The sequence below is a fragment of the Cajanus cajan genome, chromosome 4 (assembly GCF_000230855.2).
Source record: "Cajanus cajan strain Asha chromosome 4, NIPB_CcT2T_4, whole genome shotgun sequence".
NCBI classification, from domain to species: Eukaryota; Viridiplantae; Streptophyta; class Magnoliopsida; order Fabales; family Fabaceae; genus Cajanus; species Cajanus cajan.
In genome coordinates, this window is record NC_138520.1 from 4,216,946 (window position 1) to 4,277,893 (window position 60,948).

Below are 60,948 nucleotides of genomic sequence, written 5' to 3' on the forward strand. Positions count from 1 at the left end.
AGAGGCATCATATTGACCCTCCTTCTTGTAATCATTCTTAACATAAGAGCTAGATTGAGTTTTGCCTTTAAAAGAGCTTTTTCTCAAATTTTGTTGTTCCACCCTTATACAAAGTTGGACCAAATCATCAAGGTCCCTATAAGGGAGTAACTCAACTCTATCTCTTATATCAAAATTAAGACCACTTAGAAATCTAGCAATGGTCAATCTTTCTTCCTCTCTTATCCCAGCTCTCATGAGATATAACTCCATTTTTTGTCTATACTCCTCAACACTCATACTCTTTTGTTGGAGTCTTTGGAGCTTATCCATAAGCTCCCTACTATAATAAGAAGGTATGTGCCTTCTTCTCATAGCACTCCTCAACTCATTCCAATAAGTGATGGGAGGATCATTGTGAAGTCTTCTCTCTCTTTCCAAGGATGTCCACCAATACATGGCTTGTCCTTGAAAAGCTAGGGTGGCTAGAGGAACTTTTCTGTACTCACCTACTTGATGACAAGTGAAAATTTGCTCCACTTTCATCTCCCAATCCAAGTAGGTGTCCACATTATCTTTTCCATGAAAGTAAGGGAGATCAATCCTTGATTCCCTCACTTTGTGTTCTTTAATGACTCTCCTAGGTGTGGGTTGATAGTAAGCATCCATTTGTATACTACCATCATTATCTTGACTTTGAGAATCATTGGAGCTCTTGGTTGAGCTCCTAGAAGAACCTTTTGGACTTTTATTTTTATTCAATCTTTTCAAAAGTTTTTCTTCTCGTTGCTTAATCTTTTGAATCTCTTGTTCTAAAGCCATGATTTGTACTTCCTTTTCAAGTTTTTCTTTTTGTTTTTGAAGTATTTCATCATGCTTCCAAAGTTTTAGTGCCTCAACCTCCTTGACAATTCTTTTAAAACTTTTAGGAGATTCAAAGTCACTACTACTTTGAGAATGTTGACTCATGATTAAGCAATAAGATTTTATATGCTATGTAAAAAGTTATAAAATGTTTTTGGTATTTTCTAGGAATGAAAATAACACTTGGAAGTCTAAGTGTACAAGTTGCACTATCAAGGGAGGTGAGCTACAAAGAGCCACTTAATAACCAAGCCTTTTCAAGTGGAAATCACTAAACTCCTTTGTGGTACTTCCAATTCCCCAAAACTTTTCACAAAAATTTTGAATGCTTTTTCACAATTGGTTTATTTTGAAAGCTAAGCTAAACGTGAACAATTAAGAACTACACAATTCTAGACGTTTCAAGGCAGCAAAATTAAAGCACTTAAAAGACAAAGAACTTAAAGGAAGCAAGATAAGTAACTAGTCGGGTTCCCTAAGTGGAAGCTTGAAACATATGAAATTTCCAAGCCACTTCCACTAGTACTACACGTGAGTAGGCTACCAAGAAGTTAGATATACCTGACCAGCTTCTTAATACTCCCTCCAAGCTTTACAAATTGATTTAAAATACAAGAGTTTTGGCAAAAATGTAAACTAGTCTAGGAAAGCAATAAAGTGGCGGCTTTAGCAACCAACTAGTGACGGATTGATGTGCAAATTTTCCAACACTTAATCAAGTGTTTAATCCACCACTAATCCTTCAATATGATGCTACTGGACCTGCAAAAGAAACACAACAAAGAGGTTAATGGTGGCTGCCTCACAAGGTGAAAGGAATGGTCACTCAAGTGAAGGAAGTTTAGGAGAAGTTTTGGTCACTAAATTAGGTCAAATTTTTAGGTCTTAGTGTCCAAACTTTTCCTACTCTTTGTTGAGCAATGCTTGATCCTTGAGCAAGGATTTGAGGCCACTTCCAGCACAGGGAAATTATTGAAAGAAAACTAGACAAGCAATAGAAGCACAATTTGAAAGGCTTATACCAAAAGTTAAGAGTAATATGTATATATGACAAGACTCAAAGAGGTTCAACAAGTAAAACTGGAAAATAAGACTCCAAAAAAAGCTAGCACTCAGTTAGGAATGTTCCTAGATAGGTACTATAGTAGATGAACAAAACAAAAAAAATTTGAAAGCAATTGGATAAGTATAGCAAAAGTAGTAGTCAAAACAATAACAAGGAATCAAGTAGGTTTTTCAGCTTGTACACCTCTCGTCTTTTTCCTTTTAAATTGCTTTCTCTATTTTTTTTTATTCTTTCTTTTTCCAGTTTCAAGTTAAGAGTCCAGAGAGTATATTTCCCTTTTGTTTCAAATTTTTCTATGATTCCAAGCTATAGAAACCGAGACTACAAGTTAGCCAAAAATTAGGTCAAAATTCAAGTAAACTTGAAAAACTAGTGCACTAGTCTTTAGGTTTTGATTTGGATTCCTTTTTGCACTCTTTTCTTTTGAACTTTAGGTATTTAGGCTCTGTTTTAAACTCTGTTTTTCAGCCTCTTAATCACTTTTTTTTTAAAATTTGAATCCACAAGAAGAAGTGCACTAGAAGTACTTGAAATTTTGAATCACAAAATTTTGTTATAAGATTTTCAATGGAAAGTGATTTGAAAACTTAAGTACACAAAGAAAACCTAACTCTAAAGAAACTTGCTAGGACTAATAGAAAATCATGAACACAATAAGGTAAAAGAAAAAGCACATATAGGTAGGCACATTAGAAGTATGACCGAATCAATGTAGACACAAAATTCAAAATAACACTAGGTTAAACATGCTATTCTAGGAATTTGCAACATGTAAGGGTTAAACATAAACTTCTAAGACAAAACATAGATTCAAAACCAAAATCTAAATGCAATGCATGAGGTCCAATCACGGACACATACAAGGAATGGAGAGACTCAAAATAAACTCAAAATAAGCACAAGCAAATAGTTCCTAAAACATTGATTGTGGAAGAAAATCAAGAACAATCAACCATGGATCTATGAACACAAAATATGAATTAAAACATATAGATCCGAAGAGAAACTCAAACAAGACAAGGAGAAATACAAGAACACAAGCACGGACACAAAAACAAGATGAAGAACTTATCTCCTTGAAGACCTTGCTCTGATACCAAAATTGATAGAAGTGAGTAGAAGAAGTGATGAACAAGCTTCTCCTAAGCTACTTCTAAGCTCGGATCCTTCTTCAATGGAGATAACTCAAGTAGATGACGCCTTTAGGAGGAAGAACACACGCGGAAATAGTAGAGGGAAGCATCCAAGCTCAAGCAATCAAAGGATTGCACACTTCAAAGGAAAGGAAATTAGGTTTTCCTAAGGATTTTGAAGGCATTCTCTTTGGTTTTCTCTCTTGGAATTTCGGTGACTCTTGAGGGAATTAGCTGAAGAATGATTTCAGAAATTCTCATATATTCAAAAGTGCATTACAAGGTGAGTAATGATACATATATAGGAGGGAAAATTAGGTTAACTTGGGCGGCACCTAGGTAAACCTAGTTGGCGCCAAGTTTGAATTTCAAATTTGAATTTGAAATTCAAACTTTGGCCAACTCATATGCTCACACGGATGCTACCCTCATCTAAGTGTCATTTAGGAGTGATTTGAAGTGAATTTGGAGCTCACATGGCCGGAACCACTCCATGCCATCCATGTGACTCAAATTCAAATCAAATTACTTCTAAATGATGCATAAATGAAACCTATTTCTCCTATTAATGTATTCTATCTATAAACCTAATCTATTGACCGAAATACATTGGTCTAATGAATACAATGAATAGGAAAAATTACAAGAAGAAGAATGAGCCTAATATTGGGTATCAAAAGCCCAAAGCCCAAGAAGCCCAAAATTAAGCCCAAGACACCTAAACCCTAATCTATGGTCAAAATACAAGACCAACATCAAAGTAAATTCCTATACTAAGAAAATACAATTAAACATGGTGTTCAATCAATCAAAGCCCAAGTGAGAAGCACCCTAGGCTCACCAAGCCTATTGGGCCCACTAAGCTCTGAAGCAGTCAAATCTTCAAGTAACCTCCTGGCCATAGCTCTACTGGTTGGGCCTTTAGCCCATGCTCTTCCATCACATAGTGTTACAAGTTTGCCTTGTCTCGACAGACTAATAAGACAAAATAACTCAATGCAAAACACCAAAATAATTTAGTTCAGCCTACAATTCAATTCAAAATTTTAGAGTGTACTCCAGTAAAACATAAAATAGATCCATTCGTCTAAACTAATTTCCAATATAGTTTAATGTAAACAAATTTTTTTTTTCAATTTAGTATAATTTGTATAAGTTTATTTCAATTCAATTCATTTTACCTGTTTCAAAATTGAGAAAAGAAGCTCATTTATATCTTTATTATAACATTATTGGAAAGTTTAAAGTTACCAAAAAAAAATCATTTTTTAGCATACATGACCAATAATTATTTCATACATAAATACTTACATATCTTAGGATCCGTTAACATCATGTATAAGTCTAAATATTTAAATAAAATTTTATACCTTTAATAACTTTTTGTATAATGCAAATTTAATCAATCTAAGTATCTAACTATTGAATCATGTGAAATTATACTCAAATAATCTACATCGAATTTTAATGGTTCAACCATTGAATTAAAAGTTCTTAATACATAGATCAAGTATGTAAATTTTGAAGAAAATTTTTTTGAAACTATTTGATACTCCATTTCATTAATTCAAATCAACGTATAAAATATTTTTATCATTATCTGTATATTTGAATTAATGAAACTGAGTATCAAATAATTTTCATTTTTTTTTTAAATTTACAAACTTGATCTATGCATTAAAAAAATTTAGTTTAACAATTATATATTTAAATTTTAATTTAAAACATAAGATTAAATAAAGTTTAAGTAAATTTACTTTTATAGTAAGTAGATCCTTTCACGTGTATATATATATATATGACTAAAAATATTTAAGTGTGTATTTGGATTATAGTTTACAAAATAAGATTTGGTTGAACTTAACTTTGTAAACTTTAGTTTAGTTAATAGTATATTTAGTATAACTTCATTTATATTTAGATATTTTTATTCTAAAAGTACTTTTATTAAAATGAAATTTGTTTGGATGATATTAATTAAAAACACTTTTAAATATATGACTATTAAAATAAGTATGAATTTTCTACCGTAATATTAATATTATTTATTTTATTTATTTTTTTAAAATATATTTGAATAGATAACATATTATTGTATTATTATTAATTTTAAAAAACGATGTTAATATTATTAAATAAAAATAAAAAACTGCAATTATTACATTTTAAAAAAATTAATGCTAAAAAAACATTGATGATGGTTTGTTTCTTATTATTTTGAAAAATCAGCCATTAGAATAATAAATTCAACAAATTTATTGAAGCTTGTAGTTAATTTTTTTATTCTCATATACTAATAATTTAACATATATCATTATATTTTGATTGTACTAATACAGATGTTTATTTTCATCCATCCGTCATAAAAGTAAGAAATCTAAACTTTAGATTAAATGATCATTTCGAAAGAAATGATGTTTTAAAAAAAATTACCAAATATTTTAAAGCCCGGTTCAATAAAGTTTAAACATTCCTTTAAAGAAAAAAAAAACCAAACAAATTCTAAAAAAGTTACACATTTGTTTCATATTCAAAACATTATACTCAACAAAAAAATCAAGCACGCGTGTCGAAAAGTTGCTAATAGTCCAAAATTTACGACTAAGTCTTTCTTTTAATTAGACCTATATGATCAAGTTTTTTAACATGATAGTAACAAGACGTATATATTTTTCAAGTGACTTAAAAGGTAAAAAGTGACATATATTTAAATTATATATATAGATAATTATCAAGTATGAATATAATTTTTATTTAATTTAGACAATTATTAATATATTTTATACTTTTAAGTTTTGTTTTGATCACAAAACACCTAGTCAAAAAATAATTTTATTTTAGGATTTGATTATTTAAATATTAGATATTTTAATGTTTTTCTTTATTGAGATATAATACATGGAGAAAATAAATTAGAAGTTATAAGTTCTAAAGGAAAATCATCGCTCCAATTCACATGAACATACTCTAAGCAAGACATATTCGCTCAAAACATCCAATAGCCCACTTAAAGTGAGCTAAGTTAGAGACTACATATGGGAAATCAAGATAGCTTGCTTAAAGCTAGTATAATACTCGCTCTAAGCGAGTAAAATTCGCTCAAAGAAAGCATATCCACATCTTAGAGTGAACCAAGTTAGAGAGGAATCCCCTAAAGATGGCATTAGCTCACTTAAAGAGAATAGGTTATTTGTTTTGAATGAGTGAAATTTGCTCAGAGCGATCACATAAGAGCTTCAAGCGAGTGAAGTAAGAGAACACCCTTGGAAAAGCAAGCATACATAACCTTAAAGTCCATTAAAAATATTATAAAATGGGTCTCTAGAAGGTCTTTATATCATACTTTTTTACAAGTATAATTTTAGAGAGATTAGAGAGAATTCTTGTGAAGTCATTCTTATAAGCATAGATCACTCAAGGTCTTTCTTCTTTTGTGAAATCCTTAGTCATGAGTGGCTAAGTCTCTATTGTGAGAGACTGATGTAGTTGTTGTACTCATGTAATCTTTCATGTTCTCATTCAATACATTGTTTTTATATTCAGTTAATCATTTTTACTTTACACTTAATGTTTATTTTAACCAATACATGACTTTATAATTTTAAATGAGGTTGGAAAGCTCTTAGAATTACAATTTAGGTAAAACTCTAATAACACTTATTCTTAGGAATAGGGGTAAGTCTTATCTATCAATTCATAGGTCCCTGACCTTAACATAGGTTGCTTAAAAAAATACCAAGAAATTGGAATTTTTTTTAAACAACCTAGAGTTTGTTGCCTAAGAAATTAAGGTTTAAATATATTTGGGGCTATCAAATTAACGATATAATTTCTAATATTGAATGAAAATTGGATACAATTTACAAGGAAAAGGTTGGTAAAATTAATCTATGATTGTGCTTATTATTATCTAAATTCAGATTCTTCATTTTTTTTAATGTTTATCATTCTATAAATTTTAATACTCCATGTTAAACAATTTCAAATTTTTTTAATCTATTTGTTTAGAACTAAAATTAAATTAAACAATTATAACTCAAATTTCATGAATTTGATAACTTAAACTTCTGTCCAATTTATTACCTACAATAATTAATATACTTGTCAAATGTGTATCAAATAAATATCTCTCTAAGCAAAAGAATAATATATATATATATATATATATATATATATATATATATATATATATATAATTACAAAATTATTTAATTTAAATTAATATGTCACCCACAAGAATAACATATAATAATAAAGCAACCACTTCACTACATTGCTTGACCAATCATTTTTATCAAAAAAATATTTGTCATAAATATAATTTTTCATTGATCTTTAAATTATTAAATGAATTAATCTCTTCTTTTTTTTTAATCATATATATAAATAAAATAAAACCAAGACAACAAAATAAAAAACTAAAACTAACAGTTACATTCTTTAGAATCTATTTAGTTCAAAAGAGAGCAAGAATAAAAGAATTTAAATGGAAGAAATGAGAGGAAAAGAGAGAACAAACGTTAGAAATTTTGTTTAGTTAAAAAAGAAAAAAAAATATGGATTTTAATAGAAAAAGAAGAGATGATTATTTTTTTATATTTAGTTCACAAAAGGAAGAAAGATTTTAGAAACTAATTTATCTTTGATTTATATTCAATTCATAACTTGACCGTAAAAATGTGCTTGAGGTGATATTGGTGTCCAGGAGAATCTTAAGGAAAAGTTTACGACTTTTGTTAAAATATTGTAAGCTTAAGTAACTTAAAATCCTACATCAAATTGGATATGAAGTTGATAATGTTATTTCTCATTGGATCATCTAAAAGAAAAAATAATTGAAGGAAAGGGGAGACATGATTTTTTAGTATATGAAAATAACAAATAAATATAATTAAGGTATGTTTTTGAGTTTTGTTTCATCACTTATGACGATGATCTTATCTTTTCTCATTGATAGACCGAAAATCTTATATTTTCTTTAGGATTTTTAATTACTGGGATTTATTTAAAAATTATTCTATATTTCTAATTTTCTTGTAAATAAGAAGTCGAATATATACACATTACATTATAAAGAAATCCGTGTTTAAGTAACTATATGTTGGTTTCAATTTCTATTAGACATTTTCACCCCTCTTGCACATTTTAAAATTTTTTTAACTAATATTTTTTTGTTTGTTTATAATTATATTCTCTTAAAACTCTTTAATAATAAATATAGAAGTACGAAGTATTTTTTTTCTACTAATTATCGATAAAGATATAAAAGTTGAATCTAAATAAAATTAAGTTCCTTTTCTCCATCTTGTTTTCTTTTCCTCTTTTGATGTTTGCATACAAAATCTCCATGGAAGACTTTGTAGGAATATCATGACTTCTAGAGATGATGTATTGAATTAGGGTTTCGACACACAATTTTAACATGGAAAGTCTTGTAGATTTTAATGGATTTTAAAAAGTTTTGTAAGAATATCATAACTTTTAGCATTTTTTTTAAAAGACTTTTAAAATTTGAATTTTAGTTGAGACTTTATAATTCATATTCTATTAGATTTTGATGGATTTATATTATAAGATTTTAAAGAATTTTATAAATTTCACATGAAAAGATGGATTTATAATATTACAAGATCTAATAAAAAAATATAACATAAATAATAAACAAAAGTAAAATCAACATAATTTTTCTATCCTTTGACAAATCATTTCTCTATTTTTTAAGAAATAATTGACTTGAATGTCCTCCTAACTAACATTTCTTCATATATCTAAAGTTATACTAGTTCTCAATGCATTAATATATTCTCTTTCATGCACTTGAGTCTAAATAATATGTTTAAAATTATGGTCTTCATTATTGGTAGTATTGAAGATAAAGATCCGTCCACTAATTCAATTAGAAATTCATTAAAATGACATTTTTGGTGAAAAAAGTTATGCACTAATACAAATTCAACTTGTGTCTTAAATAGAAATAGAGGTTTTGACTTAAGAATTATGAATCGTGATTTAAAAGTAATAAATATTTTTTCAATCACATTTCTTAAAAATGCATGGTATAAATTAAAATTTTCATTTTCATTTTGAGGTAAATTCTTTTTAATATATGTTTCAAAAATTTATATTTTAATATTAAATTTTATTAAAATAAACAGTTAAATTTTAATAATTTAAAAATTTTAACAATAACTAATATTTAATAATAAAAAATATTTTAAATATTTAATAATTAAAAAATATTGATAAATTATACAACAATTGGTAAATAAAAAAAGATAGGAGAAGAAGAGATAAATGAGAGAGATGAATAAAAAAAGATAAAGAAAAATAGATATAGATAAAAAAGAAAGAGAAGCAAGAAAGACAAGAAAAAAGGAGAGAGAAAAAAGAATATTATACAAAGAAGAGGAAGAGGAGGAGATAAATGAAAGAGATCAATAAAAAGAAAATGAGAGAAGTAAGAAAGACGAGAGAAAATATTTAAGAGAAAAAAAAGAGTAAAAATAAAAGGAAAAAAAATCATGTTAAATTTTAAAAGTTTTGGTGAGATTGTTTGATAAGTGAATTACTGTAAATTATACTAAAAAGTCTCACAAAATTTAGTCTTCAAAATAATTCATCGAAATCTCTAGAATTTTGAATCCCAACATATTTTTTAAATAAAAGTAAGTCTTAATTGAATACCATCAAATTTTAATGAGCTTTTAAAAAAATTTGATCATCTTAATTGAATACTACTAAATATTGATGAAATCTGGAAAAAAAATCTTAATTATCTTAATTAAATATAATATGAATTTTTTATATTAAAAAAATCTTAATTAAATACTATAAAAAAAATTATAATAAAAAAAAAATCTTTACATTAATACATATAAATCTTGAGGTTTGGTTTTAATAGGTTTCTTGAATCTTGATTTGATTTTTTTTCTTTCTATTAATCTCTTTCCTCCTTAAATCTGGATTGTGAATTCTTTTTGGGTTGGTGCATTATCATTCGATGAAGTCACATTCTTGATTGTTACGTTAAATGCATATTTTGGTACAATCTAACCAGGTTAATAAAGTTATGACGCGTAATCGTTGGTTTGATTAAAAAAAAATCGATTTAAAAATTAGTTTGGTGAGTTACGAGGTGCATGACTGTATAACCTAAATTAATCATATTCCAAATTCCAAATGCTTAATTTATCAAGTATATTTTATTATACATGCATTATCTATTTAAACAACATTTTAAAAGAGATAAGCTTAATGCAATTAAGATATTAAAGAAATCTAATTTCGAATCAAACCAGTAGATTTTTATGTAAATATCATAATAATAATAAATAAAAACACTTATGATTAATTTTAAGGTCAAACTTAGTAAATTGACCACTTTTATTGAATTGATTTCCGTGTTCTAAATTGCAATCTATTTTCATTTTCGACCCCTCTTCCCCGATCTTCATTTTTCTTGTAATTTCCAAATGTTACTAACTGGTTTAAAAACAAAAACTTGAGATCTTTGAAAGACAATCAAGTTGTTTGCCTTATACTACAACCTTTTTTTTCCCGTTATTTTGTCCTCAATCACAAGGATAGAATCACTCGGCGTATATAATGAGAACTAAATTTTATTTAAATAAATTTGCTGATTAACAATTGCTTAATTTGGTTTAGAAACAAAATTAAAAAAATTATTGAAAAATAATCATAAACGTAAAGTTTTCAACTTCATAAACATAACTTTCTTAAAATAAAAAAAAACTTGTTTATAAACTTAAACTGAAATGAAAGATTATAATCTCTCTTAAACACACTATTAATCTGGATCCATTGCTACTAAAACCCTGCAGTTATCAAAATGAAACAAAATATATTTAACAGATATTAAAATATCTCACAGGCAGTCATAGTCTGAACTCTGAAACATACAAATCGCGTGCGCTTGACACAAATAATAAGCATGAGGAGAGCAACAAACAATGTACATATAGAAATAGAATAGAAGCCTCACTCACTTTTACATATGTATGTTCCTAGCAGTCACAACCAGAAAAGGGAGGCAAAGAATACAAAGAAAGGGTCAACAAATATAAAAATAAAAGCATATAAAACGGAGCAGCTATGCTTCAAAGAGAATTAACAAATGAAATCATTGTAGAAGCTTGTCAGCACACTTCCCACGTCAATTCACCTCAGCCATTTTCTCTCTGGAAGAAGCAGAAATCAACTGGTAAGAAATACAACAAATAAAGCACAACTTTTTTTTCTTCTTTTTTATATAACAATTTAAGGATCAATTAAAAACAACTCCTGCTTTCTCTGTTTCCCATACAAATGAAAACATGAAACAATTTACTATAAGGAGGTGAGACGAAGAAAGTCAAGAGATCAAACAAAAACAATTATACATCACAAATATCTTAATGGGTAGAGCAGCATTTACAAATTGACAGATTCTGGCCTAAGAAGAAATTTAAAATCGAGTTGGAAAATATTACCGCTCAAAGAACACAACTTGCGCATAAAATATCTATCACGAAACGTTTTGCCCCTCCCCTTCCAAAAACCACAATGATCAGAAACACAAATTTAAGTAATATAATCATTAACTTTTTTTGGCAAACCAAATCCCAGGCAAAAAGCACACAGCCCTGATTGATCAAAGTTTATCACAACAAAAAAAAAAAAAAAAACACTTTCCATTACTGACATGATAAACAGCCACAAAATAATGAAATAGACAACCAAGACAAGGGCTTATTATTAATTAGTTAAATTTACTAGCAACAACCCTTACACACACGAGAACTAAATTGATACAAAACACTACTCAACAAAGACAAAATTGATGCTCCTTTCAGAACATGGCTCACAACAGATTAATGTCAGAAAAAGAAAAAGAAAAAAAAGGCACTCCAGCCCCACCACGAACAATACTTCGAAATCCTAGTAAATAAGGTCCCTTATAGTTTAGAAATTACCTTGAGGAGGATGTACATTATTTCCTTTTGCACTCTGCTGTGCCTTGGATGTTGATCGTTGGATGCGTGGAGAACCTTGCCTACCGGTGGCACCAGGTAAGGAATGTCTCTTCTTAACTTCAATGTCTCGTTCATGCACATCTGGACTTGATCTTGGAGAGTTATTTGCATTAATCTTGGCCCTAGCAGATTCTGTGGCTTGCATGAAATGGGGAATTGAATTATTGCCAGTACTATTATCTCTAGGCTCTTGATCAATGTTATCAGGCTTTACTGAGCCAAAGGAATTGCGCCTCTTTCCATTCTGCTGATCTTTAGGCAGTTGCTCTCTACTGCCCCTTGAACCTGAATCGTGATTTGGTGTTGTAGGTGATTTGTTACTCAATGATAGGCTCCGACGTTTATTGCCAGATCTGGTCTTGTTGGTTTTGCTCTCTTTAGGTTTCACAGACACTTGACTAGAAGGTGTTCCTTGTGATTCAGGGACAGTTAAATGGCTTCTAGGTGAAGCTTCTGGAGATGATCTTAAATCTTGCAGAACAGCCTTTGCCTGCTCTCTTTGCAGGTCAGATGCATTTTTCTCTGTCTTAATAGCAGGCTCTTCAGAGTCCACAGCTACCACCGATTGACCCAAATTGCCATTAATGTCATTAACAATCTCCGACTGATCCAAAACAGAAGTAGATAGGTTAGAAGCTGGGATAGCACTTGAAACATTGGCTTCATCATCACGGTTTATAGTGTTCTCAAGATTACCAATCCCTTCCACTAAATCTTTGGCATCTCGCTCATTTTCCATAGCACCCGGCTCTGATATGTCAGGTGAATCAAGAGTGGAAGAAATAGAGAGTTCAGTGCCACATTCAGAACCAGCAAACCTAGAAAGATAAGAAGCAGGATTTTCAAATGCAAACTCTTTTGATCTATAGGCAGTATCGGTGCCAACAGAAGCGGTGTCTCCTTGTGATTCAACCGCTGAATCTTGGTAGGACAAACTGTTTGTCCTACCTGAATTTGCTATTGAACTGAGCTCTTCAAATTTTGACTGTGCAGCAATAAATGCAGGATTACTGACCTTTCTTGATCCATTTACAGCTTTCTTTCCTTCAGCCTCTAGTGGGTCTGAGGCAAATCGTTTCATGGATCGTTTGCTCTGCTGCTGCTCACTATTATCAATTTCAGGCTTCTGATGAAAAGAATTAAGCTCTGGTGGTGGGGCAATTTCAGGCCCCTTGTGAAGAGAATTATGCTCTGATAATGGAGCAATTTCAGGTCCCTCGTGAAGAGAACTATGCTCTACTGGTGGGGAAATTTCAGGCTCCACGGGAAGAGAATTATGCTCTGATGGTGGGGCAATTTCAGGCCCTTTGTGATGAAAAGAATTAAGCTCTGGTGAGGCACTTGCATCTGATGTTAATTTTTCATTCTGGAAGGAATCAGCATCAGTCGGGGCAACTTTAGCTTCACATGCAATTTTTTCTTCAGCTTTAACTTCATATGCAATTTTATCTTCAGGAGGAATCTGTTCCAAGTCATCTTTTACAATAGATGACGAGAAGCAGCTCGCTTGAAACTCAAAGTTATTAGCATCATAAGTAATCACCTTTTCTTCATCATCAGATGGCAGAAGTGAATCTCCATCAGTGGGTTTTGAGTCAGCTGATTGGAGAAAAGGTTCAGATGGAATACCTGTTTCAAATTGAAACACAGATGCAGTATCTTTGCTTTCACTTGATTGCTCTGTCAAAGAACTAGTTTCTTTGCACTCTGCAATATCTTTTGATGATACTGACATCCATCTTTCCAACCATTTCCAAGCAGAATCGGCTTTAGAAGGATCACACTTGACATGGATCGCTTTGCTCTTTGGTGTTGATTCCAACAGCTTTAATGTATAAAAGAGATGGAAGGGGATTTAGTGAGAAATAAAGAAATAAATAAATATAGGAATTACAAAGTGGGCAACAAAAGAATTCCATATTCACCATTACCTGACAAGCAAACTTATTGCTAAGCAGCTTCTCAATGGAAGTGTAATTCACATTTGATTTGGTCACGTGATTTTCATTTCCCTAAACAAAGATAAAAATAAATGGTCACACTTAGAGCAAGCTTTCCAGCATATCAATTGATCATACTACACATCTTTCGATGCTCTTCTTAATTAAAATATATACTAAACCTCAATGTATTAAACAATGAAACAAAGATCCTATGTTCCGGTGGTGATATTGAATGCTCAATGTATTAAGGAGGAGGGAAAATTCTAAACATTAAATATTTCCCAAGCTCAGGCAAACTTAAACAAGTAACTACTGAGCAAGAACCATAAAATTTATTACAGAGAGTAACGCAGCCACTAATCAGTAATTTCAAATAACAATACCAAAGCTTTTGAGGAGTCCCTTTCACCATCCTTGTGATTTAAATGGTTTTCTAGACGTGACTGTCGAGCATGACGAGCTCGCACAAGGACCTGCATTTTTATAATGGCTTGAACACAACGCAGGGTTCCTACAGCATGCCTCCGAACCAGGTGCCCACGAACAGCAGCTTGCAACTTCACTACTTTCTTCAGCTGCAGTAGTTCTCTCTGAGCCTGAAAGAAACATGAATAAGACACAGAAAAAAGGCAGTTACAGTGGTTTCTTCTGGCAAGGTTCGGATTAGCAAACTTCTAAAAGGTAAACATACCAATAACCCTCTAATAGCAGCCTGGATGATGATGACATCAGACTCTGGTGGATTCACATTCACCTTCTCAGTTTCAATGACATTTGTTGCTGCTACTTGTGAGCTTTCAAATGAGGATAACTGGGGCTTCTCACCAGAGCAGTTTGTTGTGTAAATCTTGTCAACAACATTAGGTTCAGGAAGTGGTTGAAAATTAAAATTAGCACATTCTGAACTTTCCTTATTTGCAGAAGATGGGGCCTCTGCTATCACAGTATTGCTAAGCACACGATGCCTTGCAGATTTTTTGCGGAAACTCCAACCACGTTTATCATTAGATTCCTTGATCTGAAATAATATTTAAAAACAATGTGTGAAAAATAAACTTCATTTATGCACACTAGCAAGGATACATAACCTCAGTTCGTCTAGTTGCTAGACAGAAACTAGAAATGATGAGTATAAATATATTTGGACCAAACGTCCTCCACAAGACAATTTAATAGAATTTACTATATTCCAGCATGAATCACATGCAAGAACCCAGGAAGGGTTATTTCATTCCTAGCTTCATTATACACAAATGATACTTTCTATGTTCATTGCTAAAAGAGATTTTGTAAGATGATAATTACATTCCATTCCAGGCTTTGATTTCAGACAGTAAAATAGGAAATCCTACTTGCATGATAGGATTGCTGATTCTAGGTAAGCTAGAATAAGTGTGTGTGTGTAATATTTTTTTCTCTAATACATATTTATTCAAAAACTACACATCATTTTGAAACTGATTCCATATCTCAAACATATAGCTGAAATGGAATGTCATTTCAATCCTAACAGAATCATTTTGTTCATATCGCAGCCAATCATTAACTATTCTAATTATGCAAAGGTAGATTCTAGTAATCAAACATTTTTTTATATTATTCCTTTTAATTTGAGCTTTTAATTAAGTTTACCAAGGAATTTAGAAGTGAAAACAAAGGGAAATTACAAAGAATGTTCTTCCTCTACACAAGCTAGAATAAGTATATTTTTGTTTATTCCTCTGATTTATTCACATTTATTCAAAACAAGATTGATTCTGTGTCTCCAATGTAAGAATGAAATCCTAAAAGATCCATTCATTCATAATGCAGCAAACCACTAACTATTTTCCAATTTTGCAAAAAGAAAACCATGCTCGTAAAACATGCCTTTATACTATTCTCTTCGAATCCAGCTCTTAGTGAAAACAAGGAGAAATCAAAGACAACTTTTCCACATGACACAGTGATATCATTAGTTATTATAGGCAACAGGAAACAGAAATTCCACGAACCAAATTTTAAAAAAAAATCATAAATGAATTATGTTTCAATGATGATACGATTAATGCTTCCAAGACTTGCATCATTATTCATAATGCCAATTGCTGAAGGCATTTTGATGAATCTTTCACTCACTCAATGAAATTCACTAGAAAGCAATTGGAAACTATTTGAATTTCCACGTGCAATGCGTACACTTTATCCGATGAAAACACAGTGGACCTAGAAGCGTAGATCTAAAAATCAAGTTGTTTGTAACTTGACATGAAAAGCTTAAAATATCATAAATAAATCCTAACGAAGTTCCAAGTCCCCAGATTTAAAAAATCAGTTAACGCCCACAATTTGGGGATCGTTCGTTCTCCTGCACTGGCAATGTAACGAGTTTCATGTAAAACAAATTTCCATATTCGGGAAAAACAAAGCTAAAAAGTAAACAAAATAATTATAAACAGGGAGCATGAACAGCTCCCCAACAATACATCCATCAGTAATCATGAAACTAAGGATCACGATAAGTACAAAAAAAAAAAAAAAAGTATACAGTAGTTTAATTTTAAAAACGGAACCATGATGAAAAAACCGCATGACAGTCATATTCCAAAGTATTTTAAGATATGGAAGGCGAAGACAGTGATTCAGGAATGCAGGAAGCATAATGGGCGTGAATTTAACGAGAAGAAGAGAAAGAAAGTGGGATGAGAGATGAGAGCAAAGATAGTAAGTGAGGAAAGTGAAGTGAATGTTACCTCGGAGACTTGGTGGTAATCATCGTTCTCGGCGGCATCACCACCGCAGGTGATTAGTTTGAAGCAGGAAGTAGATTTCCCCATCACTCCCTAAGAAACAAAAACAAGACCACCTTTGGCTTTGGGGTTGGTTACCGTATTGGAAAATGGAAATAGAAACCTTAAAATATACGGACCTCAACTCGCTCCTTAAATCTCATTTAATGTCTCTGCCTTCGAGTCCGCCTTCCGTTTGCAATTTGCATCCCATTCCCTTCTCATTCACGTACCAAAATAATTGGATAAAGCCGCTGTCACTTTTCTTTTTCTCATTCTCTCACTACCCTAACGCTTTTTTCTTCACCTATTAATTTTTAAAATTCATAAATTATCCAATAAATTTCTAAACACATTTTCATCATTTTTATATATAATGCATTCCAACTCCAGGGACCAAAATGAATATTTATTCTAAATTGCGCACCCTAAAGATACTAATTAAAGTTTAATGCAAGGAAAGAATGTAGTATTTCGTCATATGGTGAAAAAAAGTTGATATTTCAATTTAGTAAATATAATTTAATAATTTGAATTTGTTAGGACGTGTTTGAAGCTAGGTCAATGTCAATTTATTTACAAAATTACTTTTATGTTTATGCATTAAAATTCAGGCTAATTTATCTTACTTTTATGTTTATGCGTTTAAATTTAGAAAACTTGGATTAAATATTATTTAAATTAAATAGGTTTCCAAAAACACACACTTAATATAGGTGTGTTTAATGAAAAGACACGTAAGGCTGTTTTTGAAATTGAAGGTATATATGTAAAAATGAAATTTGAATTGTGACGGAGATGGTAACAATTTAATTTGAATTTTGGTTTTGAATTGATTTTTAATACTTCGGCTGTATTTGGACCATTATCATTTTGCAATATGATTAAGATTCAGTACTCTATGGTCCCCTTCCTTCTACTAAAATAATTCTTTTACTTTTATTATCATTAGTATTTTTTATTATTAATTTTATATAAGAAAGATTTTTAACGAAAGCCACCTGCTGAGTATTTTCATGTTTCACGTTAAGTGCGTGTTTGATTTCCATTTTGTAAATTAATTTTGTCTTCTCTTCACGTCGAACAGTAATTTTACGTAAAAGCTATTATTTGTTGCTTCCAATTAAACGTGATTTTTCACGTTTGAACTTCAATGCAAATAGGCACTAAAGCATCATTCTAGTTAAATTCTTGATTGCTACCGTATGGAGAATGTTTGGATAATTGGATTGTTATTTCTAAGATACTACTCGAATAGTCTGTTTTACATTTTAAGTTTTATTAATTGCGACCGTAAGTTTGAACTTAAATTAATAAAGAAGTTTTCTTTTTCTTCATAATGATATAATTGATATTTGATACGAACTATACATCTACTATTTTATTTAATGTCTGGCGGATAATTTTTAGTGAAATAATAAGGATATGCATTAATTTTATATATACTAATAAAAGAAAAGGTTTCGATTTTTTTTATTTCATACTAATATCTCAATGTTTGATCATAAATTAGTCTAATTTGACTAAAAGGTAAATAAAATTAGATTAATGATTATTTTTATTTAGGATCGAATTTAAATATTATTCAAATAATTTGACCTCTAATTTAGCACATTAATTATTTATATATAACTCTTTAATAAAAAAAATTCATCTAAATACACATATTAGTGAATATATAGAATTATATTTATTATATTCAATAATTGTTTTAAGAATTAAAATTATATATTAATAATTAGTTTAGTTTCAAATCAAAGAAGCCCAGAATAAGAATTTTAATGGAGGGAAGAAAGGGAAGGGAGGACTTAAAAATTTTGTTTAGTTGAAATTGACTATTTTCTTGTTTGATTCATAAGAAGATAGAAGAGATTTTAAAAATTTATTTATTTTTATATTTTTATAATTTTTAATTTAATAACAAAGTAAAGATATTTTGGATATTATACTAGAAATATTTTAAACTCCCCTCTTTTAACATCCTATATTTGAGGAAGGTTTAAATTGGATTTGGATAATTTTTACTCTCCTCAATCTTCCCTTTCCTTTCTTCTCCTTTGAAAAATTGAATCAAACAATATTTTTTTTTAAAAAAAAATCCTTCCCCTCCCCTACATTTTACTCCAACCAAATATTATGTAAAAGATTTTTGAAACTTTTAATAACTCCCATTTAATAATTTTTATTTTATTTAAAAAATAAAATTTGTTAAAATAATATGTACGTGCAAGTATAGACTTACTAGTAACCATTCATATTTATTAAATATAAAAATTAAAAATTATAATTTTAAAACATATATTAATATTTGAAGAGTCGATTTTTTATTCCTAGAGTTTAAGTGTATATTTGATATAATTTATTTTATTATCATATCTTCTTATTTTTGTCAATTTATTAAAAAAAATTAAATGATAAACAATTATTTCTCTTAAAATAAATGTTATATGACATACACCAAACATTTAAAGAATAAAACAAACACAATACCTTTTTAAAAAAATGAATTAAGAATGTTTAAATTTTGTTTACTTGTCTTTAAATTTAACTCCCGGAAAAAAATTAAAATTACTTATTTTTAAATATATTATAAAATAAATATTTTGTGTAGTTAATAAAATATAGTCTATGCAAATATTACGACGTATACTCACTCTTTACTTTATTACAAATTAATAACTTTATATATCACTAATTGACTTAATAGTAAGAGTTAAAATATATGGATGTACGGATACTTAAATTCAATCATCACGTTATTCATATAATTTTTGTTCCTAATAAAAAGCGAATAACTCTACCAAAATATCATTTCTTACTTCTTGATCTCTTTTATTTTTTGGGCATATAACTCTTCCACTTAAGATAATTTTTCTCAAATCAAATAAGATTATTAGAGACAGCAAAAAAAAAAAAATCTTTTAAATATTTAATGCAGCTATGTGTATCTAAGTTTCCCACTCGAGACCATTAACCTAGTTATGCTACAACTCTTGTAAAACTCTTATTTTAATCCCAACTTCCATTTATAAATAATAATAAAAATTAAACATGGTAAATAATTTGACAATAATATTTATTAAAATAGCACCATATCATTTTTATATATAAATTAGAATAAGTATTTTAAATGATGTTAGTTTTGTGTTACTTACATCAGCATATATCATCATTTCCTTCTAAAAATTCACAAGCCCGAAGGTAGAGTTAAAAATCAATATAGTTTATATATATATATATATATATATATATATATAAAATAAAGGGTGCCTATTATAAAATAATATTAATATATGTGATTTTTTACTCTCTATTTTTAGTAAATCATTATATTTCTTAAATATTAAAAAAATAATATTTTTTTAAATAACTATTCATAATTATCTATTTTTTATTTTTATATTTTAAAAATTTAAGAGATACAAAATGTTTCTTTTTTCTACTAATATATATAAAGTCAGTTTTTCCTACGTGGGTCCATCACAGTTTTAAATCTTAAGTTGATTTTGTCTCTATACTACAAAGAGATTTGAGAATCTATATCATATGTGAAAGATATTGTTTGACACCTTTATCATGCAAATGTCATTTGGTAATAATTAACACATTTTTTAATTATATTATCCGTATTTTTAAATTCTTAAAACAATTATCTGTTATATTTTTATTGTTTATATCCTTTAAATATTATAACTTCTCAAAGTTTTTTCCCATCATATATCATTACAAATTTTTTCTTTTTCTCGCACTATTTTTGCCTTTTTCTCTCATATTTATATTATTATTTATCATTAAATATATACTATGTATATTAGCCTTTTCTCTTATTTTATTAATTTTTCTAAAAATAAATCAAATAATAAGAAAAATATATACATATATGAAGAACAACCTAAGAAAACGTCATAATGTTGGGAATCCGGATGTTTTTATCTTAAAAAACAAAAGACACATATTAATTAGAACTATGTTTTCCAAAAAAAAAAAAAATCTTGAATGTGGTATATTTATACAAAAATCTAAGGAACATGGCAAAAAGGATGGATCTATCATAGATAAATCATAAATGTAAAGAAAAAAGGTATTAACTTAAAAAATAAAAAGGAAAATAAAAACCCAAATTTTAGGGATAAATTACTAAAAATAGAAATATTAATAAATCGCATATACATTTGTTTTTTGGTAACAATGATAAATGTAGCACATGACATTTTGCTTCTATTTACTATATTTCTATAATCAAATAAAGAAGCAACCAACTCATTGATCGCTATTTTGTGTCGTGGCTTGACTTTTAGAGATACCACATTAGAGCACATGGGTGCTGTTCCATACATTTCTAATAACTATATGCTATCCCACCTTAACATAAATGCAACTAAAAATAACAGAAACTCGTCATCATAAATTTTATGAATAATCTATGATAATATATGTATATATATAAGAAATACTCTTTTTTCCATTTTTTTAAAGATAATTATGTTCTTTTTTATTGTATTTTATTTTTCTATTAATATATATTTAAGAATAAAATATATGTATATGTATATATATAATTATTCTCTTTAAAAATAATAATTGTTCAGTAATTTATTTTATTTTTCACGGAATGCTTTTTTTCATGTTAGTATATATAATATAAAAAAGATTTTAATAACGCTGCTATAATCTGTATTTATGCGTGAGTGTGATAAGCTTTGTCATTCGCATGGCTTACAGTACTAACACAACAGCCGGATGACATACATTTCTCTAACAATATTCTTTTACAATATTGTTCACCAAAAAATACACTCTTTTAAATTTTTTGAACATTATAATTTTATTGAACCATATGAAATTCATTTTTAAAATACATTGTGATTCTATTTAATAAAGATTTCAAGAATAAAGTTTAACACTGTAATCACCCGCCAATACATTTATAAATCAATTACTACTAGTAACAGGAAAATAACTAATCACTTATGATGATATTTACGATAAGTGGATATGTAAGGGTAGAATATAAAATCCTAAGTTATCACTCAACGTATATGAATCATCAAAAGTGATCAATGACTATTCTGTCAACAAATATGACCTAGTAGAAACTCCAATAGCTCTATTTCGACTAACCATGTCCTGCTCCCATAAAAAAAACATAAACAACGTAGTTCCAATCACAAGAAAAAATATGTAAGGATAAGTTAGATTTCAAAATATAAAATTACAAAAAGAAAACATCCATATTGTGCATCGACATGTAAACCATGTAACACCCAAATCTTTATTATTATTATTTTTGTTAATGGCATTTTCGTAATTTTAATAAAGTTATAGGGATATTTTGGGTTTCGGAACGGGCCGTTCCAAAAGTGGAACGGGCCGTTCCAAATGTTGAAAATGTGAGGTTTTTGTAGTCCCAGAACGGCCTTGGAACGGGCCGTTCTGGTATGGAGAACGGGTCGTTCCGGAAGGAGAACGAGCCGTTCTGCTGAGATTAAGAACGGGCCGTTCTGGTTTTAGAACGGGCCGTTCTGCTTTTTGGGAATGGGCCGTTCCGATTTTGGAACGGGCCGTTCCAGTTGAGAAATTTGCACAAATTCGAAGGATCCGGAACGGGCCGTTCCGAATTCAATACGGGCCGTTCCGGGTACACCAGTTTGCCTATAAATAGGGCAGGGGGGTGAAAATTTTTATACAGAGAAGAAGTGAAATCCTAGAGAGAGAAAGAGAAGAGAGAGAGAGAGAAAGAGAGAGAAAAGGAAAAGAAAGAGGGGATCCAGAGGAGGAGGTCCTGCCCAAGTTCCAACTCCGCCTATCCAGGTAAGGGGGGAGTGAGAACCTCGCTCAGGGGTGTGGGGATAATTGTTGGGTAGTTGTTTGTCGGATTGGCCCCCAATCCCTTGCCGTTGTTCTGTCTGATTTTCTATTTACTCTATTTTGTTCCTTGTTGAGGATGCCGTTGTTCTGTTTGATTTTCTATTTACTTTACTTTGTTGTTTGTTGAAGGTGCCGTTGTTCTGTTTGATTTTCTATTTACTCTACTCTGTTTTTGTTAAAGGTGCCGTTGTTCTGTCCGATTTTCTATTTATTATACTTTGTTCTTTGTTGAAAGTAATAAATGAGTATGAAATTAATGTTAATAATAAATGAGTTTTAATATGAACAAAAATGCTCTCTGTGAATACCTATGCGGACCTTATGAGGAGTATTGATGACATGACCATGTGAAATATGGACAAATGACATGAGACCTAAGAATGGACTATTGAGACAAACTATGATTATGATACTATGACAAATAATGATATGATGTACTAAATGAAATTATGTAATAAGTTAAATGTTGAGTCCATGAGATTATGAATGTATGACATGCATCATATGCATATATTACTCCAGGTGTGCCGCTGAGGCCGCATACCCACGACTAACAAGGTGTACTTTATGGTCAGCCACGATGTAACATGCTAACAAGGTGTACCTTATGGTCACCCACAACTAACAAGGTGTACCTTAGGGTCACCCACGATGTAACATGCTAACAAGGTGTACCTTAGGGTCACCAGTGATGTAACCAGGTGTACCTTAAGGTCACCAACGATGAATTGTGAATCTTCCGTATGGCGCCACATGCATGCATTTATGAGTTGAGTCCATGACATCATAAGCATGATAAATGAGTATATATATATGATATTGACTATTTATGTATTGTTTACATGTGACTTATATATGTTGTGTGTGTGTGTGCTATCTAGCAGTTATTTCTGCACCTGAAACTGAGTGAGATGTTTCTCACTCCCTTGTTGTTTTTGTATATGTTTTAAATTGTGTTGCAGATGATCAGCATCATGAGGATGTTGGTGATGAGGCTTAAAAGCTTCAATTGGGCATGCTCTGATAGGATGTGACATCGGGGCATAGTTATTTTAGTTTAATATGTTATTGTTTTAATAACTTTAGTTTCTCTTCTTTGTAATTTCTAACGAAGAGATAACGTAGATAAAGTTTATAATTCAAGGAAAATGTATGTTAAGAATTGTAATTTGAACGTTCTTGATAAAAGACCAGAATGAATATCTTTATTTATATTTTATTACATGATTTGGAAAATATAAATTGATTCCTAACCAGGAGGCACTGCCACCTTTACTGGAGTTAATTTATATTTCCTTTATTATTATTTGTATATATATGATTTCTTGTTTTTCACTAAATTGTATTGAAAATCTTAACTTCTTTTCTTTTATAATTCTTTTACACTGTAGTTATGATTTATGAGTTACGAATGTGAATCTTCTACCTTGTGATATTTGAAATATTTGTCAACTATGAAAGATTTTATTTACCCAAAAAGAATAAAAGAAATATTTTATTGTTACATTTGTTGTATATTAATAATGGGGTAGAGGGTGTCACATTTAGTGGTATCAGAGCAGGTCGATCTAATCGACCGTGTGTTATGAGTTTACTATGCTTACTTGATTTATTATGTTTATTTGGTACATGAATGATGGACTAAACTGATTGTTAAACTTGTTGGTATGCTAGTATGATGATTGATTATGTTTATTGATTGTATTATTTTCTTAGACTATGGCTGGTAGAAATGATCGTGCGATTGCCGATGCTCTTCAAGCATTAGCACAAGCTATGAATAATAACAATAGGACTGAAGTTACTCCTAACTGGTTGGAGCAATTTCAACGAAATCACCCACCTACCTTTAAAGGAGGATATGACCCAGATGCTGCTATGAATTGGCTAACAGAAATAGAGAAAATTTTCAATGTTATGGATTGTCCCATCGCTCAGAAGGTGAAGTTGGCCACATTCATGTTGACTGCTGATGCTCACTTTTGGTGGGAAGGAGCACTTCGGAGGATGATTGATGGAGGGGTGCACTTGAATTGGGACAACTTCAAGAAGGTCTTTCTTGAGAAGTATTTCCCGGATGATGTGAGAAGTCGGAAAGAAATGGAATTCCTTGAGCTGAATCAAGGGAACGACACAGTGGCTGTGTATGCTGCCAAATTTGATGCTTTGGTTCGTTATTGCACACACTACCATGGTGAGGGTGGTGAAAGAGCTAAATGCATAAAATTTGTAAATGGTCTGCGTCCTGAAGTGAAAACTGCAATTAACTATCAGGAGATATATCACTTTCCCACTCTGGTCAATAAGTGCAGCATTTATGATCATGACAACCGTGCTCGTGCTGCTTTTTATAAAGGAGTTGGAGGTCCTATCCGTGCTGTGAGTTCTAGTACTTCGGGAAGGAGTAAGCCTTACTTCGCTTCTAATAGATTTCAAGGGAGTAAAGCTGCTGCTAATAAAAGTAAGTTGTTTACTAGAGGATCCACTGTTAGTGCTACTGGAAGTGTTGGAGGGTCTGTGTCCACTCCTTCAGGAAGATGTGGGAAGTGTGGACGTGTTGGTCATAATCAGTTTGAGTGTCTTGACAAGGAGATTACCTGCTTCAATTGCAGTGGCAAGGGTCACATCAGCACCCAATGTCCTGAACCACGAAGAACACGTGTTATTGGATCGGGTTCGCAAATTGAGCGTTCAAAGACTGTAGGGAGAGTATTTGCTCTTAGCGGTGCTGAAGCTTCTCGGTCAGAAAATTTGATACAAGGTACTTGTTTCATAGCTGAGACTCCTTTTGTTGTACTATTTGATTCTGGTGCAACTCATTCCTTTATTTCTGTCTCTTGTGTCCAAAAATTGAATTTGCCTGTGTCTTTGTTAGATTTTGATCTAGTTGTTGAAACCCCTACTAATGGTCCTGTGACTACATCCCTAGTGTGTTTGAAATGTCCTTTGACAGTTTCTGATAAGCAGTTTCTAGTTGACTTAATTTGTTTGCCTCTTAGTCAATTAGATGTAATTCTTGGCATGGATTGGTTATCTTCTCACCATGTCCTTTTAAACTGCTTTGAGAAATCTATTTCCTTTGGTGAATGTAAGAGTATGGAATTTCTTAGTGCTGCTGACATTGAAACTTGTTTAAAAGACAATGAAAGAGTGTACATGATCTTAGCTTCTTTAACACTTGAGACTGATAGTAAGCTAGATGAGATTCCCTTAGTGAGAGAATTTCCAGAAGTATTTCCTAAGGATGTGTCTAGTTTACCACCTGAGAGAGAGAGTGAGTTTAGCATAGACTTAGTACCAGGTACCCCACCTATATCTATAGCACCCTATAGGATGTCCCCAACAGAGTTAGTTGAGCTTAAGAAACAAATAGAGGAATTACAAGGAAAACAATTCATTAGGCCTAGTGTTTCGCCTTGGGGAGCGCCTGTTTTATTGGTTAAGAAGAAAGATGGGAGCATGAGGTTGTGCGTAGACTATAGGCAACTGAATAAAGTGACCATTAAGAATAAGTATCCTTTGCCTAGGATAGATGACCTTATGGATCAACTAGTTGGAGCTTGTGTGTTCAGTAAGATAGATTTAAGGTCAGGATACCATCAGATTAGAGTGAGAGCTGAGGATGTTCCTAAGACTGCCTTTAGAACCCGCTATGGGCACTATGAGTATTTAGTTATGCCTTTTGGTGTGACTAATGCACCTGGTGTTTTTATGGACTACATGAATAGGATCTTTCACCCTTACTTGGATAGATTTGTAGTGGTCTTCATAGATGATATCCTAGTGTATTCCAAGACTAGGGAAGAGCATGTTGAGCACCTTAGGATCGTTCTTCAAACCCTTAAGGAGAAACAGTTGTATGCTAAATTGTCAAAATGTGAATTTTGGTTGGATAGTGTGAACTTTCTAGGACATGTGATATCCAAGGGTGGAATAGCTGTAGATCCTGCTAAGGTAGAAGCTGTGTTAGAGTGGAGAACACCTAAATCAGTATTTGAGATTAGGAGTTTCCTAGGACTAGCTGGTTATTACAGAAGGTTCATAGAGAATTTCTCTAGGCTAGCTCTTCCTTTGACTAAGCTGACGAAGAAAGACCAACCTTTTGTGTGGGATTCTAGGTGTCAGGAGAGTTTTCAAGAGCTTAAGAGGAGATTAACTAGTGCTCCTGTGTTAGTATTACCTGATCCTAGTAAGACTTTTGAGGTATTTTGTGATGCTTCTAAATTGGGTTTAGGAGGAGTACTTATGCAGGAGGGTAAGGTAGTAGCCTATGCTTCAAGACAACTTAAAATTCATGAGCAAAACTATCCTACCCATGACCTTGAGTTAGCTGCAATAGTTTTTGTGCTCAAGTTGTGGAGACATTACTTGTTTGGGTCTAGATTTGAGGTTTTTAGTGACCATAAAAGCCTTAAGTACTTGTTTGACCAAAAGGAATTGAATATGAGGCAGAGGAGATGGTTAGAGTTTCTTAAGGATTATGACTTTCAATTAAATTATCACCCTGGCAAGGCTAATGTTGTAGCTGATGCTTTGAGTAGAAAATCTTTGAGAATGTCTTCCTTGATGATTAGGGAAATGCAAATGATTGAGGAGTTTAGGGATATGAGCTTAGGGTGTGAGTTGACCTCTAAGAGTATTAAGTTGGGAGCTTTAAGAGTGACTAATAGCTTGATAGATGAGATTAGAGAAGGTCAGAAGATGGATCCTTTCTTATTGAGTCGGGTAGAGAAGTTGAATCAAGGTGTGAAAAGTGAGTTTAGAATTGGAGTGGATGGAGTTTTAAGATTTAAGGATAGGTTGTGCATTCCTAGTGTGCCAGAACTTAAGAGAGCAATCCTGGAAGAAGGTCATAAGAGTATCCTTAGTATCCATCCAGGAGCCACTAAGATGTACCAAGACCTTAAGAAGATGTTTTGGTGGCCTAAGATGAAGAGGGAAGTGGAGGAATTTGTGTATGCTTGCTTAGTATGTCAGAAAGCTAAGGTAGAACACCAAAAACCTTCAGGTTTGATGCAACCTTTAGATGTGCCTGTGTGGAAGTGGGATAGCATCTCTATGGATTTTGTAGTTGGGTTACCTAAGACTGTGAAGAACTTGGATGCTATATGGGTCATTGTGGATAGATTGACTAAGTCTGCCCATTTTATTCCCATTAATATTAGGTACTCTTTGGAGAGGTTAACCAAGTTGTACATCAGTGAGATCGTGAGGTTGCATGGAGTTCCTACTAGTATTGTGTCTGATAGAGATCCTAGGTTCACCTCTAGATTTTGGGAGAGTTTGCATAAGGCTTTAGGCACTAAGCTTAGATTGAGTTCAGCTTACCATCCCCAAACAGATGGCCAAACTGAGAGAACCATACAATCTTTGGAAGACTTGTTGAGGGCTTGCATCTTAGAACGTGGGGGTAGTTGGGATAGTTTCCTACCTTTGATAGAATTTACCTACAATAATAGCTACCATTCTAGTATTGGGATGGCACCATATGAGGCTCTGTATGGTAGGAGATGTAGAACACCTTTATGTTGGGTAGAACCTGGAGAGAATGTCATGTTAGGACCTGAGATAGTTCAACAAACTACTGAACAGGTTAAGATGATCCAAGAGAAGATGAGAGCAACTCAGAGTAGGCAAAAGAGTTATAATGACAAGAGGAGAAAAGACCTTAAGTTTAAAGAAGGTGATCATGTATTCCTTAAAGTCACTCCTTGGACAGGAGTAGGCAGAGCACTGAAATCCCGTAAGCTTACTCCACGTTTCATTGGTCCTTATCAAATTCTTAAAAGAATCGGTGAAGTGGCCTATCAAATTGCTTTGCCTCCATCTCTTTCAAATCTCCATAGTGTCTTTCATGTTTCCCAACTCAGAAAGTATGTCCATGATCCTTCCCATATCATTGAGTCTGACAACATTCAGTTGAAGGATAATCTTACTTATGAAACGGTTCCTCTAAGGATTGATGACACGAGAGTGAAACAACTAAGAGGAAAGGAAATCCCTTTGGTTAAGGTCGTTTGGGGAGGAAATATTGAAGAAAGTGCTACATGGGAATTAGAAAGCAAGATGCGAGAAGCTCATCCATTTCTGTTTTCAGGTAAATTTCGGGGACGAAATTTCTAAAAGGAGGGGAGAATTGTAACACCCAAATCTTTATTATTATTATTTTTGTTAATGGCATTTTCGTAATTTTAATAAAGTTATAGGGATATTTTGGGTTTCGGAACGGGCCGTTCCAAAAGTGGAACGGGCCGTTCCAAATGTTGAAAATGTGAGGTTTTTGTAGTCCCAGAACGGCCTTGGAACGGGCCGTTCTGGTATGGAGAACGGCCCGTTCTGGAAGGAGAACGAGCCGTTCTGCTGAGATTAAGAACGGGCCGTTCTGCTTTTTGGGAACGGGCCGTTCCATTTTGGAACGGGCCGTTCCAGTTGAGAAATTTGCACAAATTCGAAGGATCCGGAACGGGCCATTCCGAATTCAATACGAGCCGTTCCGGGTACACCAGTTTGCCTATAAATAGGGCAGGGGGGGTGAAAATTTTTATACAGAGAAGAAGTGAAATCCTAGAGAGAGAAAGAGAAGAGAGAGAGAGAGAAAGAGAGAGAAAAGGAAAAGAAAGAGGGGATCCAGAGGAGGAGGTCCTGCCCAAGTTCCAACTCCGCCTATCCAGGTAAGGGGGGGAGTGAGAACCTCGCTCAGGGGTGTGGGGATAATTGTTGGGTAGTTGTTTGTCGGATTGGCCCCCAATCCCTTGTCGTTGTTCTGTCTGATTTTCTATTTACTCTATTTTGTTCCTTGTTGAGGATGTCGTTGTTCTGTTTGATTTTCTATTTACTTTACTTTGTTGTTTGTTGAAGGTGCCGTTGTTCTGTTTGATTTTCTATTTACTCTACTCTGTTTTTGTTAAAGGTGCCGTTGTTCTGTCCGATTTTCTATTTATTATACTTTGTTCTTTGTTGAAAGTAATAAATGAGTATGAAATTAATGTTAATAATAAATGAGTTTTAATATGAACAAAAATGCTCTCTGTGAATACCTATGCGGACCTTATGAGGAGTATTGATGACATGACCATGTGAAATATGGACAAATGACATGAGACCTAAGAATGGACTATTGAGACAAACTATGATTATGATACTATGACAAATAATGATATGATGTACTAAATGAAATTATGTAATAAGTTAAATGTTGAGTCCATGAGATTATGAATGTATGACATGCATCATATGCATATATTACTCCAGGTGTGCCGCTGAGGCCGCATACCCACGACTAACAAGGTGTACTTTATGGTCACCCACGATGTAACATGCTAACAAGGTGTACCTTATGGTCACCCACGACTAACAAGGTGTACCTTAGGGTCACCCACGATGTAACATGCTAACAAGGTGTACCTTAGGGTCACCAGTGATGTAACCAGGTGTACCTTAGGGTCACCAACGATGAATTGTGAATCTTCCGTATGGCGCCACATGCATGCATTTATGAGTTGAGTCCATGACATCATAAGCATGATAAATGAGTATATATATATGATATTGACTATTTATGTATTGTTTACATGTGACTTATATATGTTGTGTGTGTGTGTGCTATCTAGCAGTTATTTCTGCACCTGAAACTGAGTGAGATGTTTCTCACTCCCTTGTTGTTTTTGTATATGTTTTAAATTGTGTTGCAGATGATCAGCATCATGAGGATGTTGGTGATGAGGCTTAAAAGCTTCAATTGGGCATGCTCTGATAGGATGTGACATCGGGGCATAGTTATTTTAGTTTAATATGTTATTGTTTTAATAACTTTAGTTTCTCTTCTTTGTAATTTCTAACGAAGAGATAACGTAGATAAAGTTTATAATTCAAGGAAAATGTATGTTAAGAATTGTAATTTGAACGTTCTTGATAAAAGACCAGAATGAATATCTTTATTTATATTTTATTAAATGATTTGGAAAATATAAATTGATTCCTAACCAGGAGGCACTGCCACCTTTACTGGAGTTAATTTATATTTCCTTTATTATTATTTGTATATATATGATTTCTTGTTTTTCACTAAATTGTATTGAAAATCTTAACTTCTTTTCTTTTATAATTCTTTTACACTGTAGTTATGATTTATGAGTTACGAATGTGAATCTTCTACCTTGTGATATTTGAAATATTTGTCAACTATGAAAGATTTTATTTACCCAAAAAGAATAAAAGAAATATTTTATTGTTACATTTGTTGTATATTAATAATGGGGTAGAGGGTGTCACAAACCAAACAACATCATTTCATGGTTCACATCATACGACAATCAACATGTTTGAGAAGTTAGACACCTAAGTAATTCAAACATTCACCACAATCATATCATACAACAAGGTATTCACACCATGCATATGCACAATATCAACTCACACCACATCATATGCAAACACCACAACTAACGTGTCGTCACGCATTTACCTACGAAGATCAACTAGCACACATGAGTTTAAGTGGGTTGACTCTATTGAACCAACCTGATAATTTTCATGTCAAATGCGTTTACTGGATCGACAAGTAAAATGGAATATCAATCCCTCTTTTGATTTCTTGGGTGTCACCATTTACACTAGGGGGACTAGTATAACTTAATATAGGTGTACCATGACCTTGACATGCATTATCAAGTCACTTATGGAATTAGCTCACTAATTATTCTCAAGGAACTACGCAACCTTTCTAGTAATCAATTAAGGATGGTAACCCTTTACTTCATAATTTACTCTACATTGACTAAGGGTTTAGAGGAGGCTCAACAAAATCTACTACAATAGTTTCACACCTACTCAAAGAGGGTTTTCAACAACTGACCTCCCAAAGCGCCATAACAAGATTCCCTTTATAGGATCTCCAACTTTCAAGACAACACTTTCTCCTCTAGCCCTAAGTCAATCAACATGATTTAATACCTACAATATTCTCAACACCAACATCTCAACATACATCATCTATATATATACATTACCCTAGGTCAATGTATATAAAGATCAAATCACACCAATCATACTTATCATTCCAATGCTCAACAATTCATCCAAGATTATCGTACCAATGTTCAACAACTTATTCAATAGTAGCATACCAATGCCTATTCAACACTCTAACCGTGCAATTTACAACATATCCATCATACATAGCATATCAATGCTCATCACCATTTCAACTACATAAGTATAGGATGCCAATGCTTATTATCATCATCCTACATACAACATACAATAGAGTAAGCAATGTTATTCATGTTCTCCATTTAACTCACCAATCAACAATTAATTTCAAAATAGTTTGCGTCAATGTCACTTAACCCATGCCCGACACCATTGAAGCAAGGAGCTTCTCTGCCTTACCCATGCTTATCGCCATTCAACTTGTGTTCGGTGTGATTGAGGTAGGAAACCCTTAAGACCTCATGCCTAGCATAAAAAAATCCACGCCCGACTTCATATAAGGTAGAAAGTCTTTGTCTAACTCACATCCAATGTCACCTTATTGATGCAAGACGTCATATAGGCAGAGTCTTTGCCTTGATCACACTTGGTGCCACTCAATTTGGGACCCAATGTCACCAAATTAGAGACTTAATTTTAAGTGCTCTCATGTTTAACACCATTCAATCCACATTTAACGTTATCCCAATCCAAGACGAGTCTCTCTTCTTATGTATGAAACTACTGATCCTACGCCAAATGTGAACTAGATAGAGCATCTGATTGAAATTGTGTCTAACGCTATAAAGGCGTGCCCGATGTGATATTAGAATATATAAATGTAGATCGCGAAAATTGCCTTAAACCTACCCTAAATTCAAAAAATCCAAATGCATTGTATTTATTCATACATACACATTCTCAATAACTTATTTTGCACCAAAATAACAACATGCAACTACAAAAGATACCAAATCATCCAAAATGCATACCAAAAATTCCTAAACTCAAACTTTCCCCCATACTATTTGAAATATAATCTAACCGTGCACATTTTAATTCCAATCAAACAACAGACAACTTGAGCAACACAAAAAAAAAAAACTAACATGAATTCATCCTAACTTCCCTTACTTCGGAATCAATCTAGAAAAAGAGGAAAGGGAAAAAGAAAAGTCCAAGCTTATGAGCTTTGCACTCAACTCCGCATACCACTCTGAATCTTGGCCTCTAAATGCTTTGAATCCACTACCCAACAACAATCCTCATGCACCAAATGAATCTAGGAGGAAGAAGAGAAAATAAAGAAATTAAGAACCAGAGTCTATCACACTAAATTTCTCTTTGTAGGTTCTGAAGAACATGAATTTAGGAGGCTCAATTCTTAACAAAAATCTTATATACTTCTCTCCCTAAAGGAAGAGAGATTGAAACCTCCGAAGTAAGCTTTATAGCAAGAAAATAAAGGTTCTTTGTGACAGCCTCCTCGCTCTACAACAGTCTTGCTTCCTCTAAAAAATTTAAACTAGAAATTCCAAAATCTCTGCCAAAGGACTTAGAGATCTCTTAATCAAAGACTGCATTGAGTTTATGTTATACTCAAAGTGATCTGAAAGTAGTCAAAAGAGAGAGAGTACCAATTTCAAGAATTGAAGTGTGTATCCTAAAAAAAGGGTTTGACCTCCTTAAATAGAGGCCAGAGGGTTGGAACAGTCGTTCTCCTTTTGGAATGGTCATTCTCACCTTGTTTTTTACATACATTTTCCAATTTGTGCCGAAGTTTTAGTTAATTAAAATTTCACTATAAATTTTTAAAAATTTAAATTCTCTCTAATAAGATATTCAAATAGAAAATTTTACAACAAAAAAACTTTAAATCCCTTCTTAAATTACATTCCCCAATTAAAATTTTCCATTCAAACACATCATTAGGAATTTGTTTTTTTTTTTAATTTAAGAAGATTATAATATTCAAATTTTGTATTTCAAAATTTTACTCTATACATAGAACCAATAAATAAAATTATTTTGTATGTTCCGTTTAATATCTTTGAACGTGTAAATAATTTTATTGTGTGACAAGGAATTTTTCCCATCACTATTTAGTTGATCTTTATAAATATTTAGAGATCACTTTTGTTTTGATGCATGATTAAAAAAAGCTTATAAATATAATCATAAGCTTGTATAAAGCTTGCACCCCACCTAAGATTGGATTATGTTAGAATTTTTAAATATTTTTATATAAAAAAAAAAAATAATAAAAAATAACCCATCCCAACCCAAGTTTTTGAAGGTTAAAAGTGTGTACTGGGTTTAGTTAAGTTTGGTTTACCTGTTACCCATATTTTGTCACCCCTGTTCGTAACAAAATAATATTTGAAGCTAAAAGCTCGAAAAAGAGAACAAATCATTATAACAATTTGAAATTAACATCAACAAAAAAAAACACAAAACGACTACAAAAGTCAAATAAACACTTCATTTACTCTCATGGTACAAAACAAATAATTTCATTTTATTTTCAAAAATTTAAGCTCTCAATTTATGGATTGCAGAATGTGCACCTCCATTGATAAGCTTTAGTATCTTTATGATAACAAGCTTGCTAAAGATATCATATTAATTTCAAAATTTGCAAAATTAACAAGGTAAAAAAAGTTCAAGCACTAAAATTAGTAAAAAATTTATACAAAGAGGAAAAAAAAAATTTGATAAAAGTTTAGGAACTAAAAACATATTTAATTATATTTTAAAATATATAATTTAATTTATTTCACTTAACATCATTACATAATATTCTTGAAAAAATATTTTTAATTTTTAATTTATTAAATTATTTTTCACTTATTCCATGTCTTGTCAATGAATTAACGTTGATTCGCAAACATAAGTAAATGCTTTGAGTGTCGCAAAACATTTAGCCAATTTTGTTGTTAATTAGTAATATATAAAGGCTATAGGAATAATGTTCAAAGATAAATATTTTATGATAAAAAAAATATACTATATAAATCAAATAATTCAGTAACATATATTTGTGTTAAAATGCACAGATATATTAATAAATGTTTTTTGTAATTTTATTAATATAAGTTATTATATTTTATAGAAAATATTTATAAATAAAAAAAGATGAAAATAATTGTGATGTATTTTCATCTATTAAAGTAGAAAAAAGTGTATATTTAAATAACAAAAATGAAATGTATAATATTTATTTTGTCTCATAGTACAAGAGTGTAAATATTATTCCGTATTTTTTAATTAAAACTTAAGATTTGGTGTAAAAAAAAAAAAAAAAAATTCAGATTAAAATAAAATGCAATATACTTGTTGGCATATCTTAAGGGAAGATAATGTAAAAAAAAATGGTAATATTTTTTAATATAAAAATTTACAAAAATTTAAAAATAAAGTAAAATGATATTTATTTGAATTTAACAAAAGTCGATAGAAGACGGTGTATATTTTAACATAAAAGCAAATGAATCTAAAACTCGTCGTATCTATTAAAAATGAGAAATATAATTTATTCTTCTTCTTATTATTATTCACAAAACGCAGGAGAGAAAGAGCATCAAGTTGGAACTTTGGGCACAAGTCATAAATTAAAAAAAACAAAACAAAAACTACTTACACTCAATTTATTCTTTTATCTAAACCAACAAGTTATATTTTAATTATGTTAGTTTGCTTATTACACATAATTGCTATCTAATAATGTTTTTTCTTCATAATTGTTTTTATGAAATGTGAGAAGAGTGAAAGGAAGAGGCAAAAACAACAAAAATTATAAAACTAAAATATAAATATGGAAAAAAAAAAGAAGAAGAATATTGATTATCATTGGCGTATCTTAATAAAACAAAAACATAGGTGGACGTCCACCCCAGCCATCAAAGACGCCCTATATATTAAATCAGTATTTAAGATGGTAAGGACATAGAAAGTCGACAACATGGTAGGTATCAATATCATAAGTTCATAACCATCACGAACTCATGTCCCTCATTCATCCAACTACTTTACTTTCTTTCCCCCACACTTCCAACCAAAACCTATACTAAGACAACCTTCATACATTTTTCTTCCAAATTTTGGGTTTAAAAAACATTATATTCCATCCATTGGCTTTGATTTCTTGGACGAATATGTTGCATTCTTTGGCTCACTGCTTTTGTTAATTTGTTTAGTTTACTTCTTTCTTTGTCTTTTCACGGTATGATTTGTTTTATAAAATGTTGCTAATTTTTTTCTATATAAAACCATATAACTATGTATTCCATTTTAAATGTTGTGAACATGCATCAACTAATAGAAAACTGTTTGATTGTAAGTTGTAATATTGGAATACTCGCCCATAATAAAATATTATAAATGTATTTATTAAACTAATTGACAAATATGTAAATTGATAGTGGTTAAGCACCTTATACTTAATATAGCTTTGACAATTCATTTAGTATAAATATGTGTTTAATCCTTGTTGTAAGCGAAATTTCACCAAATCAACAATTATAATACTGCTATCATGATCATTACTAGTCAAAAAGTTTGGGGTACCCATTTGGTAAAAAAAAAAACTGTAAATTGTCGTAAAGAGTAACATTAGTTCGATTCATTAAGATGAAATTTAAGACTGAGATTGTTTACTTATTGAGAAACTATTCTTATTTTCTAATATTCATATAGAAAACAGAGTTGACTTAAGAAGACTACTAAGGCTTATCTGCATATGTTTTAGACCTCCTTGTTTTATGGAGTTCCATTTTTTTTTATTAAAATGTTATATATAGTCAAAACATAAGATTAATAATTTTTTTTGCATTAAGTTAAAAAATATTACTAATATTTAATATTTTCTTCTCCAATTCTCTTACTGATCATTAGTTGATGAATAATAATTAAAAATGGTTTTTCTTGAAAAATAGACTGTTTAACTTATTATGCCACTCTCTAACTTCTAAGAAACAGACCCTTCATCTTCTAAAGTAAATGCTTCTATCTTATATTAGTTAGTTTAAAAAACATCATATATAATTCTTTTAAACTTACAAATATTTTTTATTATTTTATTTACCGTTTATTATATATAAATATTTAAAAATAAAAATACAAACAAAATGCATCATTGGAAATCAAACACACATAACATTTATTCTCTACATTATCCATCTAAATAATATATATATATATATATATATTATGTATGTATAAGAAAATCTAAGTAGAAAATTTTGATAGGGGCGTATATCAAGTCAAATACTTCCTTTACGAATGAAACCATTGTGAAAGGTTATAACATGTTGTGCGGTTAACGTATATAATAAAGTTTTCTTTTACAAAAAATAAGAAAAACCAAAGAGCATGTATTGTGTCTGATCCTTTCATTTGTATGCGGTTTCAGGAATTTACTTTGGCGGCATTCAAAATTATATTTGAAATAATAAACATATTTTTGACAAATGCTATAGAAAAAAACGACTACGTTTTCTATTTGTTAATTCAGCTTTCAAAGATTACTTCTTTCACCTGTCAAATCATTCATAGTCGATCACCAAATGCATAAATAAACCAAGACAAAGCCATTTTCGTTTCGTTTAGTTAAGGATTTTGAATTCAAAATTTACAAATTGCAATGGCGTTGAAAATTAAAAAGGTAGAGTTATGTTACTCACAATAACTTCATCTAACTTAACTTTTTGAATTAGTTAAATATTTAATGTGTATCTGAATACCGATGATCTTAAAAGTAAAAACAAAACACCATGATTATTCAATGATATAGTGATTGGTCATATGTTGTGTTCCAAAGAAAAATTTATATTATCGAAAAGTCTATTTAGCCATATCTTAAGCTTGAGGGTACGTTGTATCACTGCCATACTTGTGAGAATATCCGATCACAGAGAAAACAAAAATGATTGATCTAATCATGTTATGTTTAGGTATAAACACAAACTAATTTGTTTGCTTAATTATAAACGTTTTTCCCCCCAAAACAAATTACAAGTATTTCTTTTAATAAAAACAATCTCGAGTTAAATACAATAAATATGAGAATAAAAAATTTTCACTAAATATTTAACACTACATATTAAGAACTTTTTTTTTATGCAAAATAATTAAGAACGTTAAATTATCCTTTTTGAATGTTTTGAATTTGAACATCAACTAAGTTTTTCAGAGATAATTTTATACATCAGAACAATACTCAAAAGCTAGGTAAGAGTATTATAAACATCAAAAAATTTCTTGTAATACTTAACTCAATTACATATTCACAGTTCAACTTGAAAATGATTAGATAAACTAAAATAGTTAAGCAGAGAATGGTGTGAATTATAAAGTTTGATTTATTTATGGTAGGATTGTGATCTCGATCAGTGAAAGCAGAGAGTCCCAATCATGAAAGAGGGACGTAAGATTGCTTTGAATATGAGTAATTGGTTCCTGCTTGCTACTTGCTACTTGCTACCAGTGGCAACAAGAGTGGAGAGTGAATGAATGTGAGGCATTTGAGGTCAACAACAATCAAATGACGTTTAGGTACAACGGCACATGACTAGCCAACTATATAGATTATAGAGCCAAATAATAGTGAGTGCGTAGGTGTGGTGGTCCCCAATCTCACATGGGATCCAACGCAACATTGTTGTTTCGTCAAATATTTCGTCCAACTGTGTGCCAAATAAAATCATAAAAGCTTATGCTGCATGTGCATGGCCTCATCTCGTTTAAACTTTATCCACCTGACATATTTCACATGCTACTCCCAATCCCAACCAATTATTCACTCTCACCATGTGCTGCCAGCCAACCATCTTTCATCATACTAAAGCCCAACAATTCTCACAACCAAAAGCCCAAACTCATGTACCTAAATAGGCCTTCCGGTCTGTCTTAGACATCCACCAAAAGCCTACAAAATGATCTTGGTCCTACCTATCTTACTCTCCAATCCGGTCTTTTTGAGTTTTTGGCTCCAAAATTGTTTCAGTTTCCATACATTTATTGGATCCTCAATTCCTAATCATTCCAGACCCAAATCCTCAAACACTTTTTTTAGCACATATCAGATACAAAAGGGAACTCAGCAGTAAAAAATTTATGCAGAAACAGTTTCTACTCCTGCACAAGACCCCACACCAATGAAATAGCAATTGTTTTTTAATAGCTTTGACTGATAAACAAGAGTGGCATGGCACCATAAAATCTCCAAATGCATTAAACATCATGCAGACAATAGTGGTAAAATTAACTTTCAATCGAATTACACAAGTTAAGGAACAGAGGTTAAAGTTGGTTGGTGTATCAGTTTTGAAAAACTTCTTAATACATTTATAGTTTATAGTTTACGTACATTCACAAGTGAGACTTACAAATTTTGAAAGATATTTTTTTTTAAATGAGAAAGGTATGTGCTAACTTTCTTTTTTGTCAAAATATGAGACATTTTTATTAATATATGTGGTTTTTTATTTTATAAAAGCTAATAGCAAATAATTTTTTTGATAGTGAAACTAATACTTCATTTGGATGGGTGGTATAGAGTGAAATGACGAAGGATAAAGTAGAAAGGGTAAGTTGTTCAATTGTTTAGTTTCAAAAAACTGGAACGTAACATAACACAAGAAGATGGATCATGATCCATTTCCTTCCATACTTACTCCCAATTTTGTTTCCCCCAAATTTAAGGTGCACTTGATGGATCAAAGCATCTAAGTTATATAAAAAATATATATTTTTTATTATTTTTACAAATTTTATCCTAATCATATGAATCTTTTTAAAAAAAATTATAATTCATTTTTTTTGATTTTTTCAAACAATGGAATGAAATTGTTGTTCCCTTCCATTATAAATATCTAAACTATAAAATAATGTTGTAATTTCATTTCATTTGAATTCACTCTATTTTATTATAGATCATCAATTCAAACATAGTACAAATTTTTTTCAAAGAATGGAAAGAAATTGTTGTTCCGTTCCATTATAAATATCCAAACTATAAAATAATGTTGTAATTTCATTTCATTTGAATTCACTCTATTCTATTACGTATAAAATAATGTTGTAATTTAATATTTTATAATTTAAATTAATATTTTATTTGTTTAGAATAATTTTCGGAACACTTTTCGGAGGATCTATCTTTTTCGTTAGTCAAATACACTGGTTAACTGTTATTAACTTCCATTCCCACAAAAAACTGCACAAATTATCGATACTCACCCTATATATAACGTTGTAAGTACAGTCAATTATTTTGTTTAGTGATAACAAATTTCGGTACACCACACATCATTAAAATATGTCCAATTTTAACTATCTCAAAATTGTCCGATTATACAAAATAGGGATATTTCTTTAAAACAATATAGTTCCAAAATACATTAAACATTCAAATGAGAAATTAATTCAAAAATATTGATAAATGTGTTCATAAAATTTCCAAAAAAAATTATTGAAAATTATAGTTATTTGATTATGATTCCTCATTTTCTAATAACTTGTATATAATACATCTTATTAAAAAAAATTACATCTATGTTGTTTGATTATCATTTTTAGAACTGTTGATAATTTACATAGAACTTAGCTGGGGAACCAGGAATGGATTCATATATAAATAAGTGGGAACAATTACCCCACTCAAATTCTATCATTTTTTTTTATATAAAATATTAATTTTTTAAGAAATATATAGATAAAGTTTATAAATTTTAAAAAAAATTAAAAATCATATAATACTTCGTTATATAAATTTAAATTAACATATAAAATAATTTTTATGATTAGCCGTAAATTTAATTTAATAAAATAAAGTATCAAATAATTTTTAATTTTTTATATTTATAAATTTGATTTATATATGAAGAACTGTTGAATGATTAGATCATTAAAACTTGATGTAAAACATGAATAATTAAATAAAATAAATCTATCAAAACTTACTATTGAAATAATTAAATCCCTCCCCATTTTTATTATTATTATAATATATTATATTTTTTAACTAAAGGATTTATTACTTTTTACTTTATTAAAGATGTTATAATTTAATTTACTAATGTAGATTATTTTTTAATTTTTAATTTTAGTTTTTAATCCTTTGATCTTGTAGATGTATATTATGTGCTGATAGGAAAAGATCCACATTAAGAAGAATGCAAGTAATTGTTACACAATTTTTCTTAACTAAAATATATTTAATAAAAAGAAATTTACTCTTATAAGAAAATAGACATTAAACTCAATATTTTTATTTTAAATGAGTGTAAAAATTTAGAAGATACTACTAAAAGAAAACAAATAAGTAATTTTATTAATTTTATCCTATTAATTTTTATCATTTTATTCCTCTAATATTTAATAAGTTACAAAAAGTTACAAAATAACACTTAAATATAATATCAGACAGAATAAAAAAAATGAAAAATTATCATTTTATTTATAAAAACAATTGTAATATATAAAAAAAGGTATTTTAATTTTTTAATCATAAAAATATATTTTTCAAAAAAATTATTATATTTTTCAATAAAAATGATATAAATATTTTATTACCCCACTTAATAAATTTTCTGAACCTGTCCTGGAGAACCCATCTCACTTGAAATGAAAATGCAGCTCAAAGGATAAGAGATGTGAAAGAAAACCCTCATTCCCTTCCAATCACCACTTTCCTTTATCTACAATCCAGCTACGGGATAATTTGTATGGGGTAGTATCCACGACCATGCTTTAAGATTTGAACTGGTCACAAGGTAACAGTAACCATACCATAGCCCCTTAGAATATAATAAAAAAAATAGCTTAAAAATTAAAACAACTTAATCAACTTCAAACTTTATCAACCAACATCCCATCAAATCACCACAACAGGATAAGGGCTAGAAGATAGAAGGGACACATAAAAAGGTATATGGAAACAAAAGCAATAAACATCCCCTTACAAAAAAATTATAACAAACGGGCAATTCTTGCCTCTGCATTCCAAATCAGTCTGCAAATTCAATGTTTCTCAAAAATTTGCATTAAATAGTTAGCGGGATTAAATTTTAATATCACCAAAACATTAGGTATAATCACCGGCCAATGCTAGAATTCTTTAGGTATTTAGAGAGCAAAATTTCCAACAATTAACTACGTTATGACTTACGGGGTCTTCCTCTCTTGCCAGATTTCACCTGAGGGGGTTTAGAACTGTTTTTATTTGCTGCAGCACCACCCCGTGCCCGGCCAGAGCTTGTTTCCTTAGCACCTGACTTTTTGGATGCCTTACCTCGGCCTTTACCAGAACTACGCGACCTTTTCACCTCAGCCTTGCCATTAATTTGATCCTCACTATCATCACTTTCTTCAGCATCCTCTTCCTCCTCTGACTCAGATGAATCTTTTGATTTTTTTCTCTTCTTTGAGTTGTCAGCTCCTTTTGCACCCTTCTTCGCAGCTCCTTTTTCCTTTTGCTTAGGCACTGGAGTTGTGTTCATGGCCTCATTACCTGCATCCAGAGCACATTGAAATCAGCACCAGTTCAAACTCTTAACAGACTGTTCAAGCCTTTCTCAATGGTCAACAGAAAATGGATCCGGAAAATATCTTTCCTGCAATCAGGATTCCCCCACCCGTCCCCCCTCAAATCAGCCATAAAATGAAACAAGCTGATGGATTTGAGACCACAGAGCTTTTATTACCTGTTGCATTTAGGATGGATTGTACAGTATACACTTAAAACTAGTTTGAATTTATAATACGTAGCATACCTTCATCAACAGCTTTGCCATCATATACATCAAGCTGCAGATAAAGGAGATGTTAGGTGCAGATAAAGGAGATGTTTGGGAGATAAAAATAGAAGAGTGACAAAAAAGATAGCTATAAATAAAATGGAAAAAATAACTAGAATCTACTGATTACAAAAAACCAAAAACCCTTCTTATAAAGAAACTATTGGTTCCTGTCACATTCAACACATAAACAGATCATGAAAACACTCGATAGGATTTGATGATTTTTGCTCCAAGTACCAAAAATATAACAGACCTTGTTAAATCCTTTGAGAACTTAGTACAATAAACATGAGTAATGAACTCCTAAAATAATAATAAGCAAGCTTTAAGAGCTACCTGGTCAAGCCTATCAGCAACATTTGTTCTATCAACAATAACCATCGAATGACCCATGCCACACGCAACACTGTTAGAAAATAAGAAAACATATTGGATCAATTCTCATTTTGCTTATTCATATTCATATAGATAAGAATCTTATTGTATAAAAAATTATCACATCATTTATGAGCAACTTTAGTTTTACTATAATATTTATCATGTCAAAGCATAACTTAACTGATACCAATATTTTGGTTACTTGAAACAAACGGAGACTGAAAAAAACCACTTGACTTTCGGAGTGGAAAAAAGAATATGCAACATCCAGAAAATGAGGCAAGCAAGATAAAAAGGAACAAAAAGGTGATGCTTACTACCTACCTTATTACATGCATACCCTCGAGTATTTCCACCTTCTTGGGTACAGCTGAAGACCTAAAGGATGAGTGCAAACAAGATTAGAAAATAAGAAAATCAAGGCAACACATAATAAGAGATTACTCCCACTCCCGTCCCCCCAAAAAAGAGTGGCACACACATACTTCTGTCCAGTAGGTCCATATCCCAGCTCTCCATTCTGAGCGTGCCCCCAACTTATGCAAGAGGAATCAGCCCCAACAAAATGGTGCATATTGCCTGAATCCATGCATCTTAAATTCCAACCACTGTTTACCAAAGAACATATGGGATATTTTGATGAACATCGAGTGAAAAAGAGATGGGAGGAGGAAAAAACTTATCTTGAAGAATTTCATATACCAAGAACTGTTATTCAAACCATGGAATAAATACAACCTTAAATCCATAAGAGGCTTAGGATACATCCAGTCATCACCAGCGTTCTTAATTTTGCCCCACATATACAACTGCCCTCCACCTGAAATGAAAAAAGAACAAGCACTGAAACTGAACCCAAAAGAGAATGGCTTTTGGATAAGTCTGTACTCCAAATAGGAAAACAAATATTGAAAGACTGTGATTGAGAGCATCAAATTCCTCAAGAAACCACCATGTTATCAATATTACCAGATAGGAAGCAAACAACATAATAACAGCTATGAAGGAGATGCATAATATAAGTCTGTACTTTAATTACTGAAGCACGGGTCAGGGAATGCATCAGTTAGAGACATACCTGCAGTACAAGAAGAATTCACAGAACCAGCTGAAATAACTGCATCAGGCGGCAAGAGATTTCTATTCTGAAAAACATCAACACGGCGTGGGACCCACTCATCCTTCTGCTCCCTATGTCCTAGCCTACACAATTCAAGTAACATAACCAACAAGGTTAAATCACTTTGAAGAAATTTTGAACATAAGTAGGGACCAAATATTGAAAACCAATTTTGAACAAGAACTATCTGATATTTGCAGTTAATTGGGAGTGCACAAAACATTGCCAACCCAATCTGGAACTAAGCACAGACCTTCCATAGCCACCAAAACCCCACCTGCACATCCAAGTAATCAAATATTATAACTTTACACACAAGGAAGTAAAACATTGAAGCAGGACACTAAAGGATTACTCACGTGTAGACGAAGCCATTCTTATCCACCGCCACTAAATATCCAAAACAAAAATAATAAGGAAAAGTAGTAAATAAGGTCATATAACCAAGATCAAGCAAGGAATGACAACCACCTGTGTGATTTGTTCCGCATGCCACTTTCACAATAGTTTCCCCAGCAAGAGCAGCAATTGCTCGAGGACGTGGCTGGGGTTCATAAACCAACCTCACAGAGCTGTCTTTGGAATTATACTGCAAGTATATGCAAAAATAGGTAAAACTTTTAGTTTTTCACAGCCCCATGCATGTGAATGTATGACAGGACAAGCAGAAAACAATGGAAATGAAAGGGGAAAAAAGGGATTGAATTTCCAAGTATTAAAGCATGAGTTAAAAATTAATAGCATGTCCAATTCAAGGTCATTTTGGAAGAATTACAACTTTTTATTTAGTAAAATAATGACATTATTACTGGGATTGTTATGTGATGCTTTTAATTCATGTTGGCATGGAATTTCTCCTCTACAGTGCATGAAATTCACTGAAATGATCACGTGAAACTCAAGCCATACATGGAATTGTAGAATAATTGGGACATTATTCATGAGACATAAAATTAGCAAAAGTTAAATACAGAACCTGATTAATTATTTTGCAATTACTAATTAGTTTCAGTCCTCCTTGTCCATTATTCTATAACTCTCATGTCTTGCAATCTGCAAATATAACAGTTTTAGGCATGCCTATAAATATTGGTATTTTTTTTTAAAACAAACAATTTTTAAATGAATTTTCTGTTTATCGGAGAATGAAAGAATATCCACTACATGAAAGGGAAAAAAATCACCAATGGCAAGAGACCGAGTCACTAGCAAGGGAGAAAGGAGCTATTAAAGATGACTTACACTAGGAGTAGGGCTAAGGAATCAGAGCCTTAAAATTCATAAAATCCAGACGACCAATTGCACAAATAAATATCTAGTGTGCTGTGAGTTAAAATGTTGAATTCAATAATATTATTTTAGAACATAACAATTATTTCTTAAACTGGCCACACAGGAATAATTATTTCATGAGAACATGTGAATAAAATTGATGCAGTAAAGCTGAGGGAAAGATATCAGCACACAAAAAAAACTACGTTGAAATGTATGCCTTCTTTACATGTTGGGTGGATCAGATCTGCCATGGCAATGGAGAAATATGTCAAAATTCAATCATTGTTGTTAGAATAGCTTATTAGGGAAGCTTTTGTATTTTATATTATCTTCTTTTTGTATGTCTGATGAGCAGTCCTAGGCTCTTAGCCTTTTCAGCCTATATTGTATGTTTTTATATACTCAATCAAGTAATGAAGAAAGTGTGAAAAACACTTTTCCAAAACCATCTTAATATTCAAGTTGGTATCAGAGCGGGTCCGATCCCGCTCTGTCGCTCGCCGTCGTCCGCCGCCTCCGGCCACCGTCTGCCGCCGCCGGCCGGCGACCAAATTTTTCGAAGAACGTAGGGTTTGGTGCGCCTCGTTGAGCGCGACCCAACCCTGCTGTTTTTGAGCGCATCCAAGTATCCACGCGCTCCCACGCGCCGCTCCAAGTGTCTGTCCGTCAAAGCGCGTGTGTCTCACGCGCCGCCTTCTGGTCACCGGAAGTCCGCCACGCCGCCACCGTTGTGTTCGCCTGAGCTGTCTGGGTCCGTTTCAGACCTCAGTTTATTGTTCCAGTTGGTCTTTTGGGTCGCGGTCACTGTTCATCTCCTCCTCTTCGTATTTATTTCCAATTTTCTTCTTCTCCCATGGCTTCTTCAGGTCCTGCTCTTGCTATTGCTGGTACACCTACCATTACTGCAGAAAAGTTAAATGGGAAGAACTATCTTTCATGGGCTGCATCTGTGGAACTTTGGTTCCTTGGTCAAGGACACCATGACCACCTAGAAAAGGAAGACATTGAGGGGTCAATAGAGAATAAAGCTCAGTGGAAGAAAGTTGATTTTCAGTTATGTGCTGTTTTGTGGCAATCTGTGGAACCCAATATACTTGGAACACTTAGAGCCTTTAAAACTTGTTGCTCTTTTTGGAAGAAGGCTCAAAGTATCTATGCTAATGACATTCAAAGGCTGTATGATGCTGCACAAAAACTAGCCTCTTTGAGACAAACTAGTCATGATATGGTTTCTCATGTGGCTGAAGCTCAAGCTGCCGTGGAAGAACTAAAATTATTTCTTGATGATGAGTCATTGGAAGGAATGAAGAAGAAACTTGATAGGCTATATATGGTGATGATTTTAAGAACATTGCATTCAGACTTTAATCATGTTCGTGATCAACTCCTGACCGGTCATGAAATCCCCTCAATGGACAACTTAGTTACTAGACTACTTCGAGTTCCAACTGAATCCAAGAGTGAAAATTCTACCGCCATTGTTGAAGCTTCTGCTATGGTCTCTTCCAAGGGAAGGGGTGGTCGTGGAAACCGAGGAAGAGGGGGTAGAAGTGGCCGTCCTCAATGTTCCTACTGCAAAAGGATGGGTCACACTCAAGAGAATTGTTACTCTCTCAATGGTTTTCCAGAAAAGATAGCAAATCTGTCCAAGTCTGATCAATCAGAAAAGGTTGATAGGAAGATTCCTGAAAATGATTACCAAGAATATCTTCAATGGAAAGCTATGAGTCAAGCTCAATCTTCCTCTACTCCTACTATTTCTACAGCCTGTATTTCTCAATTAACTGCAAGTCAAAGTCCATGGATCATTGATTCAGGTGCCTCTGATCACATAGCTGGTAATGATTCTCTATTCTTGTCAATGTCCTCTCTTAAATCACCCCATCTTATCACCTTAGCAGATGGATCCAAAATTGCCCCCAAAGGAATTGGTCAAGTTTCACTTTCTCCCATGTTAAATTTAAAATCTGTTTTATTTGTCCCTAAATGTCCTTTCAATTTGATCTCTTTAAGTCAATTAACTAAATCCTTAAACTGTTCAGTAACTTTTAATGCTGAATCTTGTGTCATTCAGGAACGTGGTACGGGCAAGATGATTGGCGTAGGACATGAATTTGGTGGTCTTTACTATTTTGGAATGCAACCATCAGTATCTTGTGTTGCTGTTTTGCCACCCAAGCTTTTGCATGATCGTTTGGGTCATCCAAGTTTGTCCAAGTTGAAACTCTTAGTTCCTAGTCTCAAAACATTGGAAGAGTTAGGTTGTGAGTCATGTCAACTAGGCAAACATGTTAGATCATCCTTTCCCAAACAAACTGAAAAAAGGTGTAACTCAGTTTTTACCACCATTCACTCTGACATATGGGGTCCAAGCCGTGTAACATCTTTTGGTTTCAGATATTTTGTAACCTTTATTGATGAATTTTCTCGTTGTACTTGGGTATACTTAATGAAAGATCGTTCTGAACTTTTGTCTATATTTGTTTCCTTCTTTAATGAAATTCAGAACCAATTTGGAAAAACAATCACAATTTTTAGAAGTGATAATGCCAAAGAATATTTCTCCCTTGAATTGTCTTCTTTTTTATCTTCACAAGGTGTTTTACATCAGTCTACATGTCCACACACACCCCAACAAAATGGAATAGCAGAAAGGAAAAATAGACACCTTGTAGAGACTGCACGCACCCTGATGCTCAATGCAAATGTTCCTGTACATCATTGGGGTGATGCAATTCTTACAGCCTGTTTTTTAATAAACAGAATGTCATCGTCTTCTCTTGAGAATAAGATTCCTTACTCGATTATCTTTCCAAAGGAACCCTTGTTTCATGTCTCACCTCGAGTCTTTGGGTGTACATGCTTTGTCCATGATGTCTCTCCTGGTCTGGATAAGCTATCGGCTAGGGCTATCAAATGTGTTTTCCTAGGCTATTCTCGTCTCCAGAAAGGGTACAAGTGTTATTCTCCAAAGACCAAAAAATTTTACATGTCTGCTGATGTTACCTTTTTTGAACACACTCCTTTCTTCCTATCCTCTACAAATGATTCTGTGTCAATCCAACAGGTTCTACCTGTATCTTCCCATCTATCCATACCACTTCAACCTTTAGCCCCTAATCAAGAGGTCACTCAACCCACCTTGTCCACAAATAGACCCATTCCCGTTACTTCATCTCCTCTTCTCACCTATCAACGTCGAACTCGACAAATTGATTTGACAATACCTGAAGAACCACCAATTTCATCTCCTTCACCATCAAGTTCCCCTACTACGGGTCCGAATGATGATAGTTCAAGCTGGCCAATTGCCCTTCGCAAAGGTATTCGTTCGACTCGGAACCCTCATCCTATATACAATTTTTTGAGTTATCATCGATTATCTCCTTTATATTGTTCTTTTATCTCCTCTATATCTCCTTTAACCATTCCTAAAAATGTCCATGAGGCACTTGATCATCCTGGATGGCGACAAGCTATGATTGCTGAAATGCAAGCTCTTGAACATAGTGGCACCTGGGAGTTAGTTCCACTTCCTCCTGGTAAACAACCAGTTGGTTGTAGATGGGTCTATGCCATTAAAGTTGGGCCTGATGGTACAGTTGATCGACTCAAAGCCCGATTGGTGGCCAAGGGATATACTCAAATTTATGGCCTAGATTATGGTGATACCTTTTCTCCTGTGGCCAAAATCCCTACAGTTCGTCTCTTCCTTGCTATGGCAGCTATTCGGCATTGGCCTCTCCACCAATTAGATATTAAAAATGCGTTTCTTCATGGGGAGTTGGAAGAGGAAATTTACATGGAGCAACCTCCTGGGTTTGTTGCTCAGGGGGAGTCTGGTTTAGTTTGCAGATTGCGAAGATCCCTTTATGGTCTCAAACAATCTCCTCGGGCTTGGTTCGGAAAATTTAGTCATGTGGTGCAGAATTTTGGGTTGAAAAGGAGTGAAGCAAATCATTCAGTGTTCTATTGTCACACTTCACCTGGGAGATGTGTTTATTTGATTGTTTATGTTGATGACATAGTGATTACAGGGAATGATGCAACTACAATCTCTCAATTGAAGAAACATTTGTTTAGTCAGTTCCAGACCAAAGACCTTGGGCATCTGAGATATTTTTTGGGTATTGAGGTTGCTCAATCAAAGGAAGGCATTGTGATTTCACAAAGAAAATATGCTATTGATATCTTGAAGGAAACTGGCATGTTGGATTGCAAGCCCATTGATAGTCCTATGGATCCTAACCAAAAGTTGATGGCTGATCAAGGTGAACTGTTCACAGACCCAGAGAGATATAGAAGATTGGTTGGGAAGCTTATTTATCTCACAATCACAAGACCTGATCTTTCTTTTGCAGTAGGGATTGTTAGTCAATTCATGCAGGCCCCTCATATTGATCATTGGAATGCTGTTTTACGTATCCTTAGATATATCAAAAAGGCACCAGGACAAGGATTATTGTATGAGGACAAAGGAGACAGCCAAATTTCTGGCTATTGTGATGCTGATTGGGCTGGTTGTCCTATAGACCGACGCTCTACTACTGGCTACTGTGTGTTCCTAGGTGGAAATCTCATATCTTGGAAGAGTAAGAAGCAAAATGTTGTTGCTCGATCCAGTGCTGAGGCTGAATACCGTGCTATGGCCTTAATTACTTGTGAACTTATGTGGATTAAGCAACTTCTTCAAGAGTTAAAGTTTTGTGAAGGTCATCCAATGAAGTTGTATTGTGATAATCAAGTTGCACTCCACATTGCCTCCAATCCAGTATTTCATGAGAGAACTAAACATATAGAAGTTGACTGTCATTTTGTTAGAGAGAAGTTGCTATCTAAGGAAATTGTTACCAAATTTGTCACATCCAATGAACAACTTGCAGATGTTATGACTAAATCATTGAGGGGGCCTCGCATTCAGTTCTTATGTTCCAAGCTTGGTGCATACAATCTGTATGCTTCAGCTTGAGGGGGAGTGTTAGAATAGCTTATTAGGGAAGCTTTTGTATTTTATATTATCTTCTTTTTGTATGTCTGATGAGCAGTCCTAGGCTCTTAGCCTTTTCAGCCTATATTGTATGTTTTTATATACTCAATCAAGTAATGAAGAAAGTGTGAAAAACACTTTTCCAAAACCATCTTAATATTCAAGTATTGTAATCGTATGTTTGTTAAACCCTGGCAACCATATTAAGCACAATGGTAACTAAATGGCCCCAAGCACATGGCATCTGATCGACTGACCTTTAAAGTTGAACTTAACAGGTCATATACAATCACTAGAATACAGTGTTCTGCATCCCACGGGTTTAAATTAAAATAAAGACACTCACATCCTGGGACAACAAAGACCATGAAACATCTTCCTTGAGCATACCTCGTTATCTGTTCCATGTCCAAGCTGCCCATATTGCGGAAGCCCTGCAGTCCTGGGAATCAAAGCAAAAGAAAAATTGAAACTCAGCAACAACTGCATCCCAAACAAGAACAAAATACTCATGCCTGGAGACAGAAAATCAAGAAAACTAAATACAATCTTCATTCAGAAACCATACAGTATGGAAGCCCCTTCAATTGAAGATAACCACACAGTGAAGTCACCACCACAAGCAGTATGTTTTACTTCAGAGACAAGACAGCGAACAGGAGATGACTCAATTTCTGATAAGACAAAGCATGGAAGAAAATTAAATTGTCATTCTCTACGAGATAAAGCAATCCTAATTAGTAAATACTAATACTAATTATAAACAAAAGTATAACTGGAAGATCTGCAAAATTTTACATCAGCTATCAATTTTATTTTGGTAGAAGGCCAATATATATACATATATGTGTAACAAACAGCAGCGGGTTGCAATAATACATATATTACAAACAGCAGCAAGTTGTAATAACCATTACCACCAGCATCCCAATAACTAACTGAAACCATTATGCTGCACAGCTTTATATAAGGAAAACTGCAACTAAAGATTCGGATTGATGCTAAAAGGTGGAAAGGAGTAGAATGGAATAAATTGATAGGGGATGTCATTGTTTGGGTTTTTAAAAATAGGATGCAATGGAACAGAATATGGAAGACTGAAAAACCAGGATGCTTATGATGAGCAAGAAAGAGAGTACATGGAATTGATATCAAAATGCTAGGCTTCCCCTTCTTAGCTCTACAAGTGCAAGATTTGGTACTGAAGCTTCAGCAGAGCAGTCCATCCTTTCCCCCATGTTTCAATTTGCTATTTTGCTTCTTTCAATATTTACATTTGCATTTGCAGTGCACAACTGCTTCCCAATTTTTAATGTGTATATTTACTTGGAAAAAAATAAACTTTATTTCTTGCGTAAGTGATACTTGTTCAATACTTCCAAAAAAAAAAGTAATAAGGTGCCTGTTTGCTTAAACCTTTTTTCTTATAAAAGCGTTTTTTAAAATAAAATAAGTGTTTTTTTATTTTTTGATGCATTTTTTTGGAACTATTCTTAAAATAAGCAATTTTTTGCTTTTTTTAAGATGCAACTCCTATCTGCTTCTTAAAGAATTGTTTTTTTAAAGCACTTGTTTAAAAATACTTCTTTTTAAGTTTAAACAAACAGACCCAATCTAGGAATAATGAGGTTTTTGAAATAAGGGAAAACTGGAAGGATAAACTTATAATCTCACCCTTCTATTACCTTCCACTAGAATTTACAAATAGGGGAATGGAAGCTTTTATCCATTCCATCATTGAATACCTGAGTAACGACAAATTTACTCTGTTTATGAATACCCAAATAACAACAAACTTTGCTCCATTCCATCATACCCGAATATCTACAAACTTCACTCCATTCCATTCTATACCATCCATCTCACTCATAAAATACCCAAACAAAGCCTAAGAAAAAGCATGGATCACCCTAATATCCAAGCAAACAACAGCTGCCACTAAAATGCATCAGCAGAAATTGCAGAATGCTACAGATACACTACAAACTAACATACCATTTCTCACAGAACCCGAACCTAGTTGTCCATGTTTGTTCCATCCAAAGGCTAGGGAATTTCCATCCTCGGTAACAACGACTGTATGGCTTCTCCCTGCTCCAGCTTTGACAACTTTGTATCTTCAATTTAAATATCAAGGAAATTTAGCATTACAAGAAATGATGACAAAAGTAACTACAAATTGATACGGAAAGGGGTTAGAGATAAATGAACGTCAAACTCAACATTCAATATTGAAATTCGACAAACAAAATTAAAGAGCATGCCTGTTTTCCCGTTGGCACGGATCACCAAACCGACAATCAACCAAAAACAACAACAAATTGTTGCTTCAACAGTGTGCCAACGCGTATACAAACATGGTAATAACAAACAGAGCATTCTTATAAAACATTTGTTAATCAGTTATTAACAACCCCAGACGCCACACGAATACCATACATATGCTAGAGAAGACTGAACATCATGCATTTACACAAACATAAAACACCAAACAAGAAAACACTATATCCATATCCAAATGCCAAAATAAAAACAGCGAAACCACATCCACTGCAATAAATCATGAACTCACTTGGAAAGTTCAGACACAACAGTTGGTCTATCACGCTGAATGGAATCTCCATGACCCAGTTGCCCCTTCTGCACCACAAATATCACAAATTAGAAACACACCTTCTACAATTTAAAATTCAAAACACGTGTGTATAAACATCAAAACCATGCCTCATTACGTCCCCATGTATAACAACGCCCTTCAACGTCCAATGCCACGCAATGACAAGACACTGCGTTCACAGCAACAGAAAAAATATAAACGAACACGCCAACGATATCAGACTTCAAAACACGAGTCATAAAACGGAATAACAAAAGAAAAAAGAAAAGAAAAAAGTGTAGGAAGTTACCGCAGCCGGCGGCAACGTAGCGAATGTCAACGCCGAGGAAAGGACGGAGGCGCGTGGGAGAGACGAGGTTACCGTCGACGACGCCCTTGCGACGACCAATGATATCCCAACACGTGGCACCGCAGAACAAGAGTTCTCCCCCTTTGACCTCTTCCTCCTCGACCTTCTTCTCCGCTTCGGATGCAGACATTTCCCGTTCACTCCGGCGAGAGCAACGGTCAAAAGCTTTTTCAGAACCCTAAAAAAAATATTAAAAAAAATGGAAAATGGCAGATCTAACGGCTAGTATTCAAAATCAGAGAAATGAGGCGCGGAAAATGGCGGGAAAAGATCAGGAGCGAAGAGAGGGTAAGGGGAGAACTGGGTTTGCGCAGTGACAGTGGGGTGAAGAAGAAGAAAATGAAACCCTAATTCAATTTTACCACTCACTCTCCTCAAATATAATAAAAATAATAGACTCCATTGTCCTTCGGTTTTCGAGAGTAGCAATACCAACAACCCAACTTTTCATTATTATTCATCTATATTATTATTATTATTACAAAATAAAACATTATATATTAAATTAAATTAATCAAATCATTCTTCTTCTTCTTATTATTATTATTATTATATATTATATTATATATTATTAGATTTTGGCTTCGCTCTGTCTTTGTCAGCAGATTTTCTTTTTCTTTTCCACATCGGAATTTGTCCCTCTCTCTTTTACTCTTTATATATTTCTAAGCTACCCGACTCATTTTATTTTATTTACATAATCAGACCTCGTATATAATCGTCATTGTCGAAATGCAGCTATATATACAAAAGAAATAAATAATGCATCAAAAATACTTAATAATAAATAAAGTAAGTAATCTGTCTCTATCCTTTATGGTTATAGTTGCGATATATGAAAGCTAATGAGACAGTAGCCCTAGCTAAAAGTAAAGGCCTACCATAAATAATAGTATATAAAAGCCCTAGGTAGAGATCAACGAATCCTATGAGTCTGACACTCAACAACGTCTGAACCCAAAAGAAAGAACAATAAAACCTAGTCACAGTACAACAAAGTGCATGAGTACCCTCCTCACTCAAATAACAACTTAATTGAATGAATGAAATTTATAAAATGAAAAACTCTTTAAAAATTGTTCTTAATTGTAAATTAAAAAAAAGAAGAAAGTTGAATAACTATGTACTGTCCATATAAAAAAAATTATATTATCAGTCAATTCAAAGTTACAATTTTTATATACTTTTATGTAACCGAAAAATCAATTTAAAGTGAATATTTATTACAAGTGAATACGTGATATTTTTTTATAAGCAGATGATAATGTAAAAATTATTTGCAAAATATTTACTTATAAAAATATTTTGAAATTAAAGTTTATTTGCAAAAATGTAAAAATAACCTAATCGCTTTCAGGAATTGTCAAAAAGAGGAACCGCAATATTTGCAAGTGGCTTTGAATATCTTGAATGAAAAATAAAGAGGCAGCATAAATCAATTTTTTTTCCTAAGGTTTTTTTTTTATGGAAGCTCATTAACCATTACTTCAACAAATAAAATTTTAGGTTAAATTGTAAATTATTTCTTCTTACCAAAATCAAGTCGGTTCCCTTGTCTATAATCTTAATCTTCGTGGTCGTCCTTCCTTCTTCAAGAGTCTTAAGTTGTACCTGTAAAAAAGATTTTGACGTTCAAGTTAGTCTTTTTTCTCATGTTTTTTTTCCTATGTAATTACTTACCTTCCTCTTGTTATTGTCTGTTCTTTTTATGTAACCGTCGTGGTCGTTATCTTTTCGAAAAGTTGGCAACGGTTAAATTGGTCATCTTCATACCGAGATATCCAACCGATATCATCAGCATACCAAAGTGTCCCTTAGTATACCGAGATCCATGCTCAGTTATCATAAGTCCACCTCGGCCTACCACTCTGAGATTCATATTGTTTTATCCTCGTTCCGAGAGGTTGAGCCGTAGATTAAACTTGGTCATTTTATGAATTAGGTTGGTGCGTGAATCAGGTTGGTACGTTATTGAATTTTAATTAATCATTTAATAAACAATAATGCTTAGTATGAAGATTCTTAATATATCTTCTTGATAAAAAAAAATCACTTTTTTATATCTCTAATTGAGTTGAGATTTTAAAAGATTTATTAAAAAATTTATAGATGCTTTACCTAACAATCATTAATTGAAGTTTTTTTTTTTTTTACTCAAAGTCCCAAAACAAACGTCCATTATATTTAGGGGACATTTGGTGAAAGAAAAAAAATTTCATATCCAAAAATCATGATTCTTATAAATTATTCACAAGAATAGTTAAAATATGTTTGATTTCTTATAAAGGTTCCTATAAATATTATGGAAATATAGTCCTCATTAAAATAATTTTATTAGATATGTTTATTTACTCAAAATTTATTACAAATATGACATAAAACTATTTTTAAAAAGTTGAAAACTTGTAATTAGAATTATTTAAATACAAAATTTAACAAAAATAAACAAATAAAAATGCTGCGTAACTATTAAGAAGGATAAAAATATTTATTTTATTTTATTCAAATTAATTAATTGAAAAATATTAACAAATATCATTAAATTATAAAAACAAAACAAACTTTAATAATATTATTAAAATTGATAAGGATAAGAAATAATAAAATATAAGAAAGAAAGAGAGAAATAAAGAAATGGAATGGAGGGGGAGAGGGGGAGATAGGGTGAAAGAGGGGTGTGACAAAGATATGAAGAAAGAAAAATAAAAGGAAAAAGGGAGAAAGAAAGAGAGAAAGAGTAAGAGAGAGAGAGAGAGAGAGAAGGGGGGTGTGAGTGAGAGAGAGGGAAGGGAGAAAGAATAAGAGGGAGAGAGGAAGAAAGGGAGAATGAAAATGAAAAAGTAAGATAAAAATGATTCCTAAAAAATTATATTTTTTATATTTTTTTAAATATTTATCAAATATAAGAAATTAAGATTTTTACTTTAAAATTTTTAAGAAAGTTAAAATATTTGATATACCAAATACCTCTTTGATGATAACCAAAGTTATTATATATTAGAGAATTAGATTATATAGGAGAGAAACAAGAAAAATTGAGTAAAAACTCATCTCTAACTTGGGTCATCAAGGGTGCAAGGAGGTGGTGAGCAGAAGGTAAAAATGAAAAAAATTGCTTAAAAAGAGGGGAGGACAAACTCCACAAATAAGAAATGATCATAAAACTTGCAGACAATTAGTAATTGGAAAGAAGGAAAATAAATGGGTAGAAAATAAAAATGTGAGGTTGTTTGATGTGAAACAAATAAAGTATAAAAGTGTGAGATTTAACTTTTTATTCTTCTTCAAATCGGTGTGAGAAATCAACATTAACACGCACCATACTAATTTTAATCGATTAAAGATAGATCATGATCAATTATGAACTATCTTTCTCGCTCAAAAATGCTGATTTGGTAGATTTAATCGATTATATTTTACCATAAAATCAATATTTAATATAAAAATTATGAGTAAATTATACTTGTTCCTTCTAAACTTTCATTATATTATACATATCTTCTATTTTTTTTACATTTACATGAACATCTCTCATAAGAAAATACAATATAATATTTTTTAAATAATTGGGAGGGGTTAATGTGATTCTCCAGAATATCAATGTCATATTCTCAAAACAGTTGAAGAGAGATAGTGAAGAAGAAAAAAAAAGTTTATTTGCAATCTTGTGTCAATGTATTTTACACCAAATATTTTCTCACAAATAATTTATACCTTTTAAAATTACATATATATATATATATATATATATATATATATATATATATGAATTTATATACATAAGAAAGGATCAATTTGCACTTGTGTAATTAATACTTATTTTTACATCACTAATAATTTTATATGAAATATGATTTTTATAGATCTAATTATTCATGTCAAATGTAAAAATTAAATAATAAAAAAAATTATTCATCAAATTTAAAAGTATATATTACATTAACTTTTGAGGAGGGGTCCATTACTTTGGGAGTAAGTCTATCTAAATTTACTTCATTCAATAACTTATATTTTATATTAAATTTAAACGATTCAACCATTGAATTTAAAGGTTTTAATGCATAGCTCAAATATGTAAATTTAAAAAAAAATTAAAAATTGTTTGATACTTCATTTCATTAATTCAAATTGACGAATAATCATAAAATCATTTTATACATTGATTTGAATTTATAAAACGAAATCCCAAATGATTTTCAAATTTTAAAAAAAATTACATATTTGATATATGCATTAAGAACTTTAAATTCAACGGTTGAATTATTAAAATTTGATGTAGAACATGAGTTATCGAACGAAGTAAGTTTAGGTAAATTTACTCCTAGGACAAACAGATCCGTTCTCTTAACTTATATATATATATATATATATATATATATATATATATATATATATATATATATATATATATAAGAATAAAACATTGAATAATTTTAAATTAATTTATTTTTTAGATGAAATTTATATAATAAAAAACTTTTATTCGAACAACATATTTTAAGATAAAATATCCAATAAAAATATGAAATAAGGTAAGAACAACATAACTTATTAAATATGGTTACCGTACTTTAGTTAGTAAGCTTGGACTAAATAATTTATCGTTTAAACATGTGATATAAAGTTTTAATATTTAAATGCGTGTGTATAAAAAAATATTAAAATAGGTTCATTTCTTAAATAGATGTTAATGATTTTGGTTGATATTTAAGAAGTATTTTGGTTTTTACTTACATAAATAATTGTTTAGATATTTAATTTTTGTTTTTTGCATTGCAAATTTTTGTTTTTGTCGAACTTTTTTTCTCGTCATTGGAGTATCCACTATCGATAACAGTGACTAATCTCCTCGCTACGTTGGAGGCACCTTAAAAAGTGGGATAACTGGCCCCAAGATTTAACGCGGCTGCATACACAATACAGAATTCGAATCCCTGACTTTGCTTAAGCGTGGATTAACCCATATCGCTTATGTTGTATGTATTTTCAGGTATATAAATATCACAGTGATTCATTTATTTATTTTTTTGCACTAAATGAGGAGTTATAATGCATGCTGGACCATTAAGATTGAACATGATCATTAAGGACATGATTGAAATAAAAACAAGAAGATTTTGGATCAAACGCAGATGACACAACGTGTCATTTATCTATACGCTCGTGCAAATCCATGTGCCAAGAAACAATGATTCTAATAGCACGCAGATGACACAACGTGTCATTTATCTATACGCTCGTGCAAATCCATGTGCCAAGAAACAATGATTCTAATAGCATGCCCGTATAGACAAATCTTATTTGAATTTCAAAGTTCACATTTTTATCATATCTTTATCTTATTTGTGGATTAATTAATATTTAGTATGTGTAATGTATAAATTAGATATTTATTATATATAATTAAAATTTAAAATAAATTATACATAAGAATAAATATTATGTTTAAATATAAAAATTATATTTAAGATTTGAATAAATAAATAATCTTAAATATATAAAATATGTAACGTGGTAAGTGAGTTTCAGAGTTTAGTGAATGCTAGAGAGAAGGGTATTTAAAGTTTTCTTTGAGAAGGGAGCCTCATAAGCTCATTCTCAAAGAAAATATAGAGAGAGATTTTAGAGAGAATGACTTTAAGTCCGTAAACTCCTTTCTCTCACAAATTTCTCTGTTTGATTCTTCTTCTCTAAATCACTAACTCCTTCTGTCTTTTCTTGGAATTCAGGCTAGGAAGCTTGTTTTTGGAAGATTGAGGTCTGCGAGTCAAGCTTCGGAGGAAAATTCTTCTTCTTCTCAGTTCTTGGCAATTCTGAGTCAACTTTCAGGTGAGAGAAGCTAGAATGTAGGTTGATTGGTTGCATGTGAGTTTAGGAACTCAATTGGTGCATGAAATTTGAGAATCAATGGTTGAATTGAAGAACTTCTCATTTTTTTGGGGTTTTGGGAAAAATGGGGTTTTTGGTGATTTTGATGCGTCTGTTAGATGCATGTTGAATCTGAAGTTATTTTTGAATTGTGTGAAGCCTATGTGTTGTGTTTCATGGATTGCATGTGGTTGGATTTCCTAATTTTCAAGTTTTGGATGGAATTCTCGAAGTTTTGGGAGGCTGCTATTTGAATTTGCGTCAGACGCATGTTCTTGGCGTCAGGTGTGCATTCATCAGAGGTAACCATTTTAAATTCACGCCAGATGCAAGATTAGTTGCGTCGGGCGCGATTTGAGATGAGAGCCTCTAGATGAGTCATGTCAGGTGTGAGAAGAGCCACGTCAAGCATGAGAAGAGCCACGCCGAGCACGATATCAGATAATGGCTTGGTGTGGTATTTTACTGATAAGATGCCAAGCGCAAGCTAACTGTGATGGGCGTGGATGAGCTTTAGAGCTCTCTGGTTGGATTTAGGTCGGGCGCAAGCTGACTGCCCCGGGCGTAGGTATGCTTAGTGATGTTGATTGAAATTGATGCTTTTGCATGTTTAAGGTTGAAGTTGGATCATGTATGTATGATACATGATGTATGGAAATATATGATTCATATGTATGCTTGGTAATGATATATATGAATGTATAAATATAATATGACATGTGTATATGTTCATATGAGGATGATATTGATCATGATGGTGGATTGACCATGTATGATGTCTGATGCATTATTGCATGTGATGCCTTATGGCATGTGTTTAGCCTAGGACTTGAGGAAAGGGAAAATGTTTTCAAACTGGAAGAGTTCACATAGAGTCTCTTGAGAGTGGTGCTTGGATAGGCCACTGATATAAATGAGAGGGGTGCTTAGATAAACCACTGACTTTTGGATGAGAGTAGTGCTTAGATAGGCCACTGGTATGGGTGAGTCTCCTCTAAGTTCTTAACTAGTGTTGGAGCGGGGTACGAGGTAGAGGGTTATTCCCTTAACCAAGTACTGGGGAAGGTACGTGGTTCCTTGCGGATAGTCAGTGGGCGAACTCCACTAGTGACTTGGTAATGCATGTCAAGGTCGTGGTAAGCCTGTATCCAGCTGTACTATACCTAACGGTGGAATCGAACTTCCAAGTGTGTAAGTGACAACATTTGAGTAAATCCAAGTGAGAATTTATATCCTGATTAGTTGTCACTGAGTGAGCGCATTGGGCGTAAAAACAGTTGGGTTGGTTTCGGTAGAATTGGAATGTCACTTATACTGCTCTGCTGTTAAGGAAATGTCCTAGGTGAATGCGTGACGACGCATTAGATGATTGATATGCATTGATATCTGTCACGAAGTTGCTATTATTGTATGAATTTTGTTAAGATGAAGTGTATGGTGTTTGACTTCATGATTGTTGAGTTGCATTTTATTCATGAGTAGTATTAGATAGAGTGTATGGTGTGGCTATATGAGTATGATTGATAACTTGATAATGGTGTAGCATGGACATTTATTTGTATGCTTACACGGTTGATTTTTTTGAACTCTAGCTTACCTTTCTGTTTTCATGTGGATGGACTGCAATGATCATACTACGTATGAGAGCAGGTCAGAGTTAGGTTGGAGCTGATTGTTGTGACTGCTGCGAGACGTAGAGTTTTGTCCTCGTGTCAAAATTACCATTTTGGGTAACTGTTTAGTCTATGCTTGACCGGCACTAGGGCAATATTATTTTGGATGACTGTATATACATAGTACTATATTTCGTACATAAATATTTAATTTCTTTTATTACTTTCTTTATGTCTATATTTTGTTATCCAACTTAGTATTTTGTCTTAAATGATTAGTATCGTTTGCATGATTCCTTTAAGTGTAGGGACCATGACG

The 60,948-nt window shown here is 32.1% G+C and overlaps 3 protein-coding genes and 1 long non-coding RNA gene across 4 annotated transcripts; 2 read left to right on the forward strand and 2 right to left on the reverse strand.

The window, feature by feature from the left end:
* Positions 1–10,883: 10,883 nt before the first annotated feature.
* Positions 10,884–16,931, reverse strand: IQD32 (IQ-domain 32). The gene is made up of 6 exons (XM_020352457.3): positions 16,750–16,931; positions 14,709–15,035; positions 14,401–14,613; positions 14,006–14,086; positions 12,015–13,899; positions 10,884–11,240 (listed from the first exon to the last, which is right to left on the reverse strand). The coding sequence occupies exons 1-6, from the start codon at positions 16,831–16,833 to the stop codon at positions 11,221–11,223; spliced, it is 2,610 nt and encodes an 869-aa protein (XP_020208046.1). The 5' UTR covers positions 16,834–16,931; the 3' UTR covers positions 10,884–11,220.
* A 12,052-nt stretch (positions 16,932–28,983) lies between these two features.
* On the forward strand, positions 28,984–30,606 carry LOC145957573 (uncharacterized). Its single transcript, XR_014433605.1, has 2 exons — positions 28,984–29,324; positions 30,345–30,606. It is a non-coding gene; the product is annotated as an uncharacterized LOC145957573 (long non-coding RNA).
* A 10,949-nt stretch (positions 30,607–41,555) lies between these two features.
* Positions 41,556–53,550, reverse strand: LOC109816646 (Regulator of chromosome condensation (RCC1) family protein). The gene is made up of 16 exons (XM_020381722.3): positions 53,089–53,550; positions 52,907–52,968; positions 52,755–52,822; positions 52,178–52,299; positions 50,751–50,856; positions 50,573–50,624; positions 44,392–44,509; positions 44,280–44,310; positions 44,174–44,197; positions 43,879–44,003; positions 43,539–43,620; positions 43,286–43,408; positions 43,125–43,178; positions 42,759–42,828; positions 42,396–42,429; positions 41,556–42,133 (listed from the first exon to the last, which is right to left on the reverse strand). Exons 1-16 carry the CDS (start codon positions 53,276–53,278, stop codon positions 41,781–41,783), a joined length of 1,614 nt encoding a protein of 537 aa, XP_020237311.1. The 5' UTR covers positions 53,279–53,550; the 3' UTR covers positions 41,556–41,780.
* Positions 45,772–47,672, forward strand: LOC109796981 (uncharacterized). The gene is made up of 2 exons (XM_020356860.3): positions 45,772–47,033; positions 47,270–47,672. Exons 1-2 carry the CDS (start codon positions 46,049–46,051, stop codon positions 47,305–47,307), a joined length of 1,023 nt encoding a protein of 340 aa, XP_020212449.1. The 5' UTR covers positions 45,772–46,048; the 3' UTR covers positions 47,308–47,672.
* Positions 53,551–60,948: the final 7,398 nt, after the last annotated feature.

Excerpts from the sequence above, each read along its gene's own strand:
- LOC109816646 (XM_020381722.3), bottom strand. The coding sequence starts at position 53,278 with ATGTCTGCATCCGAAGCGGAGAAGAAGGTCGAGGAGGAAGAGGTCAAA. Across the intron at positions 50,625-50,750 it reads ATTGAAGGGGCTTCCATACT|GACTGCAGGGCTTCCGCAAT; the intron begins GTATGGTTTCTG and ends TTTGATTCCCAG. Across the intron at positions 42,430-42,758 it reads TTGCTGATAGGCTTGACCAG|CTTGATGTATATGATGGCAA; the intron begins GTAGCTCTTAAA and ends CTTTATCTGCAG.
- LOC109796981 (XM_020356860.3), top strand. The coding sequence starts at position 46,049 with ATGGCTTCTTCAGGTCCTGCTCTTGCTATTGCTGGTACACCTACCATT. Across the intron at positions 47,034-47,269 it reads TGCCTCTGATCACATAGCTG|GAACGTGGTACGGGCAAGAT; the intron begins GTAATGATTCTC and ends TGTGTCATTCAG.
- IQD32 (XM_020352457.3), bottom strand. The coding sequence starts at position 16,833 with ATGGGGAAATCTACTTCCTGCTTCAAACTAATCACCTGCGGTGGTGAT. Across the intron at positions 14,614-14,708 it reads CTGCTATTAGAGGGTTATTG|GCTCAGAGAGAACTACTGCA; the intron begins GTATGTTTACCT and ends TGTTTCTTTCAG. Across the intron at positions 14,087-14,400 it reads GGGACTCCTCAAAAGCTTTG|GGAAATGAAAATCACGTGAC; the intron begins GTATTGTTATTT and ends ATCTTTGTTTAG.